Source organism: Thalia democratica, chromosome 9 (genome assembly GCF_965202585.1).
Source record: "Thalia democratica chromosome 9, ktThaDemo2.hap1.1, whole genome shotgun sequence".
Taxonomy (NCBI): Eukaryota; Metazoa; Chordata; class Thaliacea; order Salpida; family Salpidae; genus Thalia; species Thalia democratica.
In genome coordinates this window covers 15418198-15490286 of record NC_139173.1, presented here as the reverse complement: position 1 = coordinate 15490286, position 72089 = coordinate 15418198, and the positions used below count along the sequence as shown (strand labels likewise).

Genomic DNA, 72089 nt, shown 5'->3' with positions numbered 1-72089 from the left:
AACGTTGCTTAAGCAAAAGTGTGATTAATGAAATGAGCTTAAAATTTAATTGGAATTTGTGTAGCTTATTTTAATCGTGACGTAATTATTGAAAATTTGAACAATCTTGTGCTTTTAATCGTTATCAAAATTTAAATTCCCGCTCAAATGCTTTATATGAAAGCTTACAGTTAAAACAAATTTTTACCTTAAAACAAAACAAGTTAAATTATGGTACTAAGTTTGAATTTTTGGCAAAGTTTAAGTTCTAGTTAAATTTTAAAATCAAAGAACAACACAAATAAATTAGAATAAGGTTAATAATAATAAGTGGGCTTAAGTTAAGATGCATTTTAATCAAGCTAAATTTTATTGTGACTTGAATATTGTAAATTTAAGTGATTTTGTGCTTGTAATAGCTACCAAATTTAAAAATTTTGCTTGAATAATTTGCTTGAATAATGCATAATTTAATAAAAAAACATTTATTTTTGAGGTAGTTTTAATTTTTTTGTACTCCCTGTGTATTTTTTTAATTTGTCTACCTACTATTATTTTGTAGCTTCGTTTTGAGTTTAATACGTCCCTACTGAAAACTGAAGGTTATCTTATTTATTATCTAAAAATATTAAAAATGAATAACCAAGCTGAAAATATCACACCACAATGGTATTACATATTTGGTAGTTTACAAATATTGTAAGATTTATTGATATTGAACCCCTTACTAAAAAATAATTGTTTTGTTTAAATAAATAAGTTTAGAGTATTTTAGTAAACAAAAATTTATTATTTAATACTTGAAATAAGTTTACTTATGTTAGTTATTAAATACAAGTTAAAATTGTTTGTTATAAAAACTAATCAATTGAAATACTTTTGCATAAAAAGTAAAATAAATGTGCTGAATAAAAAAAAAAAGTTTAAAGATATAATGTTTATTATATCAAGTGAAAGTTTAATAAATATACAAATTTGCAATTAAAAAACTATTTAATTATTTCTTTTATGATGTTTTTTGTTCTAAGACAATAGCTGAAGTATAAAAGATTTCTGTGAAAACAACTTTCGATTCAACTCATTAAATCTTGTTATCATAGTATATGTAGTACCCTTGACCTATAAAACTAAAAGACACGTAAAATGTTACACACAGGTTAATGAGCAAAAGGAGAATAAAAATGAGTTAATATCTGTTTACAAAACATCGTGTATGAACTAGTTTGCACTAGATTTGCTATATTTAAACTGCTTTACGTTCGTTACGAGATTTTGAAAGTAAATCGTTAAAAAAAGACTATCTTATACAAAATACAAGCCTTTTTGCTGCTTTTTTCCTAAATACAAATTAACAGTGAACTGCTGTTATTGTACTATCTATGTAAATTCTAAACAATAAATCTTTGTTTGCTTAAGCGTTAACTCTTTTAACAAGTAAAAGCAAACGGTTTTTTTGTTGTTAGAACAGCAGTCACAATTCAGTGAAATAAATATTTTTAGAGTAAAACTTTATTACAAGTGTTTTGAACATTTACACTTTAACTTAAGTTTAAATAACCTTTGGTAAATAAACTGCTACAATGTTCTATTATTAGGTAGGAAACGTTTATACTCCGAATAATTTCAATTATAATTTCTATTAAGCTAACATAATAAAAAACTGAGAGACTTAAACAGAAAACAAATCATACAAAAGAGCTTTACAAAAAACAAAATAAAAACGTTAAAGCGGTTAAAGTTCTTGGTTGTTTATACTTTTGGTGACTTAAATTTTATTAGATGTCAAAACAAATATACGAAGTTAACAAAAAAGTTAACTAAATTTGCTTCATTAAGTAAAATGTTAAAATCATAATTAAAATATTTATAACTTCTATAAATTAAATGAAGTCTTATTTTTAGCTTAGAATTAGATAATAGTCAAAGTTATTAAAGTAAAAATTATATTTAAAACCTGAAATCTATTTTTTACTATTAAGAATCTAGAATTTTTTTTTATAAATATTAAAATAAAATCTTCAAAAACAATAAAAGTACTTAAAGGTAAAAGTAACTGCTTTAAAAAAGTTTAATTAAGCTAATAAACAACTTTATAGTTTATCAATAGTTGTTTAGTTTGGTATTGAATTTTTTTTTGAATTTTAAATAAAAATGAAAACAAATTGTTTTAATTTATTTGAAACTTAAATTTATTAAAAAAGCAAGAAAAGTTGTTAGTAGAATTTAAGAAAAAAAAATCCATTAATTTAGGGGTGGGTAAATTTTATAGTTGAAGTCCAAGATTTACCGGACAAAGTTTTTTCTCGGGCGGGATTAGTTAATATATTTCTTCGTGAGCCATGTATATAATTTCACTATAAAATGTTAGAAAAATCGTTGAAGTTACAAACTGTAATATCTTAATCAATAAATAAGCACTACCTTATATTATAAATAAAGTTAAGAATATTTTGAAAATTTTTATTACAAAAGAGATAGTTTTATTTGTTCTGCACAAGTTGTTCTCAATCTAAAAAATATGTCGCAGATCAGAGATTTTAGTTGACGGGCCAAATCCAGCCCGTGGGCTGTTCTTTTCTTCCCCTACATTAATTAAATTCTTTTCAAAGTCTTAAGTATAAAACATAATTTTTTTTCCATTTGGTAAAAGAGCTGAAACATTAAACTGTAGATTATCTTGAAAGTTTTTCATACAGCTTATTTTGCTTCATTTTTAATATACATAAATTTATTGTTCGCTATTTAAAAAATTAATACTGATTGAACATAAAAAAAGTTTTTGTAATAAAAGTTACATCAACTACGAAAAAATTTCATAGTCTTTTTTTAGGTCAAAATAAGTTTTACAATATAAATAAATTACAATTTAAATAAAAAAATACTATAAAAATAGAATTAAAGCTATTATTTTTTAACGTGATTTTTCAGAACAAATTTTTATGATCTTTAAGACTTTGAAATAAACTGTTAAACTTTGTTTAGTATTGTAGTTTATGAAAATGTTGTTTATTTTTTTGTCTTAAAATAATTGGATAGTCTTTCTGAAAGCATATATCTAACATTTATTAAAAATCTGGTATTTTTAAGTGCATGACTATTCAAACTCTTGTTTTTTTAAAGGCCGTCAACTAAAGAATTAATATATGATTGTGAAAAATAAAAAAATGCATTTGTTGGTTTAATTAATACCTACAAACATTATTTTTCTTTGAAATTTTTTGAACACTTTTTGAGATATGAGGTTTAAAATATAGTACAGTTAAAATATAGTAAAGTAATAAAAAATATATATTATAACAAGTTTTAAAATATAGTAAATTTTAGTATTTTTTAATTTTTTTTTTCTTGAATCAATTTTTTCCAAATACAAAATAGTGTTTGTAGGTATTACTTAGACTAGGGGTGGGCAACAAACGGCCCGCGGGCCGGATCCGGCCCGCAGAGTGATAATGACCGTCCCCCGGCCGTTTTTAAACTTTAATGGGATCCGGCCGGCCAGCGAACTTACAGGCTCGCAATGGGTCAATATTACAAAATTTTTATAAGACTTTGTTTCATATTTAAAGAAAAACTGTAAGAATTTGACTTCAAAAATATGCAAAAAATTACTTTATAATTTAATGTGTACTAATAAATACACCATTTTGTATTGTTCTAACTGAGTTAAAAAATCTTTTTGTAAAATTACCAAAGAATAGGGTTTTTTTAAGTACGATATTTTACATACGTACCTTTGTCAATTACAATGTCACTTGTATTTATAAACATTATTTAAACATCTGACATGTGTCAAGCTACATCTTAAGTTGTCAGACTTGAAAAAGTTTTCTGAATTTGAAGGATATAAAAAAAAGATCGACCGTATCCATAAAGTAAGATTCCGGGCGGACCCGAAATTTTTATTTACATTAGAATCCGACTGTATCCGTATCTCGACTTAAAATTAGTTTCTAGTCGGATTCAGATCTGAAAAGTCATTATTTGGCTGGATCCGGAAACTGGATCCGGTCAAACACTAATTCATAATGCTCCGGCCCGCTAAAAACTAAATTTTCCCGGATCCGGCCCGTTGATTGAAAAACGTTGCCCACCCCTAACTTAGACCTTTAGTTGACTAATTTATATTCATTCAAAAACAATAGTTATTACATTTTAAGTTATGACCTTTTAATTTTTTTCAAAGTTTGAATTGTCCCAATTTTAGTTGTCATGTGACCAACCTATACTTTGTATTTAAAATTTTGTAATAGGTAGTTTTAACCTTATTTTCTTATAACTTTAATTAATTTTTCTACCACAATATAGCTTACATAAATATATTCCGTAAACTTGCATTTAAGTTATAATAAAGCAAACATGTTTTTCTTAACAATTTTACTTTTGTTAAAGTGTTTTAGTAAGTATTTTAAATATTTAAATATTTTACATATACCACTATTGTTTATCTATTTGTTTTGATACAAAATACAAGTTGTCATACGATTTTAAATGGTATTATAAAACTTAATTCAGAACATATGAACAAATTAGTAACACTATTATACCAATTTATTACTTTTTCTCTAACAAAAATAAACATATTAATAATAAATCGTTGTATTGTTTAATTAAAAAATAAAATATCAAGCTTATAGTTAATAAGCTAACTATTTGTGAAATAAAGTATCAAAATTTTTATCTTTTTGTTTAACATTGAAACCGAACGTATATGTTAAATTTGAAATAAAAACTTTGATATTTATATTGAAGATTGGTCTCTTAATTTAAATAAAAAAGTTACTTTACTAATGTTATTCTAATTCTGTAGTTTTTTAACTTGTAATGGAAATTTAGACATCATAAGTCTTATTTGCAACCAATTAACTATTTTTTAAACGTTTTTTGAAAAATGTAACAATTTAACTTAACTGTAATACAAATTTTATAATTATTTATATAAACAAATATTTTTAGATTAAATATAACGTACTACTTTAAACTATAAGTAAAGTTAAAACCTTATATCAAGATTTTGTTACAAAATAGCTTTTATTCTTATTAAACCTTAAAAAGGCTTTACAAGTGTACAAACTTGAAAAATATTAAAGAATACACTATAATAAAATTTTCCTTATATATAATTTTTTAAAACCTTAAAGATATAATTTCATTTTTTTTGTAAACGTTTAAAATTTGTTATCGTTTTGATTTTTTAATGACTAATATAAAGTACACATTTTCACAAAGTTTTGCAAGTTTCAGTCGTAACTGACCTTTAAAATTTCTTTTAATGACTTTATGAAACTGTCAAACTTTAATGGGCAGCAAAACACGTTAGTCATAAAAAGTTTTATACAGTTAGAATTTTTTTGAATAAAAACCACACATCTTGAAAGTTAAAACAAATTGATACAATAAACAGGTAGCTTAAAAACAGTATATAACTTATTAAAAAACATTTATTTTGTAACATTCCTAAAGAATACTAGTTTTGAAACGTACAAAAAAAACTCTACAATAGAAACATGTTAAATTTGAAAAAAATACTTTGCTTAAAACATTTTGGTTTTTTCTTTTCATATTTAAAAAATTTTATTTAAAAAACTGAGTTTTGTTGCTATAAAAACTAAAACTATAAAGTAATAGTTTAGTTTAAATGTCAATTATGAGGTATATAAACGGATTCAAAAATAAATTATTAAAACTTAACATAAACAAAGTATTTTTTTCTCAGCGCCTAGCATGGTAGATTGCCTGTTTACAAAACTTTAATTTTGTAGTTACAATCTGTTGTATGGTTAATTTGAAATATTTTATATTCATAGAATTTTAGCCAAAAAATGACCCACTGACCTCGTATTGCAGATGTGATACTTTTAAAAATGATAGTTCAAATTTGATCGCTTTATTTATGTTAACAAATATGAATTAGTGTCTAAAGTTAATTTATCGTTATGTTAAGTTTTTTTTAACTTAACAATAAATTATAAATATGTCTTTTTTCCAACTAACATGAAAACAAACTAATTTTACAAAAATAGTAATTTTTAGACTGTTAAAATTTTATAAATAATATTAATATAAATTTTAGTTAAAAAAGAATTAAAATAGTAAACATAAACTTTTAAGGTTTAATAAACAATAAATAGTTAAAAAAGTTTTTGCTTGAAAATTGGGATTATATTATGTAGGAAATGTGTATATTTTTATACGATAAGTATAAAAAACCGAGTACAACAATTGCACATTACACAAGAACATACTATTGTAAAATTCAAGTGCACGACGATTTAAATTCCGACAATTCAAATTCTTAAAAAAAATTAAAAGGGCCACAACTAAAAAAGTAATGCATATTTGCTAAATATAAAAAATGTGTATATTGGTCCTATTAATATCTACAAGCCATCTTTTTCTTTTTGCAAAACAGTAAATGTTTTTTGAGATATGGCTTAAATAAAGTAAAAAACATAGTTATTTTCAGTAATTTGAAATATCTTTAAAAACTTTTAATATTTTACGAAAAATAAAAAGTGGTTTGTAGATATTAATAAGATCTTAATAAGATATAACGTTAAAAGGCGTTAAACCCTGGAGATCCTGATAAGCTAAGCTTATCGGAATATATACCACAGATGTTTTTGTGTCAAAACTTTATTCCGACTAACGGCGTTTCACTGCTCTCAAATAAATTTAAGAAAAGATCTACGGAGTCTTTAAAATATTAACACGCATTAGAAAAAAAGCATGTGTAATTATGTATAATATTTATGTGGGTAGTAACTATAAACGAACTTTATGGTTTAAAAACAAAGTTTGGAATAAAAACGTAAAAATATAAAATTGTCTACAAAAACTACAAATTTAATAAAAGCATATACTAACTTCAAAAAAGCTCTAAGAATAGGCAAGTTTTCAAAAATGAAAATTAAATTAAGTTGTGCAGAAATGTTACGTCATAATAACTTTAAATAACTCTGTATACTTTTGCGCTTTTTTATTTCACAACATTTTCATATACAATCACACACACTTACAAGTTTAATACTACATGTTTTTAAGCTGCAAAAATTATTGATTAATTTGTTTAATATATTATGACATAACATTTCTGCACAACTTAATTTAATTTTCATTTCAAAAACTGGCCTATTCTTAGAGCTTTTTTGAGGTTAGTATATGCTTTTATTAAATTTGTAGTTTTTGTAGAGAATTTTATATTTTGACGTTTTTATTCCAAACTTTGTTTTTAAACCATAAAGTTCATTTATAGTTACTACCCACATAAATATTATAAATAATCACACATGCTTTTTTTCTAATGTGTTTTAATATTTTATAGGCTCCGTAGATCTGTTCTTGATTTATTTGAGAGCAGTGAAACGCCGTTAGTCGGAATAAAGTTTTAACACAAAAATATCTGTGGTAAGATCTACATATGTACTTTTTTTCAAACTTATATTAAAGTTTGGGATATACTCTGTTAATTATTTTTCTAAGAGTTTGAATTGTCGAAATTTGAGTTGCCCGAATTTGAATTGTCATGTAATCGTAAAATTAGTTTTACGCACGTTTCGTTGATAAGAACTTCAATGTTTTTATGTCCGTTTTACTAAAAAAATGATGCATTAGTTAATAGATTGAATTTTATTAAGTTAGGATTATCCAGTAACATGACATGTTAAATTAAAAGAGTTTGAATCTTTTTTCTTCAAAATCTAATCAAACATCTAGGAGCTATATCTGAATAAAAACTTCAAATTGGGAAAAAAATAGTTTAAAAAGTTTATCAGAGAGATTATTAAGTAAAGACTAAGGTAAAAAAAAGTTGAAGTTAAAATTCTTTACTAAAGAAGATAATTCATATATTATTAATAGTTCGTAATATCCATTTATAGTAAGTTTAGCAATAATCCATGAAATAATTCAAGTTGAAATAATTAAAAATTGTATCAGAAGGTTTAATCACTAAAGATTATGATGGTATTAGGAAGAGTGTTATAGGAGATAATTCACAATAACTGACAATTATCAACTGACAATTATTAACTCGAAGTTTGAATTGTCAGGATTTGAATCGTCGTGCGTCCAATCATTCTATATTAAAATTTTAACTTTATGGAGTTAAAACAAACCAACTGGTATACACAGTGTCTTTTATCTAGTTTCAATGCTAGTTTTGTTATTAAAAATTTAATAGCAGATTTTACCAACTGTTCAGAATCTTTTTAGTATTTTTAACTTATTTATTATGACTGTATTTCATTATATGATAAAGCACTCAGTTTTCAATATATTTATCTAAAGTAAAAAAAAATAATATACATATTTTCTCACACACTTAATAACCTTTTTTAATTTTAAACGTAAAATTATAAGTATTGAAATGAACACAGACTTTAAAAACTTGTTACATAACTATGTTATAGCTAGCTTATTGAAAATATATACATACATAGAAAAAAAGAATTAAAAAAATGTTTTAGTAGTGTAAAAATTACATTGAATTTCGTTTATCTTTTTTAAGGACTTAAGTTTTACAGTATTAGAACCTTATTTCATTTAGGGTACAGCAGTATTGTAGTTGCTAGCTTTGCTCGGAGGGTTATTATATCACGTGTTGTCACTACTACAATATTAACAAAATTTGTCATTTTTGCGTTTATTTGAATATTTTGCTGTTAGATGTTTAAATGCTAATTTTAATTTTTTGTTTTTTAACGATATAGTGTTTTATAAATGCTATATTAGTTCAAAGCAAAAAAAAAAACAATAACTATAACTCAAAAGCAAACTAACAAAATAAATTCAATCGTTATTGCTTTAAAAGTAAAAATTAAACTTTAAGTTTAAATTAGTTTTTAAATGTTTAGTTCTAGTTATTAAAAATAATTGAAGTTACTTACCTATATTTACAAAACTTGCAATTCTGTTTAGCTTAAACTATTTTTACTATAGTTTTAAATAATTTTAAGAAAAAGTATAAATAACTATCAAATAATTATTTTTAGAACAGTATGTAACTTAACGTTGTTTTTACATTAAGGAAAAAAAAAAAAAAATACCTTTATATTATTTTACACACCTGTTTTTTTCAATAATTATAATTAAAAATTATCAATAATGTTTTCTTATCTTTCCTGTCTTTATTTTAAAGTTGAAAAAAAGTTTGATTAATTTAGTTGAGAAAAAAGCGCTAAAAATTTTGTTGTTATCTATTTATACATAACAAAATTTAACGTGCATTCAAACTCAGTAAAAGTTATTATTATTACTCATAAAAAAAGTTAATGACGTATAACGTTAGTAATTGCTGTTTTTTTACGAGCTTAGAATAGTAAAAAATTAAAGATTCGATTGTTCATGATTAAAAAAAAATTGACAACAAAAGTATTCCTGACTTACTTTATTAGGATGAATTTTTGAAGTTTTTAACTTATTTAAACTAATGAAGCTTATTTGAAACTAATACTACTGTTCAACGGATTCTGGAAAAGGATAAGTACTTTTTTTTTGTTCTCAAAATTAATTTATATAACATATTTCTTGATGAATCTTCTACTCCTCAGTTTACGCGTGTTACTCGAAATAGGTGTAAACTACTTTTCGTTTTATAATTCATATATGTTGCTTTACTTTGCCTAAAAAGTTTAGAGCACTTTAAACGAAACTTAAGCATATATGAACATGTTTATATAAAAAATAAATATCTTATATAATATATATTATTAAAAGCTTATATTATAAATAGTAACTATTACATTTTAATTTTTTTTTACCATTATTTAATATTGTAGAAAATAATAAATAGTAAGTACTTTAGATAATGAAATATTCGTATGTATGAAAAAAACAAAATAAAAAGTATTTATAACATAATAAGAATTGAAATTGTTTTTTTTTTTAAGCAAACATAAGTTATATAATTTATAACTCTGTTTACTCTATTGCATAACGGTGCTTTAAGGCAAAAGAACGAATAAAAGCCATAAAAGTTATGCACGTAAAATAATTAGGTATAATTGAAGAAACACTTATATCAGGGGTCAGCACCCCTTTTTAAGTCTCGGACTAATTTTCCAAGAAAAATTCGCTGGCAGGCCACACTGCAAAGAAAAAGCTTTCTGCAGACCAAAATTGTTTAAAATCAATTGTAGTAGTCAATATAAATCTACTATGTTTAAACAAAAAATAAGCAATTAGCAAAGTGTAGCCTTAGTAAAAATTGATTTTTAAACTAACAGCCTAACTTTAAGTATTTATTTGCATAAGCTTATTTTTATTGTTAAAAAATATATAATTAAGTCATAAGTGACTTGCGGACCCAGTTTTTTCTGTACGGGTCGCATTTGGCCCGTGGGGCTTAGTTTGCCAACCCATGACTTATACAAAAGAATATGAAAACATTAATATAAATAAAGAAAATAAAGACTATAATTTAAAGCTGGTAGTAAATTTTATTTATTTGAACGTTTATTATAAAAGAGGGTAATCAAAAACTGTAATGTTGTTTCATGGTCTTCGAGATAACTATATAATTTTATGAAAGACCAAGATAAATAGATATATATATATTGGTTGACTTTTATAACTTATTTTAGATATTAAAAAGTTTTTCTACTAAAAAAAGTTTAAATATTAGAATCATGGAAATTTTAGCACTTGGAAATTACTTGTTATTTTATTTTTAATCTTAAATTTTGTCAATACGTGGCTATAAAATCATGGTGCTAGTTTTTTTATGTGTAAATGTTTTTGTATGTATTACAGTATTAATAGTGTAAATTAAAAATAGTTTTCTAAAATAAGATAAAAACTTTTTTTACTTTCATTTTTACCTTCAGCAGAAACCCTTTTTCAAATTTATACAACTTTTTAAAATTTTAAATATGTTAAAACAAAATTGTAGAATTATAATATTTTTCATACTAAACATATATGTGCTTTCAAAATTAATATTTAATGATAAGCTCTTTGAACTGAACGTTATAAATATAGTTTAAACTTAGCACTTAACCATCTAGGTATTCTTGTTTTCTTCCGTTTCACATCTGCTTATATTCCTTATTCCTTTTTATAATGTATTAATTGTATTTGGTTTTTAAATACTTTGCACATAAAAACATAAAATTTTTGTTTATTTATCCAGTTTTTTTAGAAAGGTTATTTACAACCGCAAACGAATTTTAATTAACCCGTGTTTCAACACTTTAAAAAAAAAAAAACTTTAAATATTACAAACTTAACCTCTTTGTTTACTTCCTTGGTGATTTAATTTTTTTTTAATGTATATAATAAGTCATGATCTTGTCCGCTTATTTGTATAGCTTTCTTAGAGTCTGATTCGTTTCCTTGAATACAAAACTATGACAGGATATAAGTACGTTTAATAAAATTGGGAAAATTGTTTATTATATTGTTTACGTATATGTTTGAAAGTTTGATTTTAAGTGGCCATCTTAACTTTCCATTTGGAAACAAAAACCTTAACTAACAAAACTTGAATCAATTGTTATATAAAAGCAAGTATTTTTTAAGTTTTATATTAGGTTTTTAAATCATTTCTTTTATGTTTGGACCTATCAAAATGATTATTATTATCTATCCATCATCTTGATACGTGTAAAAATTTCCATTCTATTTCATATGTGAACAGCACAAAACAAATAATTATCATATTCATTCCAGTGTAAGCTGTAATTTTATACATCAAAAATTAGTTTGTTTTTATTTTTCGACCATGTTTAGCTTTTATTCAAGCATTTTATTTTAACCTAAAGATAGATTAAGAATTTGCAAACTTTAAAAATAGTTAGTGCTTTAACAGTAAATCCTGGACAAGATATTAAAAGGTATCCGTGGTGTGCGACTCGATAACCAAAAAGTTTTTCGTGCACCAGGTCCTAGGGCCAAATATTTTTTAAGCATTCAATAAACTATATTTATTCAATAATCTTAAAAGTGACAAAGGTACTATATATTTGAAGCAGCAAAAAACTAGTGATGTACCGGACCCGGACTTATTTTTCAAATTAGAATCCGGCCGGAACCGGATTCGGACTTATTTTTCAAATTAGAATCCGGCCGGAACCGGACCCGGACTTTTTTTTCAAATTAGAGTCCGGCCGGAACCGGATCCGGACTTTTTTTTCAAATTAGAATCCGGCCGGGTCCGGATATTAGACAAAAATGGCAATATCCGGCCGGACCCGGACCCGGATAGTGAGTCCGGTACATCACTAGAATAAACTAGCCTGAGTCAGAAAGATCTTTTTAAAAACTGAAAAAAAAGAACTTTAATCTAATAATAAGTAGAACAGCTAGCCACAAGGTTTCCAAATTTAGGTGTTATTTACTATTAAAAATCTGAAATCAAGTTCTTGAAGAAAATACACTAGAAAATTACAAAATATTGAAAACTGGATCAGCTCAAACTCATTCAAAGTCTAAAAGAAAACTAGCCTGAGTTTTTATAAAAAACTAAACTAGCCTGAGGCAGTTCAAAATTTTCTAAAATTCCCAAAAATTTTCAAACTAGCCAGGTTGCCACTGTTTAAGTCAATAAAACTAGCTAGAGTGAGTATAAACAAGCCTGAGTCAGAATGAGGTTTTTAAAAACTGAAAAAATTACTTTAATCTAATAATCAGTAGAAAAGCTAGCAAAGGTTGACAATTTGGTAGTAAAGTTGTGGACTGATTGTGGTGCACTTAACTTATTAGTACTACCCATCATAATTAAATCCTACCTTATTTAATTAATATCTAACAAATACTCAATTCTAACTGAGACTACTTTCTATAATCAGACACGACAGTTTTGAGTGATGAACCTTTTATATAAAACACAACAAGAAATACTAGCATATACAAAATTATTAATTACTTTGGTAACACTTTAAAAACTGGAAGCTATTTAATTCTATATCAAAAGACTTAAAACAAAAAACTAAAAATTAAATAAAACTTTAAGTAAACAAGAAACTGTAAAATTTTTAATAAACTATTAGACTAAAAACCTGGCTTAAATATTTAAAGAATTAAACACCTGTTGAAATATTCACTTTTAAAACAAAACACTACTTACAATAAGCATTTACAAAAACGTTCAAGATATTTTGTTGCTTCAAGCTACACACCAAACTAACTATCTGCTTACATATAAATTGCCTGTCATGTTCTGATGTTTTGTTGCATCAGTATTTACTTTGAAACATTTCGTCATATGATTCTCATTGGCTCGTACATTCAACCGTATTAACTCTAAATATTCTCTGAGCTCAACTTTAAACAATAAATAATGAAAGTATTCATTCCGAAGTTTTCAATTTTACAACATACGTAAAGAGTTGCATTTCATGAAATGTTTATTTCAAAGTTTAAATGTAAAGAAATGTAAATTAGTCACGTGTACAAAATGAGCCAATCACGGTAGGTGTTTAATTTTAACTGACGAAAATGACTCTTAATAATTTACACAGGGTTTGATTTTGAAAAAATACTCTTCAGTATGCTCTTTTTTACTAACTAGATCCGGGTCCGGCCGGATCTCTGTTAGGATCCGGCCGGAACCGGATCCGGACTTTTTTTTCAAATTAGAATCCGGCCGGAACCGGACCCGGACTTTTTTTTCAAATTAGAATCCGGCCGGAACCGGATCCGGACTTTTTTTTCAAATTAGAATCCGGCCGGATCCGGATATCAGACAAAAATGGCGATATCCGGCCGGACCCGGACCCGGATAGTGAGTCCGGTACATCACTACAAAAAACAAGCTTTTATACACCTCAATATTCGCTAGCTTTAGGTTAAATTTTGTACTACCCACACAATATATCTATACACCAACGCATGAAAGTATCCTCTACAGTAGAGTGGGCAAGTAGCGATCTGCAGTCCTGATCCGGCCTGCCAACATAAAAATTTGGCTTGTAACATATTTGTTTAGCTTGAAAAAATCTAGTGCGAATAAAATGAACTTGGTCCGTTTAATATAAAATATTTTGAAGTGTGCTCATATCTTTATTTTTAATAAACAGCAGTACTCTATAAAATTTTGGTTTGTTTTAAGAGCAACAAAAATTTCTTAACTTGATTTTAAGGAGATAAAAGCTAACTAAATATTAAAAAATCTTTTATTAAATGGGTTTCGTCCTAAAGTGCTAACCAGTTATAGCTAAACTTTTAAAAATATAAAGCGATCTATATGAAGATTTTAAGCCTTAACTTTAATTTACAAACTACAGTTTAATTAAAATAAATATAAATTGATCAAACGGTCTTACTAAAAAATCAGAGAGTTTGTTATTAAACACGAATAATTTTTGAACCCTAATTTTGTATTTAAAAAGTATGAAGCGCTTATAAAATAAATATTAAAAGTAGTTTTATATAAGAAAAGTTTTAAAAAATTTTATTATAAAATGTTTTCAAAATTACGCCACTAGTTAAGAATTGTTTATCATATCGTACTCATTTAATTTTATTTTGGAAAATCAGGCCCACCAACTAGAAAAGTTGCTTACCATTACTCTATAGTCTACACTATACAAGCTGTTCTCACGGTGTGCACCTGTGCACAGACAATTAGTTATGTAATGTAAAAAATAAATTTTAAATAATATTTTTTATTACATAAAAAAGTCTAATTCTTATATAAAATTATAGGTCTTAACGATCTATTTTTACATTAAGACACTCAAAACATAAAAAAACAATGTTTTTTAATGTTATTTGACTTATATAAGCTAGTGTGTAAAAAGTTAAAATTCCAGTATCTTCCTGTACACAAAGTTTCAAAATATTTAGAGCCATTGTACTTTATTAGCAATTTACATTATTTTTAGTTGCATAAAACATATTCTAGAAATGAATGATAATTGTTTTTAGACATATAACCTCCTTCAACTCTTTATCCCTATAAAGCGTATAATTAATAATAGTTTTTGTTACTTTATGAAACCATGAGTGGATGAATACTAGTCTAACAAACCATTAAATATGTTTTTTAAAACCTGAAGAACACTGGAGTTATAAAACATTAAAATTTTTTAGCTAACTTATTGTGAATCAAAAAAGCTATTGATTCAACTGGTCATATGAAAATCCTCCCTTATAATATTTATAAAATATTGAATTTTGCTGGTTGCAAACTTACCTGTTGTAAATAAACATTCTTTAGGTGTCTATGTATGCAGAAGAGATTATTTTATTAAACTAAAATTTTTTGAATTTATTATAACTGATTATTTTATAATTAAAACAAATGTTTAAATTTAAACATACTTATTTTCAATATCTAGAGTGCACACTAAAAATTGCATACATTTATAAGCAATGCTTCAGACTAAGGTTTTCCTAAATTTAGCGAAAAATATAAAATTTTTAATCTAAAAAATAAAAATCGCCCATGATCAAGTGTAGTTTTAGTGACATATTTTAGATGTATTAAAGTTTAGTAGAATTATTTTATTAAAAATTTTAGTAGTAAACTATTTATTTTAATACTGTATTTTGATACATAAGTTCATGTAAAACAGTATTAGTTTCTTAATAGGTATTAATTATTTTACTGACTGTATGCAAAAACTTTTCTATTTTAAAATGTATATGAGAGTAATTACAATTTATAAGCTTAAAAAAAAATATATATATTAATACTTGAACTCAGTGGTACTTACGGTGTGCACTGTGCACCTCTGCGCTGCTCAGTAGTGAGCACATGAATTATATTACTGTTAACAGAAACTTTAATAAAATGAAAAATATTTTATAAACAACGTTTGTTTTGAATTATTCTAATTTAAAACAAAGTAACATTTCTATACATATTTTTAAAATTTCACAAAAATCAAAAAATATCCTAGACAAGACGTTAAATTGTATCAATCGAGTATAACACAATAACCGCAAGGTTTTTTCGTACACTTTAAGACAAAACTTTTTAAGTTATTTTTTAGTCGTTCAATAAAAAAAATAAAAGTAGTGTTTTTTAATAACTACTTATATTTTCTTTATAGTCTAACTTTAGTGTATATAGAAATTATTGTTCAGTACTTTACTTTATGAAGAGCTTTTGAAACGGGTTGAGTATCAATGCTTTAAATGACTTAAAACTACACAATTAATGATTTATTTTCAAAAAACGATAAAAATCTTATAAATAAATGTTTAGATCAATTTACCCAACTAAAAAAACAAGCTATTGCTCTGCATATGCAACTGAGACCAGTTTAATTTTCGAATAAACCACAAACTTTTTTAATGAAAAAAGACGTTTAAGTTTTTCTCTACCAATGTTTTCAAGATTTAAAAACTTTACCTCAGTGAAAAAAAGAAACCCTGAGCTTAAAAATTAGACAACACTAATGTAAAATAAAAGACCCACTAATTCAAAACCAACACTTTTTTTTACACTAACCAACTGAAACTGCCGAAAAGAGGGCGACATCCCTAACTTTTTGAAATCCGATTTTAGACTAATTAGTTGTTGATCATAGAAATTGATAGTTTTTCATTGCAATACATAAAGTTTTATTATAAAAATATATTTTTTTAGGACAACTTTTTTTAGTCCAAATAAAAAATACCTAGTTTTACATTTAATTAAATTCTCATATTTAGGCTGCAAGTTTAATAAATCTTTTTATATCTAAAAAATGATTTAACATACTATTAAAAATTTACAAAAAGTGATTTTTGTTTTAGTAATGTCAAAGTTTTGATTAACTTTCTCTAGTTTATTTTTTTCAGTTGTAGCTATAGTCTTTTTTTACAAAGTCTTATTTTCTAAAATTAGTTTTAAGTATGTTCATTTTAACTAAACTTTAGTTTAAAAGCTAACGGTAAATATAAAAAAACATTAAGTTTCTTAAATTTGTTTTAATGTTTATGAACTTAAGTTATATTTTTGTGTAGTTATTTGTTGTATAAATGTAAATCGAAAGATTAATAGTTGAAGCCAAACCTTTTTCTATGACTTCAACGGTAAATATAGTACATGTGTTTATTGTCTGCTTAAACAAGAGTAGACTTGCCTACTAGTACGTTTAACGTACTACGTTGTTATTGTCAAACTGAAATGTTCTTATTGACATAGCAGAACAATAGCATTCACACTAGAGTAAACTTTGCTTATAGCTGTTTACTTTACCGTTTTAATAACTGAAATTTAAAATGTTTTGTTTTAACTATTAACTTTAAAAAATATTACCGTGAATTCAGGTGCATGCAAACTTTTCTAAAGCAGTTAAGTATATACATAGTTTTTTGATACTTTATATTAAAAATAAATTTAATTTTTTTTAAACTATTGTTATTTTTTTAGTTTTTTCAAAGCTAAAGTACAGTGTGAAAAAATGTTTCATCAAGCTTTTTTCTATTTTATTTGCAGATCTCAGTCTTAAGTCATTGAATTAAAACATTATTAAACAAAACATAACAGCTTTAATAGTTTGTAAATGCAGTTTTAAAAAACACATAAAGACTTTAGCTGAATTAAAATGCACTTAAAACTTTATGCAATCCTCTTGTAGGTGAAAAAATGAATGTTCACTAATCATCCTTTTTAAACAATTTATAATAAAAAAAACGAAAAATGCTTGTATAGTTTTATTTTAACAACCAGTTTTTGATATAATATTCAAAAAAAAGTGCATACTATTTAGATAAGCATTTATATACTACTAGACTATTGATTTTATATTTACTCACTTAATATATAACGGATTTAAAGTTTATGTCTTCGATAATATTGATATAATAATAGTGAATAATTTTCAAGTTATACACTGCTACAGTTTGAAAAAAAACAGATATATAAACAAGAACTGCTAGAATTATAGAATACAAGTTGTTATACCCGCTGTGTAAAGCTAAACGAATTACAAGGATTATTTCGCATTTATCTGCGGAGGTCATGCGTATTTTTTTACAAATGTTTTCAACAGACTGTTTTTATGTAAACTTAGCATTTTTATGCATTGCAGAGAAGTTTGCACGCTCTATTGGTTATATCAGTGTCCTAATCTGAAACTATAGTAATTTGAATTTTTCCATCTTAATATAACTTTATAGTTTATACTATTTAAAATCATTATTAGTTGAAGATTTAATAAACCTTTTGTTCTAAAAAACTACTTAATATACCAATTTGAAAAAAAAAGTATATACACTATTGATTTTTTGTGTAAAATAGTTTAATAAAATTGCATTAAGTTGTATATATACATTTACATATTCAATTTTATTTAAAAAATTGTTTTAGAACAATTCTTAATGTACCTTAGTATTTACAGTTTCATAATCTAACAATTCTATTATTAAAGTGATTAAGTATTTTTCTAAGGATAAAATTTTTAACTTAGAGCTTTAACTTTCATATTTTTTCTTGTAAAACTGTTAAACTCTTTGTTTTTTTATTAGCTGATCAAACTCCAATACTAGATTTTTTATGCTAAGCTAGTTGAAAATGTTTCATATATAAGGAGTAAAAAATATTTTTTAGTAACACTTTTGTAAATGATAAACTTCTAAGTATTTTTAAAGTACCAAAGTTTACGATTCATTCAAAAAAAAAAAACTATTTACTACAGATATAAACATACTTTTACCTATGATTTTAGGGTTTGGAAGTTTTTTTAGCCGCACACTAACCATATGTTATTTGTATCTCGTAACAATTCGTAACTGTTACATTTACAGCTTTTTTAAATTTCTACCTGAGCTTTTTGTTAAAAATCAACTTTATTATTACAAATACTGGTAATGCTTTGCAAATGTGAGACTTAACATTCTCTAAACTTTAAATTAGGTTTTTCAATCTTTAACAGTTTTTTTTAATTAAACAAGTATTGTATTAAAAATTATATGTAGCTTCTATAAAAAAGTATTTTTAAAATTAAAAAATGGTAAAATAAGATACTGTGGCTGAAAACTATATTTCAAGTTTAGTTTTTACAAAATAAAATTTGGTTTATGATGCGATCTAAACAGATAAATATTTAAATAATTTAAATGTATTAAGAAGTTTCTTAATTTTTTAAATTATTACACAAAAAACGTATAAACTTTTATAGCTTTACTGAGTAATTTAAAAATAATATAGTTAGAAAATTAAGTCAAAAAGTATAAAACTATCACTATTTTATTTAGTTGATGACATTTAAAATTACTTATTTCATTTAAAAGATACATATAGCTCTAAATATTATAACACATAAAGATGTTAAGATCCTCCTATTTCTACACACACGCGTCTCGCAGTTTTTTAAAATAGCTATCGATATTTAATAAAAAATATATATAGACGACTACAAATGTTAATAAACTTGTTTCAACAAATTTTTTACCCGTTTTAGCTTTTTTATTATTTTTATTGTTTTTAAACTTTCAGGAACAGCTTAATTTAACGTTCTACTAGTAAAAACTTTATATAATTTTTTTTTAGTACGGTACTTTAATAAGTGTTGGAACTAATATTTGCTTTTATTTGTTTGTTTACTTAATAATTTTTAAGTAATTGAATATCATTTTAGTGAACATTTTATAAGATCTAAAATCATTCCGTGCTAAAATGACGCCGTGCCAATGTTTCACTCCGTTCTAAAATGAGACTTCAAGCTAAAGTGACGACCCGTGCTAAAGTGACGCTGTGCTTTTCTGACAACTACCCATATTAGGAAACATTAACTTTTTTAAAGTTTTTTTATATGTGTTCTAAAATTTGCAGTTTTATTTTCTATGAATTTTTAAATTCAATTCAGTCTTATATAACTACAGTTTCTATTTCATTTTGTAAAAAAAGTAAGTTTTAAATGAGCTTAGGAAAACATACTTGGCAAGAAATAAAAAAACTGCAACTTGTAAATCTATTAATTCTCCTAAAAATATATGCGTTGAAAACATATTATTTTATTTTAAGATAACTTTTCGTACTAAAAGTATAAAAAAAACAATAAAAAAACTTTTTTTAAATTTTATTTTGAGTTAAAACTTTTTGGTTACAAGTTACAAGCACTTAGTATAAACATATATTGTCCTGTTAATATAAAAAGTTATAGGAGACGTATTTAAAATCTTATAAAAGTTTTAGTACTTATAAACTACTTTTTTTAAAAGTTCGAAAGGTTTACTTATTAATTTCGTTGAGTTCTCCTCAGAATAAAATAGCTAAAAACTGACAATAGTTTAGTATAAATTTTAGTTTAGTGTAAATATTTCTGAATATTTAGTTGAAAATAGTTAAGTCATATAGAATTAAATGCAAATAACATAACATTTTTATAATTAAGTAAAATGTATACTATACTTTTTTCAGTTTTTAGCAATTTTATTATGAGGAGAGCTAAATCAAATTAAAAAAAAAGCTTTCGAGCTTTAAAAATGAGTAATTTGTGTAAATTTGTGTATAAACATTTATAAAAAAAAAACATCTAAAGCACCATCATATGAGCTTTTACATTTGAATTGACTATTATGACTAGTATTAAAATTCTTTGCTAATATGTATAAAATAACTTTTTATGCGTTATTATAATAATTTTGTAAAGTAGTGTAAACTTAAAAAGAATTTTATACAAAAGCTTAACACACATCTCATTCAAAAACGTTTTGTTGAGCAAGTACATGTAATATATATTTCGGCTAACTCTTTTCAAATACTATTGTAAGCAACAAATTTCAAAAATAAGCTTTGAGCAAGTAAAAAATTTTAAGTCGCATCAGAAATACAAATTTAATAAAATAAGTGAAATTAAGCAAAGTTTAGCGAACTTATTAGAGATAAATCAAAACTTATAATTACATCTTAATACATTAGAAATTAATTAGTAATTTAACTAAGATAAGCATTCGTACAAAAATTAAGATATAACAAACAAGCAGTAAATAAAACAAAAATAAGCGACAAACTAGACAAACATTTGTAGCTTATAGAGATTAGATTTATAAACGTACTGTTGTTTGCATAACTTAGGTCTATACGTTTTTATAAATAAAGCTTCTACAACACTTAAATGATATACATCATGTGACTTAATCAAAGTTTAAAAACGACTATCTTTATTATTCTTTGCACATTCATAGTTATTCAGTAAGTGATCAGCATTGCAGATGACCTACTAGATGGTTTATTCGAACCCGTATCCATCCAAATTCTAATTGAATTTTTATTTATGTTAGTCTCTTCTTAAATGAAACCTTTGGGAAGTTCTACCGATGTACACACTTTCACAGTGGCATTTGAATTTATAAATAATTTTTCTTTTTTCTAGATCGACAGTCAAATCTTTATAAATTCCATTCAAATATTTTTTTAGTAAATTGACTTATTCTTAATTGGATAGATCTGAAAGTAGAGTTGACAATGTTTTTGACGTCCTTTTCAAGAGCTATTGCTACTTTACCTAAATAAGGAGGTCTTAGTATTACAGGGCACTTGTTTGGTCCTTGTTTAATAGGTTTTTACAGTTTAAATATTGTTATGTTAGTTGTTTTACTATTAGTGTGCAACGGATAACCAAGAGAACCAAAATTACTTTTAACATTATATAGTTCGTCCTCGACAATTTATTTGAGCAATTCTTATGCGCTCTGAATACCAAACAGGATATTAAGTCAATTTTATAAGATAAAAGATGAAACGATCAAAAAGGAATATATTGGCCAGCAAAAGTTGGTTTTTAATAAACAAAAGTAAGCAATAAATAAATTTAAATTAAAAAAAAAATAAATTGTAGTTTATTAAAGGTACAAATTGATATTAGCATATAGTAATAAAAAAACTTGACGACAAAATAAAGTTTTAATTAAGTTAAAAAAGTTTAGTTTATCTAAGGTTTAAAACTTTCGTAAAAAGTCTCTTAAGGTAGATAAAATATCAGTTTTTATTTATTACCAAAAAGATACAAGTAAATAACTTTTTTTTGTTTCCAAAAATATATTTACGAAAGGAGAATGAGGCTAGTATGTAGTTTTTAATTAAAAATTACTTTAATTTACTTTAATTTTTAAACAATTAATATAATTTTTTTAGTTTAAAATTTAAAAACAAAAGCTAAATGCCAATCTAAGTGGTTATGGAGTTGTTTTAGTTATAAAAATTAGAAAATAATATTTCATATGTATATTTTGTAAAAAATTACTTTTTAACATGAATTCTGTGACAAAGTCCCAACTATAAAAATATAAATTACAAAACTTAAATTGTAACAATTTATCTTCAATGTTTCAAAACATGAAACTGTCAGATAATTATTTGCTCACCTGGATAACTTGCTTCATAAACTTATTAAAACATAATTTTGCATAGGTTTTTAAAATGTTTTTTACTTATAATACTATTTATATACTTAAAATTTTATATTATATAAATACAATATACAAAAGTATTATAATATGATAAATAGCAATTAAAACTATGATATTATATTCGTATTTTTGAAATAATGAAAGTTAAACTTGATTTATAACCTTCAGCTATAAAAGAAATATTTAATTTTAAATACTATAGAAAATACGCTTTAAAATGATATATTCATTTAGTTACTTGATTTAATAATTGACTGTTACAGTAGTAAAAATTATCTATAATTTGTTAAGGGTCACAAAGTTAAATTCAAAAAGACTTAATACTTATTTTTCCATATATTGTATATTCATATATTTAATCGTCTTATTTTTAAGTTATATTTACAAATATCTGTACTCAAAAAACTAATTAAAACTTAAATTGTTAGGTGCTAATAATAATTGCATTTATAAGAATTTTGTTTTAAATCTTTAGATTTTTTTACTGATTAACTAAATAAAAGTTATGCAATTCAGGTATCTTATACATAGTCTACCAATTTTCCTAAAATTTATAAAACAGCATGATTTTTGTGCATTTAAGCGGTTTGTGCTTTGTTACACGCCTTTCTAATTAGAAAATTGTTTTTAGGTAGGTTAAATTAAATGTAAAAATGGTGTGATAATGAATAATTGCTTCAGTTATGATAAAAAGTTTTGAATACCTTTGTATGACTTTAAACTAAAGCATGAGCACTATATGAATTTAAAAAAAAACTTGCACACATAATTATTTAATGAAACAAATTTGAGCAATTTTCTTTTAGTATAATGTTTATAGTTAGTTAACAAGTAGTTTTAAATCAAATTATTTCAGACTTGTAAATTTATTATTGTTTTAGCATTTTTTTATTGCGTACTGCGTAGAAATTTTCGTGTACAAAAATGTAATACTAACAAAAAAAAAAACAGCAAATTAATAGTATTTATACCTAGTACTAAACTTAAAACTAACGTTTTTTTTAAAGAATTAATAGAAAATTTTGTATATCGAATACAACATTATAGTAATATGTTTTTATTAGTACAAACTACTAAGAGTTATACTAAATTTTATTGAAACAATCAGAAAAATTAAACAGATAAAAAGTTTTATGCTATTTTTAATGATAATTTTTTTTTCTACAAAACAGTTTGTTTAAATATAAAGTTTAAATAAATTCATTAAAGTTTATGATCCGCTGGTCTAAACTAGTACAGTGGAAAATTAAAAAGTTTCTTTTAGCTTTTTTGTGGTTTCTACACTTAAGCCAAAACTATCAATAAACTTTGAAAAAATAAAGTCATAAAAAAAAGCTTTAATAGTTTCCAGTATGTGTTTATTTGTTAACATAAAATAAAAAACTTAAATTTACTGACAATAGTATGTATATATTGAAATTACATTTAAAATTTTTATTTTTTTAGATTAACTGTTTCACCGTAGTTTCTAAATAACAAAACCTGACTAATTTTTTTTCGATGAGTGTTAGTTGTTCTGAAACCGGAAACAAACAAAGAAGCTATTTCGACAATACGAGAAGTACTTACCAGCAATAATTGTTTTTAAATTGACTCAAGACATTTACTTTACGACCACTCAATTAAAAAAAGTGTTTTTTACGAGTTCTAAGCTGTAAAACATATTTTCTTAAGATGTCCGTTCAATTAGTAAACTAGTAATTTAACCAAGTTGTTTAACTTATTTATATGTGTTATCTTTACCGCACAAGACAAAAAAAATGTGCATACGTGAAAAAATTTAAGTTAAAAATTTAACTTCAAAAAGTTTTAAAATAAATTGTATTCTGAATTATAGTTAAAGAAAAAGAATGCATTATTAAATTGTTGAAAGTAGGTCAAAAAAACAAAACAAAATAGTTGTTATCTATATACCATAAAAATATTACCATGTTTAAAAAGTTTCATAAAAACTAGCTTAAACACATAACTTTATACTTTATTAATAGTTGTCAAACATTTGTAAAAGTGACTTAGTTGTATTTATTTTTTTAGTAATTGATAAATGATTAACTTTATTTAAAGTCTGTGAGGTAAACGGAATTTCAAAAGAATTTTAGACATAGTATTTGCATATTAACTCGCAGATTGCTTTTAGAAACTGTCCAATATAATTCTTAATAAGTATTTTTGATGTTTTTTCAATTTACGTCTTTAGTGTAAACTTTGTTATTAATAGATAATATAAATCTAAGTTTTTTCTAGAGGAAAATAACTATTATACAAAATTTATATAGATTTAAGAACATTAAATTTATTTGTTTACAGTTTTAGTACTGTTTAAGTAGAGCAAGCTAATCTTTTTATAAAATATCAAATACATGTGAGAAATAAAGTTTAAGACAACTTTTAATTTAGGTGAATTAATTTACTTTCAAAAAAAGTTCATGTTTTATAGTGAAATAAACACTATAATTGGAAATAGACCATAATTAGGAATCTTAAATCTAGATGATTTACTACTTTTAAACATAAACATGATATCTTAAAAATCTTTCATATTTTCGAATTTAATACTCTGTAAAAAAAAGCTCTAGGTTTCAAAAGTTGTCAAAAACGGATATTAGATAAAGTCAGTTAACTATAATCTAAAGCACATGCTTATTTTCTTAAAGTCTTTTTAATGTGTTGCGTAGAAAAACTATTGAACTCTAACGAAGATATTAGTTAAAAATTATCAATTTTAGATACAAGTTAAATTTTTGATTATTCAACTTTTTGTTATAATCTCGGGTAGGGAGTAACATGATGCAAACTAGTAGAGAAAGACTGAATTTGTTTAACTGCGTTATCATAACTTTATTATAAATAAAGCTAAAATAGTTTGTTATAATTTTATGAACTCTTTTTAAATCTTTACTGCTTCAACGCATCTGTCGTTTATTAATTGTAAAAGATTAACTTATTGCTTATTTTTCATTATGTGTTATGATCTAATACTTTTAACCACTGTTTTTTAATTCTCTGTAACAAAAATATTTAAAATTTGTTGTTTTTGATATATATTCAGTTTTTGGTCTTTACTCTCTATGGTGTATTTTTGTATGAATACGAGTTAGTGTGTAATATGATAGACAAAAATAATTTTAATGTTAAACTTGTCAAGTAAAACATTGGTTTCTTATTTTTAGACCTTAGCCTTTTAATGTTGTCTTACAGTTTTTTTAAAATTATGGTAGACATGTCTTACACTACCATAAACAGAAAACATATATAAATTTTTTGCACTTAAAACTATCCTTTTAAAGCTTACGAAACATATACTGTTTTAAAGATCTTCTATATTCTAAAGGACTTTATTTTATTAGAAGATGTTCGACTATTTAAAAACTTAGCCATATCTATTTTAAATATGAGATCTTCTTTTTTTAAATAAGTTAGCAAAAATTCTATAACTTTTGGTTTTACTTCAGTGAAGTTTGATTGAATAACACTAATACTTAAACTCATTGAAGTAAAAAACTATGAACAAAAAATGTAACAGTTAATTAAAGTGATATTGTTTAAAGTTAATTAATATGTATTTTATGGAACTTTTTTACTCATCTTAAAATGCTCTACTAAAGTAGTTTATATTTTCATTTTAACAGTGTAGTTTTCAAATTTATAATACTTTTAAATTTTAAAGCAGTGGTAAGCAAACAGCGACCAAGCAAAACATGTTTTCCCGCAACGTTTTTTAAAGCTTAAGATTAATCAATGCAGAAGAATAAAGCTTAAGGTTTTTTTAATACAAGTTTAGAAAGGTGCTCAATTTTGCTAGTGACTTAATTGTGCTGCCTTTATATACTTTTCTACATATTTCTTCTTATAAGTATAATTTTTGTTCTAAAGTTTTAGTTTAAAAAAATTACTGTAACCTGAAAAAGGACTTTTAATAAAGGCCCACGAAATTTTTTTAATAATTAATCTGGCCCTTTATTGTAAAAGTCTACCGACCTCTGCATTGAAGTATCCAAAGACAGCAAGTTGTTTTGCAAAATTAAAGTTTGTTTTTTGTTTTATACAAAATATATAAACTATCTATATATTCGTGACTCTAATTTAAATCTACTTTTAAAGATTTTGATGCAAGGCTTAGAGATTCATAGAAAAAAATTCGTATTAAATATTTAAAATTAAAATTTTATTAGTATAGTTTTACAACTGCATATGTTAGTGTAGCATTATATACAAAAGAAAAATACAGATGGTGCGTAAATAAAGACTAAAAACAGACTTTATGGAACACCAATTGATCGTCTACCATATGCGAGGCGGTCTGCTTTTGTTAGTAAACATTTTTAAAGTGTTTAATCATGTTAACTTTTAATTACTTCGACTTACAATAAAAACTTTTTTGTTTAAATTTTAGCAACCATTTTGAAAGTAGAAATTGAAGACTTCAACAAAAATATTTTAGTTAAAAGTTTTTGAAGTTTGTAATTTGATTTTGAGTATAAGTTCTTTACAAGTATTCTTAGAATGATCTAAAAGTTGTAGTAAACTAAAAACAAACTGTTTAAAATTTTTTTTAAGTATTACTTTGAATAGAATATTCTAAATAAATTTTTATTACCATAAAACAATACTTAACAGTGTTTAAAGTTTATATTGGTTTAAGTTTTGAATCTCGAAAGATATTAAAGATATTTATACGGTATCAGTTTAACAAAGATAATCTTGCTAATAACAATATGTTTGTTAAATCTCAAATTCTAAAATGTAAATCACCATTTTATTTCTGAAAATTGCAGTTTAAAGGAATGTTAGTTTTATAAAGACTCATTTATGTTAAGTGCAGAATTTTTTCTTTTGAGTACGCGCTTTTGAGCAAGAAAGCGTGTGTTCAAAAAGAAATTTTGCATTTAGTCTAGTATTTCCTACGTACGCACTTCCTGTTGACTGCACTCTATTTGGCTGTGTTCAAGAATCCTACTTAAGAGGAAGGTTACTGTATAAGTAAGTTTGTTTAGTTGTAGCTTTATATTGTAACAAAATAAAAACTTAAAGCAAATCAAAATTTTTGGTAGTTACGTTTTTTGAATGTTCTTAAAACTTAAAATTTGTGTTATAATATTTATTAAAATTTTACTTTGACAAAGAATTTTTTTAATCAGAATATTCTTAAAATTGTCATTTAAATTTTAGTTATAGTAATTTTGCTTAAATATTAGGTACTGAAAACAGAATACTTAAAATTATTTGCCTATTTTATATTAAAAGTCAACAGTTTACAAACTAAATACTATTGCTTATAACAGTGTCAAAGACATAAAGTTAAAATCTATAGAAAATATAGTGTAAAGTTTTTTAGAAAACACATTTACATACTAAAATAACTTTAAATCAGCAAAATTCAAACAATATTTTTGATATAAAATACTGCGTAAGTATGCATTAAATTGTTTCAATATATTTAAGATGTGTCTAAAGTAATGTATTTTCAAGCAGATCTAAAATTAAATATTAAACAAAATTTTTGTTTTTCTCGACAAAAATAATACCTACCTAACTTGTTACTTTATATTTTAAAAACGTTTAAAATACCTAGTTAAATATAAAAAACTACGTAAATCTTTATTCAAAAAACCATTAATATAACTATTATAGGACATTTGCTTACATAGTCTTAAAATTTAACAACAATTTGCAATAAATACGATAGTTAAAAATACAGTTTTAAGTTAGTTTAGTACAATACATATGTTTTTGTGACGTCATACAGCTGCCATCATTTGAGACAAGACGCCATCATGTGAAGCGTTTTTAAGTAAGCGACACCTGCTGTCATAAAAATAAATTAATGGGCGAGAAATCAAACAAAACAGTTGTCGTGCGTACTGTTTATAATTGGTAATTATATTACTGTTTTCAAATTTTTTTATTGTATAAATCTCGCAATTGGAAATTGCAAATTCAGTATTTTCGTAAAAGTCCACGAATCTGATTAATCCTTTTAAGTGAATATTTTAAAACAATTTAATAAACTGCTTAAAAAATATTAAATGTTATTTCAATATTTTTAAATAATGTTTATACTTTTCCCTTTTATTAAACTTTTAATAAAATTGTGTTTAAAATGCTTTGACTGGCTCCAAATATTTTTAAATCGATTTGTATGATACCTTTATATAGATCAGGGGTCGGCAAACTGCGGCCCGCGGGCCAATTGCGGCCCGCGAAGGGTAAATCTGCGGCCCGCGAGCATGTTAATTTTTGAATGGAATGCGGCCCGCGAAAGAAAATTTTGTGGCCCGCGAGCATGGAAATGTGGCCCGCGGAGCAAAATTATATTTCAAGTTAATTTTGTTTCGATAATTCGATTTAATTTGATTAGTTTGGTTTAAAGTCTCTGTATAACATTTTGAAATAAAAAGAATAAATTACTGCTTTAGTTTAAAAATGTGAAAAAGACAGATTAGCATTCTAACAGGATATTTTTCTCAGTTTCATAATAGCTTCTTTTTTACAACAGCAAATAATTATCTAAAAAAAAGAGTGTAAAGAGTGCTTGGATTTAATAAGTTAGTTTTATAATACCTATTTAATAAATAAACTAAATGCAATTGTTTTCCATTTTGTACAAAAGTAATGCACAGTAATTAACTAAAGTGCCATTTCTTAAAGCTTATATATTCTTTTTCAATATTTTTTATACTTAGTTTTCTTTTATAGATTTTTTATTTGTAAATGTTAAATTTAAGTTTAAAAACATTTAAAATAACATAGTAATAAGAAATAAGGTTATTTTGATTTAGTTAATTTTTAAAAATTGTCTTTGTACTTTAATTTGTTAATTTATTATTTGTTATCATTGTACTCTACTGAAGAGAATTAATCAAAATATATTTAGTGTTTTTAAAGTGTGTGTCTTGTATAACTTATTGTAATATATTAGTCACTTATGTTCTAATATTTGTACTTTAAATTAATTTCTATGCACACCAACTTTATAGTTGATGCTCATATTTTAAACCACATTTTATTTAATACTTTAGCTAGTTTAAGTTTAGTTTATGCATAATTTTCTAACATTGTTGTTTCTACATGTAATATCTAAGTGTGTACAAACACATTTAAAACATTATATATTACATAAGTTAAAAAGATTTTGTTAGGTATGCTTTTTGATTTTTCAAACAATTTTTTTGATAAAATAAGTTAATTCTTATGCGTTGCATACTAATATAAACAGTTGCTGTTTTTAGGAGCTACCTATTTAATATAAACTAGATTTTGGGATGGTAAACTTATTAAGTTTGTACATTGTTAATCAAAATAGTTCAAATTCAAGCAAAAAAAAAACTAAACATGCCACACTGTCAGACTATCACTATTTGAAGACTTCAAATCTCGGACAAACTAAGTAATTTTTAAAGTTTTTGGCTAGAATTGCCTTTTGTAAACAAAAATATCAGGAATGTTTTTGTTAAATCAGGCTGGCTTTTTTGCTTGAAAGAGTGGCAATTTAAACTTATGATGTATGTTTTTCTCACTCAACAGTGTTAGTTTGAGTTAAAATATGTGTTAAAGTTTGAGTCTTGCAGCTGATATAGTACAAAATATTATTTATATTATTGAATACATTTAAGTGTGAACAATCAGTGTTGCCAAAAAACTTGAATCTTGGAAGAGCTTTGAATTTGAAAAATTATGCTTAAAAATTCTGGAAAAAAAACTTGAATTTGAGAATTTTTGATAAACCTGGAATTTCAAACAAAATTTACATGTAAAGTAATGAAGTTTCGATTTGACACAAAAAAATCACCAAATAAATATTTTCTTATTAAAAAATATATTAAAGTAGCTTAACAGTATTTTTTAATATTGATATATTAAAAAAAAAACTTTAATTAAACTTTATGCTAAAAATAAAAGAAGGAATTGTACTTCCAAAAACTTTGTATTGGTGCATTGCACCTTTACTTGTAAAATTTCACCGATTGTTGTGCTTCGCGTTGGAACTAAACCAAGAAATTATACTAAAATGTCAAAGTTAGTAAAAACATCTCTAATAAAAATTCTCAGATGAGCAATAGTTTTTCTATCAGTGCTCTCATGTTAACAGATTTCTTAAAGTCCTAATTTGATTTATTCGACTTTATAACCTTAATGCATTTCCTGAACACGACTTCTTGTTGTCATTGAAGAAATAAACAAAAGTTTTTCATTACCGCCAACATAAATTCTTTAAAAAAGTTTTCAATTATAAACGGTATCTCATTTTAAGTAATAAATTTTGCTACATCATAACTTGCCTTAACAATTTTTTCTGATTATTCTGTAGTTACTGAAGATAATCATGTGCTTTGTTGGAATTGACTTTGGTGATTTTTTTTTTATCGTTTCTCGCAATAACTCCCAACTAACATTTTTTTATATTTGTAGTTCGTCTTATATTTTACCAGTGTTATTTTTGAATGCAATATTATTATTGCAGATAAAGAATTGCTATAATGCTTAGTAAAAAATAAGTTTTTTTACTTCGCTAATGACCAAATAAAGTTTCATACTTTTCTTAAACTTTTTTAAGAAACTTAATTGTCCATTCCAGCTGACTTAACGATTAAAAGAAATAACGAAGGTTATAGGAGTAAATAAATTACATGCAAAAAAAATATATTTACTCCTATAACCTTCGTTATTTCTTTATGTTGTGAACTTTATTTTAACTGGGTTGCCACACAAACAGGCTATTTTAAAAGCTTAAAAACTTAGGTGTGTGTGAAACTTTTATTTCAAACACTTTAAAGAAATTTTCCAATTGTCAGAATAGTTTTTATGGCTGCAGTGTAGTTTACTAATTGTAATTTTTTATTGTTTTCTTACACTTCGCGTACTTTTTGATAATGATGATATTTTAACTAGGTATTTAAGCTTGATTAACAATTATTTATTAGCTTTTTTAACTTTTAACAAACTTAGGCTGGTTTGATACAACTCAGACATTTTTGCTTTTTAAGTGGCAACCATGTAAAAGACTAACTACTAATAAGATATTTTATCAAAGTGTTCGAGAGTTAATTATGTTAAAGAATTTGTTTTAGCTTTCTGGAATACAAAAAAGTATTAATTTTATTAAGTTAACTAATTACTAAATTTTTAAGTGACTGTTAATTTTTTAACACGCAAAAACTTTTTTTTTGAAGTAAGTATTCTTAGATAAATGAAAAACGGGCTGATAATATATAAAATGTATAAAAGTAACCCATAAACTGTCATTCAAGTTAGGTTTTTTTAGAGAGTTAGGTTGTAAGTAAAATTACATAAGTATTAGGTTGAACTTATTAACTGCTTATGAAAGTACATAGTTTATTAACACTTTAGTATATTAGTCAACGTAAATTCTATTCTAATAAATATTAATTTATACAGGCATTCTTAATATAGCTAAAAGTCATTTAAAATGATAAGGTGAATAAAAGTAAAACTTTTCTCTATTGTGACTAAAACTAAAACCAATAGATTATTCAAATGTCACTAAAACTAAAACTGCGGCCCGCGAAGACTTTGTAAACTTGAAATTTGGCCCGCGACCACCAACTGCCTGCCGACCCCTGATATAGATAATCTGTTAAATTAATTTTAAACAAGTAAATCATGTTATTATTAAAGTTTGAAGTTAGTTTATCTCAACAAAATTAGATAATTTAATATAAAAAACGACGTTTACTGAATTATTTCTTTAAACACTATGCTAAGTGAACGCAAAAAAAATAATTTATGCAATAACTTAACTAATATTTGCTCCTTAAATGTTTGTTTTAAAACTTAAGCTGAAAAGAAAGCTGAAGCGTGCAGCCTGTCAAAAAGCTATGGTAATAATGATCTTGTGAAAGCAACCGTAACGAACGCAGTTAACGATGATCTAAGTACGTGGAGAAAACTTTTTGACTGAAAATTTTATAACGTTTACAGATTCTTTTAGCTAAAAAATATGAAATATAGAAACTCTTAAATGAAACTGTTTTTGATTTTTTTTAATATGATACTATTAAAAATTTTCTCTTAACGTGAGCACAGAAGTTATGATAAAAAAATATTTTTTTACTTATATTAATATTTTACCTAATTTCTGCTTCAAAAACTTTCTTTTATTAATATACCAAATTTATTTAGCATAAGCACTTATTTAATTTTTAACATTTTATTATTACGTCATTTTATATCTTAAAACTTTAAACTTCAGTATGATTTTATTTCAATTTGTATTCATTCCAATTCAGTAAGAAACTATTTCTGATGAGCCTTACTACGAAAGTACTAAAATAAATTTAAAGAAAATGAAATGTATTCTGTTATATTTTTTAAATAAGTTATGCACCGGAAAAAAGCTGTCAATAATTATTCATAATTGTTGACATATTCTACAGTAAGAAATACAATAAAAACTTAATAATAATTTTTTTTGTAAATTACATGTTTTTACAAATTGTCTTGTGTGTACATAACTTCACTTTAGTTATTTACTTTGCACTTATTTATTTTTTTAGAACTTCTGTCACAAACATATGCCAAAAATTACAAGAAAAGTACTTTAAGCACAATCTTACATGAAATTATTTCGCTTTACTTTAAATATATTATCTGTAAATAGTGGTATTCTGAAGTGAAAGTTTGACCTAAAAAATTAAACTTTTTGAAACTGATGACAATTTTTTTTTCAATTTACTGTTTTGTTTATAACTTAAATTTTGTTTTAATCAGTACAGTAATAAACAAAAATGTTGTAGTTTTTGTAGTTTAAACAAAGTATTAATGATAGAGCAAACATGTAAAATTTTGTTGTGCTTTTTTATAAGAAGTAACAAGTAAGAGTTTAAAAACTAACATTAAAACGTTTTCTCATGAGCTTTTAGAATCGATAGTAACACAAAAAAAGCATCATCAAACTACTAAAATTTAAAAGCATTTTTTGAGGTTTTTGACCAGTAAAAAATTTAACTTTACAATATTGGAACAGCCCTTAGCCAATACAAGAAGTTAAGTTATACAATAAACCTAGTTTTAGTGAGTAAGTTTAAATTTTATTATAAACACAAAAACTTTTAAATAGCAGTATAGTTTAAAAAATGAAATAAAAGCTCTAAGTTAACGTAACAATAGCCTGAAGTATATAAAAATGCTATATAACTACAATACTAAAAGTCAGCTTTTACAAATTAAAATACTGTTTTAATATATAGTAGTTAATTTAAAAAAGTCTATGCATAGTTATTCATTACAAATTTAGATTATTTATAACGTTGTAGTAATGGAGTTATTTTACAAGTAGCAAAGCATAAAGAGTAACTGTTAAGTTAACTAATGATATTTTGCTAACCTAATCAATGTAAAGTGAAATAAAGAAGATAATCAAACAAAGTTGTAATCATATGCCTCGTTGGTGCAGCTGTGCTAATATTTAATAAAACTCGATTTAACTTAAGTTATTGAAATCTATAAACTGCACGCTGAATCAAGTATAGATTTGCAATTTGACAATACTTAAATTTAACTGAAAACCATAGCTGACTTTATTTTACTATAGCACATTATCTTAATTTTTTTTTTGTTAAATTAAAAATACTATTGAAATAATTTATGTTTTACGAATTTATTAATTTATTATGATTTAACTTATATAGTAACCCCACTGTTTTCATGTTTGATATAACAAAAAAATAAATAATAAATTATTCTTGTAGAAAGTATTTTATTTGGTTTAGAATACTATTTGCAGCTTAAGATTGATAACAAGAAATTAGTACAAATTTTTTAAATTTCAGACCAAGGTTTTCGACACAACTTTTCTGTGCTTTTTAAGTTATATAATGAGCATAAAATTACATGCTAAGTTAATAATTTATAAAGTTTGTTTGAACATTAACAGGGGTCGTTTAAATGCGGCCCGCGGGTCAAATATGGACTGCAAAGAAAAAAGTATGCGACCTGCGATGTACTTATCAGCTTGTTCTGGACAAGAAGTTAAAAGATAACAAAGTGGTGTGCGACTCAGGTTTTGTGCACCAAATGCTACGACCAAATATTTTGAGCGCTTTTATTTTTGTCTTTCAATAAACAATACTAACCAAAACTTTTATAAAACAATAAAAATAATTTGTGCTAAAAACTCGCAATTAGGTTATAAATTAAAAAAATAGTAACTACTAATGCTTTATTATTGTATATTTAATCATATATTAGTTCTAAATAGTTATTTTTTTTTAATGATTCCTACAGTTTAGAATAAAAAGGTCCGCGTTAAAATTTTTCTACGAAAATATGCCCGTGACGTATAAAAGCATTCCAGAGATATAATACGTATACAATTAAAAGTTTACATAAAAAACATAGTTTTGCGTGTTTAACACAAGTAAAAGTTAAGTAAGAATTATATATCTAACAAACAGTTATACGTCTTGCTTTTTCATTTGAGCGTATAACTTAGGTTCTTTCTTTTTTCATTAGTATCGATTCTAGGCTGTAAGTTTACTGTGTTTGCATCGTTTTAAAGCTCTAAAAATTTGTACGACATATAAGTTTGGCATTGTGAGAAAATAAATAAATAATCAAATACTGCGCTATTTTCTTAAGTTAAACTATGAACTGCAATTATTTGAAAAACTTGTCGTTATGTCTCACCTTTATAGGAGATGCTATGTTAAACATAAATACTAAGTTAATAAAATGAGACTTACCACACATTTAAAACGTATCAGTAGCAAAAAAATTAGGGCCAATAAAATAAAATTTATTATTTAAAATCACTAAACTAAATTTTCTAAAAAGAAATGTCTTTTTTAATCGATAAAGTGCTAAGCTTAGTTCTTGGTGTGGTATTAAAAATCGCGTATAGTTTTGATAAATAGAATAAACTTTTGATAAACCGTGCAGGAAAAAATACAAATTAAAAAAATTGAAATAGTAAAATATAAATAAAATTGTTTATTTTTGATATTGGTCATTAAAAATAATGAGAAACGTTGTTTTAAATCTTTACACAATTGTGCTTTGTTTTACTTAACTGCCATTAGCATAATGGGGAGTGGTTTAATTGTTTCGGCTGTTGACGTTGTTTTCGTTAACTTGATTTTTGTACTGTTCATGTAAAGTGCTTAATATTTTGATTGCGAAAGTCAAGTAGATTACGTAAACTTGTTGAAAACAAAAAACAAATTGTTTGATTGACATTGAATACGTCCTGTGTGAAGATAAAATTTGATGTTTTAGAACTTTTTTTTCATATACATATATATGTAAAATCATTAAAAAATCTAAACATAACGCAAGGTGATATTTTTTTCAAATTTTAGAACGCAAAATTTATAAATTTACTCAAAATTAAACCAAGTCTGCTGATAGTTTTTTTATTAGTATCTTAGACTTTTTGTTTACTTTGCATTTATAATAAAAATTTTGTAGACATTCACTGCAAGTTTTTAAAAATGTGTACTTAATTAAATTTATTTTACGCTTTGCTGTAGAAAATGATAATTAAAATATATAATACAACTAAATATTGCTGTATTTATTCTATATTGTAAGTTGAGTTTTCTGGTAATAATAGTTTGTTCTGCTGAAAAATAACTTAATTAAAATAAATAACTTGATTTCGGTAACCTACTTATGCGTAAAAAGTATGCATGACTAGTTTAATATACTTTTCCCGCTTTTTAGATATGACCACTCCCTAATATTAGCTAGATAGTGTGCTGTAGTTAATTTACTCAAGCATACTTTTCCTTTTCAACTACTGCTTTATCTTATTTTCGCTGTTAGTAGCTATACTATTGTAGTAAAATTCCTAATTCCTTAAAACATATGATAAGTTATATTTCAATTTGTTTTAAAAATCAACTGCATTAGTTCTACTTTAACCGTTTAAGTTTATAAAAATCTAATAATGTAAGTTGACGATAAAGATTAATTTTTTTTTAAATGTCTCTATCATTGATATTTAGAGATTTTAAAAAGTATGTTTATCCTAAATATATAAAGGGTAAACAAAATTTTAATTATACCATAATTACTACGCGTATACGTTTTGTACTTTTTTATATTCTTTTATATTATAAATTTTGCTCATTTACAAGTAAAAATTCTTTTTTTTTAACACTTTTTTTTTACACACTCAAATAAGTTATGTTTTTTTTATTTACCTAAAAAACAAAATTTTCTTTAAAGCTAAATGTTGAATTAGAATTTACAAAACTTATATTCAATTTTAAATTGCATTAATATAATTGTTTTACTACATTTACTGTAAACATTGAGTTTTTGTACAAATCACTACACTAATTAAAAAAATATATTCTTTATCATGTTTTTTAGAGTCAATAACTAAATTAACTAATAGGGGATAGCTAAATTAATTTTTTCTTTGCGAAAATTTACTAAGCTACCAGTTAATTTTTACTATTTTAAAATATTCAAAGCAAATTATGAGATATAACCGATCAAAGTTTGGAAATTTTATAGGTTTCTTACGGAAGACGCAAAAGACTATTACTTTATCATCTAAAATTTATCCTCTCCATGTGTCCTTAAGTTCATTTAATTTTTTATTTGAACATTTTAGTTTCTAAATATTAAAAAAAAACAGATATGATAAAATCTAAGGTTTTAGACTTAAATTTGTGATATGTTTTATGTCTTATGCCTTAGTGACTAATTTATTAGATAACAAGTTAAATAAAAAAAATTACTTAATTAAGTTTTAAGATGATTTAGGCTTATTTATGACTTTTAGTTTTGCTTCATTTTAATAATTCCAAAAAAATAACTTAGTGTTATAGATTTTGCTAAATTGATATAAAAAAAATTCCAACCTAGTGTGGTAAACACAACATTTTTATAAACTTAAGTTATTCGTTGTAGAAATAAAACATTTTATTAACTTAAAAAAAATTTAGTTTACAAACTGCGATCTTTTAGTTATACAGAATATTTTTAAAGCTTTTATCTGTAAAATGTTACAGACTTTCAATACTCTAAGTTACGTGCTTGATTTTGTTATTATTCTAAACTTTATTACTAGCTGCATTAATTCGGTTAAGGTTGATTACTATAACTTTCGTTTTCAAGTTAATCTGTTTTTACAAGGTGTAACAAAAAATTAAAATCATCTCATATTACTAAATTTAAATTAGATATTAACAATCCATAAAGGTCATGACATTTATTTTGAATTTAAAAAACTAATACACTCATTAAATTTCTCAAGTACTTCATTATTTTTATCCTTTTACATAATTGGTAGTTAAATACCTTCATAACAAGTACTTTTAAATCACTTTTTAATGAAAGGTCAATAATATAAATCAAGCCTTAAAGTTTTATGATCCTTAACTACAAGTTTAAAATTAAAATGTCATGATTGGAAATGTTTTTTGTAGTATTAGAGAATCAAAGAGTTTATAAGTACAGTTTGTATAAGTTAAATAGAAATAAAGTCTACTTATACTGTTAATTAATAAATATAAATCATTTTGAAACCGAGTTATAAAAAATAAACAACGTTAAAAGATTTAACACAACATGTGTACCTACTTAATAAAATATTCATGTAATTACATAAGTTTTACAAAGCTTCTAACTGGTGTATAATTACTACAGCCGGCACAACCGTTATGTTATAGTATAAACTGTTAGACATAGTAAGGCCACTCATCCGTATATTTGTAAGTACCTAATTTTAATCTGTTGTAGTTCGCTATTGAGAAGAAAAGTAGTTCAAGGTTAAACAATATGTATTTTTTTCTGAAAACACATAATTTTAATTAAATAAAGTCATCAATAAAAATTTTTAAGTAAGTTGAACTGTATTTAAAAAACCTCTTAGAATAAAACATTTTAATAAGACAAAAGTAAACATTTTTATTTAGTAAAATATTTTATTAAAAAGGTTTTAGAAAAATGACATTTTTTTCTCCTTGTCGTAACACAAACTTTACCATTTAAGTTCCTAACTTTTCTATACTTTTTAGCAAAACATATAATGCTTACACTTGATAAATATCCAGAAAAAGGTTGCTGCTAAATCTTTAAATATTTAAGTTAATAGGTTAAATACTTTTGAGCAAAAAACAGTCTTTTAAAAAGTTGTAATAATTTATGACTAAAAACAGTTGATTTTTATGAGCTACGAGAAAGTTATAGCTGGACTAGACAAAGTAGACATAATTGTTTAAAGTACTAAAACCTTAAATACTACAAAAATTTTATGCAGTTTTTAGAATATCAAAAAACTATGTACAACAAGTTTTGTAAACTAATGTAGTAATAAAATAAGTTCAGAATAAACAAAATCGAGTGTAAATATCAAAGTGGTAAGGAAGTGAATTTTCTCAAAAACCTTATTCGGTATTTAATATAACTAGCCTTTTATTAATATTGTTGCCAATATAATGTACCATAGGAAGTCGTCAATGTTTGATAAGTTTATTTTAAAAATAACATACATTGAAGTTTTTTTTATTATTATGAAATATATACCTATTTTAACTTTTAATATACGGTTACTTATATTAATTTTTTAACAGTCAGTTTGTACTTTACTTTTGAGTATATAAGACTTAAACTTATAACATACCTTGAAGTTAAAAAAATACAACAAAGAAAACTTATACAAACTACAAAGGTTGTTCATCTATATGTTATATAACTTCGTAGAGTAATTATACTATGTTAAGAGTCTCAAATTTTGAAATTATACGCATTTAATAAAACATATAAAAATTATACTTCTTTTTTGATAGCTATGCAGGTAATTGCATTCAAAAGAAGACTAATAAGAGAACGAACAAGAAATAGTGTATTTTTAAACATAGAATTTTAAAGTATTTACTTTATTACTTCATCTCAAATTAGGAACTTTAAAAATTCTTAAAAAATATTTTAAAAATAGCTTAAGTTAATTAACATAAATCAAATAACTTTCTATTGTTGATTTAATAAAAAAACTTTTACACATATCTACTATAATCTAACGCGAAAATTGTAAACTACGGAAAAAAGTTAAAAAATAAATTTAAATCATTGATTTTATAAAAATGTTTAGATTTAAGTTGTCAAAAGTTTATAGTGCATTAAATAATATTAAACTTTTTATAGTACGCTTTTATATTTTATTTTAAACGCTGTTTAATATTAAAAATTAGCAAGTTAGTATTGAATAATAAAAAAATACTTAATGTCGGATTAAAATTAAAAACAAAACAAGAAAATGATTTATTTTAAAGTTAAGATTAAAGCATTATGTAATTTAATCGTTTCCTGAATGTATTTCAATATCAATTGTAAATGATTTTTGCTTTTATTAAAATAGCTTTTGTTTTTTTATCTTAAAAAAAATTCTCTACTTTAATTCATAACTCTGATAAAAAATTTTGATAAATCTAAATTTCATAAAAATAGTTTAAAGTTTTTCATATTCATAAATATCGAAAAAATAAGTATATAATTTTTCTTTTAGGTTCACTATATCAAAAAAATAGTTTCTTCCTGAAAACTAGGCTAACTTATTGCTTTATACTTTATAAGCAATATAAGTAATCATAAATAGTATTTATAAAATTCTATAGCATTTTCTTTATTTTTTATACTTACTGAATGATTAAAAAAGAATTTAGTAGGTTCGGCTAAGGGCGCTGTCAAAAGAACAAATAAAAAACACATATAACATATATAACAAAAAGTTATTGATTTATACTGATTAGGTCATCTTATAAGTCCTAGACAACAAACTGTATCCAAGTGGTGTACGACTCGATACCTGATTTTTTTTAGTAAGCTATGTCCTTGGACCAATAATTGTTAGCGCATTTTTGTCGCTTAATTAAATACTATTACACAAGTAAAGTTAAATACTGCTATAATTAAACTGTGAACAATAAACTTTAAGAACTGTTTTAAACATTTAAGTTCAATGAAACTAATTTTCTTGTCTAAAACTAAAAGTTTTGAATTTATGTGTACAACGATATCCTTTTTTAGATTTAAGTTCAACTATGATCATCATTAGATATCTTCGTAGATACTATAAAAAATAAACAGTTTAAATTAAAAGTTTCGTCGAATAGTACTTTATAGGTTTGAGACAACATGTTGTTATGCTAGAAGTTATTTTGTTAAAGAGAGTAGTGCTATAGAATCTTATTTATTTACCTTTAGTTCAGTTTCCTTATTCATTTATGTGTAAAAAAGTTACTTAAAAAAAGTATGAAATTACCTTTTTAAATAGTATAAGATATGAGCGTTGTTCATAAAGATATAAAATAATTTACTTTCAAATTTAAAGTTTTAAACTGTTTTATGACTAGCTAAATAAAAGGCTCAAAAATGTTAAGCACTATTTTTTATAATATGATAACATAAAACAATTTTATGCACTCTTAAACTATGTACTGTAATACATTTTGCATTTTAAACTAATACTAGATATTCAGAGACAAATAATTGAAAGTATTTTCATTTTTTTATTAAAGTAGTTGTTTTATACTAATTAAGAGTGAATTTATAAAAGTCGTATAATTACAAAAACTGTTGGTCTAAAAGACTTAAAATACTTAATACTCTGTAATCAACATTTACCACCGACTTGAACAAAAATTTTTGGTGATAGACATAAAAAAGTACATACTAGTGCTAATATTATTTGAAAAAATCAAACAATAAGAAGTTATACTGGTTTGAAAGCAAGCATTGTAGTCATCTTATTTAATTTTCTTACTACGAAGACTCAGCTATAAACTAAATGAGAGTACAAATGCCATTTGAAATTAATGGTAAATAAAGACAAATAAACAATTTTGTTTTGTGTTTTATAAGAAGTCATTAAAAAATATTTTTGTATCCTTCTCATTTAATAAAATTGCATTAAACTTAAAAACTAAATTAAAAATCTTGAATTGTGCGTAAGATTTTGCATTTATAAATTTTAAACAAAAAGAAGTAGTTTGTAAACAAATTGGTGTACTTTGTAAATTGCATGTGCTATAACATCTAAGGCACATTTTGAAACTGTTAACTTAGTTTTTAATCCAGATTCATTTTGTCCTTTGAAAGGAAAACAAAGCTTCTTTTAAATATATATACAAATAAAACGAGTGTTTTTTTAAGTTTATCAATTATATATAAACTCTATAAATAACCTTCATACAATAAAAAGTTGAATTACTTATCACTCTTTTTATACTATTCAGAGTACTAAAAACATTTAATGAATAATTTCATATATATACGATATACATGTAATTGTTCATATATACAATATAAATGTGTTGTGTTTTCATTGCTCTTGTATGTTTATAAGTTATTGTTTAAGTGTATTGAAGTAAATGCATTGATCACTAATTTTTCAAACTCTTAAAAATTGTTTTTGTTATACGTATGTTCAGTTGACATTATACTTTTCTATGATCCCTTCTACTTAAAATCATATAGCTATTAGATATCGTGCATAGCATACACATCTACCTTATGTACAATTTTTAGAACCACATTTTTTTGTTGTTGACAAAATATAGTTGATAATTGTAACACTTAGATAATTAACATGGAAAACCTGTAAAAATCACATTAATTAAGAAAGTGTAAAACTATTCACAAGTTTTAGTGCTACAAAGCTGTTTTTTTTTCTTTAAAAAAAGTATTTGTATAAGTATTTATAGTGATAATAGAAAAAAATAATAATAGGGTCTAGTTTTGTCTTTAAAAAAGTCTGTATAATTTTTTTTTATCAGTATAAATTTTCTTTATAATTTACATAAATACATCTAATGTTTAAGTTTTTTTTGATTAATTCCCGTTTCTGTTTAGTTTAAGAAGACAAAAATCAAAGTCCAAATTCTAATCAAAAAAAAAATCAAGGAAAAAACTTAAATCTGCCTATCATTTAAATCAGTAATTTTTTATCGTGTAGTAAAAGTTCTTTCATAACTATTTTTGTGGTTATAGTTTCCAAAGTAGTAGAACGATTGTTTCTTAATTGAAAATTTTTAACTTAAGCTGTTTATTATGATAGATTGTATTAAAAATAAAGTACTGTATGAATGTATTTTTTAAACTTCAATTTACTTTTTATTTTTAATGCTTAGTTTTTAACTTTTCATTAAATAACAGTTTGAACATGGATTTTTATGAGTTGTAGGCAGTCCATTTTACTAAAAAACTTCAAAGTATATATTGACTGTTAAACTTAAAGTTTTTATATTTTGCAACGATGTTGAGTTCTTTTTAGCATTGAATTTACATAAAGTTTAGTGTTCTGATGCAATAAATTTTTTTTTTCTATTCATGCATACCATATAAACCATACTTATTTAAAAACATTGGAAATACTTAATATTCTGATAAATAATCTAAAAAACTTGATAAACCTGTACAACTATCTTAATTGTGTATATTTAAATGTTAATAAAAACTAGCATGAATTGTCATTAAGTACGCAAACAGCTGCAATTTTGGGAGGAAATATTGCGTATTATTATATATAATTTTAAAAGACAGCTGAACTATTTATCCAAACAGGCTGAAGGAGCGGCAAAAACTTTGATGATTTTCCACATCAATGCATACTAAGAAAAACAACTGGCAAGATTAAACTAGATGTCGGCTTTCAAAAATAACTTTTTTTAAATTTCTACTTAAAAGCTTAAATTTAAATCTTTCGAAAATAACATAAAACTTTATTATACGTTTGTTCAACTGTCTTTATAGTTGTAGTATTTTATTTTAAAAAGTAACAGAAATATTCTGCGTATCAGCTTGTTCACCATTTTAGATAAAAATATGTTCGATTAATTAGTTTTTTTATGGTAAAAAATTGGTTTTTTAAGAAAACACAAAGAAATAGTTTAAATGATACTGAAAATACTCGACTAACCTTCTAATCGTTTCCGTTGTTAATTAAACAAATGTGGAATTACTCAAAAAAGTAAAATAAACACAACATTCAATAAAAATTCAGTCAAAAATAACTTAGCAACAAACAATTTGCAAAAAAAGTTGTTTTTGTGAAGTTGAAGTTTAAACTTTAATGTTTAAACTTTCATAAAAAAATAAAAAACAAGTTAAATTTATAATAAAATAGTGCTAAACTATGGGCTATTAAATTTATAGAAGTCTTTAACACTTTTTATTTAATTTATCTTTTATTTCAAACTTTTATAAATACAAACTATTTTTAAGAATTTTATAAGATATCATTTTGATTTTTCTATTTAAACAAAAAAAAAAAAAAAAAACTTATCGAAAATAAGACTAAAAGGTATCCTAGATTACACTGCTTAAGCCTAAAAAAAGACACACATAACAACTTTTATAAGATTTTATAGTAACTTTTGTGTTATATTACTACACACAACTTTAGCGTAGCATAACTTCTACTACGCTTATTTCTCCTTTTATTTTACTATACAAACATTGAAAATTTTAAGCAGAATATCTATATTAATTAACATTATTTACAGTTAACCAGATTTATATTAGTGTAGATACATAGGTTTTTTTGTAACTGACAGTAATTGACAGTTAATATTTAAACTTTTTTTTAAGATGTAAAATCTCATAGCATTTAAAACTGAACAGAACACTTTATTATATATTAATTTAAAAATCATGCTATAAAAAACATTCATTCCTACAGTTTTTACAGAGTCTGCAGATTTAATCACAGAAAAAAATTTTTGCTCGCGAAAGTCTTCAACACAAATTTTCTTTTAAAAACAACTATGGGAATTGGGTATATAATCATTTTCATGCGTAGTTTGGCTAACACTTTATAATACTACAAGAAAGAATTCAAGTAGATTTAATCCTTTTAAATATATAACTGAAAGTTGACTCTAAGCATTTTTGTGCTCTTTACAAAGGCCATGTGCACGCTATTTTTCATTTGTGCCTACTAAAAAGATTGTATTCATACTACTTTTTGCTTGTTTTTAATTTAGAAAGTTTTTCAGGCTTTTAATACTTTTAAGGTTAATCTCTAAAAAACAACTATTGTAAAACGTAAAAACTTTGTGTTAATTTAAGTATAGAAAAGTTAGGTTTGCTTACTTTTTAAAACAAAATACTTTTAAAAAACTGATACTTTAAGTTAAAATAAATAAGTAAGTTTAAATAATAATTTTCTAAATTAACTATTTAAGTAGCGCACAAAATTTATCATTTTCATTTCAAATAGATACTAATTAAAATGGGATGAAGGTAGTCTTCCTCTTTTGATTTTAAAGACCGGACAGGATTGAATTTTAGATAAATATAAATAAAAATGGTAAGAACCATTAAAAAATCAGTCACAGTCTTATACAACCACTGTTGTATAAGACTGTGACTGATTTTTTAATGGTTCTTACCATTTTTATTTATATTCAAATAGATACAGTAGAAAAGTTAAATATAACCTTTTTTTTCCTATTTTGTAAGTCTATAGTTCCTGAATTATTTTAATTACTTTTTTTTTTCTTAAATAAACCAACAAGTTTTTGTTAAAATACGATGTTTAGACTTTTCGAAGAAAACAGTTTGATAACAACCTTTATTTTTGTGTTTTTAAGTTTTTTGCATAATTTATAAAAGAAACAGCAGAGCGACAATACCGTTAAACGTCTCACACTGGCATACAAAGAGAAATATCGTCTTTGTTTTCATTACTTAGTTCTCCTTCTCTTTTAAATAAATAGACCAAGGGTCGTCTACGACCATCGAGTATTGAACAGTAAGTGAAAAACAACTTATCGTTTAAAACATGCGCGCGGGTCTGTAGTGTTTGCAAATGAACAACAAAAATTAAAAGCTCTTTCACTCTACAATCAAACAACATGCTAAAGTCTACTACGTTTGACGTTGTTGATGTTTTTCTAAAAGCTAAAGTTTAAAAGTTTCAAGTTGTTTGTGTTCATTCTGTATGTTAACAGTATACGTTTTTCGCTTATGATTTTTCTTGAAAAGTAGAGCTGTGTAAATAGTCAATTTATTTTTGGCAAGTTATTTTCTACTCAAAACTAATATAAATTACATAAAAAAATGTATCAATAAATAAAAAAGATTTAAATAAAATCATAACACATTAATTATAATAAATTTAAGCAGTTTTTATAAAAATAAAATATTTGATGAAATTATTTACCTAATAAAAATTTTTAGATTATTTTTACCAAGTTTTTACTATTTAACAATTCTCAATTATAATCAATTTAAATAGAGTATTTTAAAAAATTTGTGTTCATGTAACTAAATTAATTAAAAACTGTAATTTTCAATATAAAAGTAAAAATATTAACTCAAACAACATTATAAGGTTGTAGAATATTTTAAATCGTTACTTAATAAAAAGAAGTTTTAACTTTATTGTTTAATAGATATCCAGAATTTAAATACAGTTTGGTATAACTTTTCATATAAAGAAATAGCATTTTATGATGTTTTGACAATATCGTACAAACTTTACAGATAAAAAATGATACGATAATGAAAATGAAATGTAAATTTAAAGGTTGTAGAAAAAATATTTATAATTTTACAAAAAGAAATATGACTAACCCTTATTGATATAAAAGTACAACACTAGGCTAGAAATGAAGTATAAATGTATTTATTTTAGATAAAGCATCACTCATCAATTTCAAAGTTAAGATGTAGATGTTTTAAGCTCATGTAAAAATACTTTAAACAAATGGTGTTCTTAATTTAATAATATAAAAGTCAAAAAAATTTAAATCTTAAAAACTAAAAATCTCATTATCTTAAAAATATAATGAAGTTTTTGCTAAAAAGAAGACAATTCACATTGTTTTGTTATACATTATCAAAAAAAAATATTGCTTGATCTATTCTAGTGAAAAGCGGAATACAAATTTGTTCTGAAATACAACTAATAAAGTGTAAAAAGCGTACACTAGTTTAGTACATTAATTATGAATAAAATATAATTTAATGATATAGATAAAATATTTTCTATCTTATTTTAGCTTCTCAAAATGAAAAAATAATACAATTTTTGTGTAAATACTAAAAAATAAATGTTTAGAAGTTTTGTCTAAATTAATTTAAAGTACAGTAGGGAAATATATAATGTAACCAACCGGTAACCACCTTGAACTTAGGCAAAAGTTAAAAAAAGCGTACCTACGTGAATTGTATATCTGACACTTTTGAGAACAATTTTAACCTTTTTAAAATAGTAATAGCCAATACCTACTTATTTTTTAGAAATACGATCTAAATAGGCTACGCACGATTTTTTTTTCAAAAAATTGTTGTGCTATATTTGCATTAGCCATCGAAGATTATGTCTTTGATAATTTATTACATTCGTTAAATAGAACATCATACATTTTGCTCTTCAAATATTTTTGATCTTATTTGACATTATACAAATTTATTTTGGTTAAATATAGTTTTTGGCAAAAGTTTTTATCTAGCTAACATAACTTGCTGTTTTCTACTGATTTTCTAACTTAATATAACTTTAAAAAATTTTTAGGTGTTTATTTACAATATCACTTACGTTAGTAAACATTACCTAAAGTCTGCCTTATTACGGCAATTGACAGTGAGGTATGACTCATCATGCAAAGAATATAAAGTATATACATTCAATATTTATCTTACAATATCAATAAAGGACTATTTTTTAGTTAGAATTGTTTGTTAAAAAACAAATTAATAAAGGAGTGGCTGCCTAAAAAATATTATTTAGTTTTTAAAGAATTCAGACGTTACAGTGCCGGAAGGATTATAGGAGTCATATAGTATTATTTTACAGTAAAGTTTTTAACACTTAAAAATGTATACATACGAAATGCTGACGTAACATTTAATACTTCATGGGTATCGGCATGGTTTAATAAATTTTTATAATATCTTTTAACTATACTGAATTTAAAAAATACTTTGTCTAGTTATCTTGTCTTGCTGATAAAATTAACACTGCTTTGTAGCTTTAACTTTAAAAAATAAGCTTCTTATTAGAAAAAAAAATGTTTTCTGTTATAAATATAGCATTACAAGTTTTCAGGTACGTATGAAAGACAGTCAGTAATAATGTCCTAATATTGTTAAAAAACCGATTTCGAACGAAATTTTATAGTTATTAAATAAATAAGACTATATATCACGGTTTTCTATATCTTAGTTCAATAGTCTTAGGAGAAACAAATTATTATGAATTTTATTTGGTTGATACTATTCCAACATTTATAACTTTTACTGCAATTATAGCTTAAAAAAACCATGTATTTAAATTAGTTTCTACAAAAAATAATCAAGTTGCAATTTTGGTTAAGCTCAAATAATGTTAGCCTATGTTAAGTAACAAGGATGTTCAAGTAAAATAGTTTTCACAGGTGAGTTCAACAAAAAGTTAACAATACTTATTTTTTCAAAGTAATATTTTTTTAATATCAAAAGCACCAGTGTTTATCTTTAAAAACTAATTTGGTCACTTTGATTGGGTGCACGACTATTCAAATTCCGATAATTCAAATTCCGACAATTCAAATTCTTAAAAAAAAATTGAAAGGGCCACAACTAAAAAAGTATTGTATATTTGTCAAATATAAAAAATACATATGTAAGTCCTATTAATATCTTCAAGCAATTTTTTTCTTTTTGCAAAACATTGAATACTTTTTGGTATATGGTTTAAATAAAGTAAAAAACATAGTTATTTTTAGTAGTTTTAAAATATCTTAAAAAGTATTTAAGATTTTGCAAAAAATAAAAAGTGGCTTGTAGATATTAATAAGGTCTACATAAGCATTTCTTCTTTTTCTCAAACTTCAATTATTTTTTGAGATATAGTCTTCTAATTATTTTTTTAAGAATTTGAGTTGTCGGAATTTGAATTGTCATGTAACCACTTTGATTATGTAAAGTTCTGTTTAAACTTGTTAGTATCTATATTAGATGTTTGAAATCTAACAAGATTTCAAGTTTTTTACTTAAAATTGTATGTTAGCAAGTCCAATTTTACTAATGACATTAGTTGCTAAAAAACAATTGATTGTTCTAATGATTTTAATAATGTAAAAACAAAACAACTACGTTTTAGCTAGTAAGAAAACTTTTGCAACAAAATACTTTTGTTTTCTTGTGTTTTTAATGATACTTTTTAAAATTTATAATTAATTTGTTTTCTATATCTAGACCTTGTAAAAATAATTATTAAAGTAAAAAAGACTTTAAGCTTTTACAGTAGATTAAAATATTAGTATAATTAAATTAGATTAAAAACTTTGATTAAAAAATATATAAAAAAGCGTTTATAAAAATAATTTAATAAATTTTCAAAAGTCTTGTTCGAGTTTTTGCTTAAGATAAATAAAAATGGCTCTTAACAAGTGTCACAACAATATCATTTTTAATATAGTTCTTAAAAATAACCTCTCAAGATAGAAATCAAGTTAATAAGAAATTAAAACTATAAAAAGAAGTTTTTTAGGCCGGGCAACTCCTTGTATGACGTCAAGGGTTGATTATGGTAAGATAAGAGACTCTTGAGGCTGTACAGAATTTTTTTTTGCAGCAATCGTTGCAGACGACTTAATCATGCCCTGTGTCAGAGGAGTAAAAGAGTTCACTGCTGCAGTTAATTATATAGCTGTTTTCAGTAAAAATATGCTGTTTAAAGCCACTTTTTATTATATGGAGAAAGCTTCAATTGATTTAAAGTTTTGTTTTAATAAGAACCGTCTTAGTAGCAAACATAAAAGTGCTTATGACAATTTTTACGCTTTTAGAACTTCTGAAGTTTTTTTTCTAAGAAAAAACTAAAAAGTTCTTTTAAGTAACTACACTAAACAAATAATGACTAAATCACGCTTTTATTAACAAATTTTTTTAAAGTTTACAACAATAAAGCTAAGTTGAAAAAAAACAAAAAAAAACCTTTTACAGCACTTTTAATATTTTACAATTTACCATTAGTAGTATTTTTCAGCCTTAAGTGACAACTAATCGTGTGGTTAATGCAGGTTTATTAAACTTAGATTTAGTTTGAAAGAATATATCATCATTTTAATTGTTTTTTAACTTATTTATTTTTTACCAAATTTCTACTATTTTATTTAAAATATTTTTCGAATACATAAATCACTAAAAGTCTTAACTAAACTCGTATTATCTATAAAATCTATTGCATAACTCTTTATGCTGAGCTAAAAGAGTTTGAAAACCGTAATTTGTTTATAAAACTACTAAGGCTGTTAAAGTTATACAACTATTTTTAGTAATCAAAGCAAACAAACTTTTAAATGCTGTGTAAATATGTTTTTCAAAGAGACTAAGACATGTTGCCTCTAAATCTTAAAACAAAACTTATAAACATATAAATTAAAAAGAAACCTATACAATAGTTCTTTATCTTAATTTATTTATAATAAAACTAAATTATAAAGTCATGTGACACAGCATAAGTATTAAGTAGGTTGTTGTCTTCAAACTTATTTGTTAAAAAACTTCACTTATCTATTTACTTTAAGAAGTTATTTTCATGGAAAACAAAAACAAAAAGACTTGTTTTACTACTTTAAAAGCTTTTCAAATTATATTTTGAACCATTGTACATTTTAACTCTTTAAAAGCATTCGTCATGATAAATGAAGGTGCATAAGTTGTGATTTTTTTATTATTTCATATGAAGTGTTTTGTAGAATAATATTAGTAATGAAAGTTTGAAATAAATCAGAACTTAATTTATTTACTTAACTTTTTATTTAGATGGTCAAAACTTTTTTTTATTTTTACAAGTTTTTTTCAAAATATACAATTTTTATCTATATTTTTGAAACAAATTGCTGTTAAAGTAAATAGTTCGAAAATTCTTATAAAAAATTATGTATTTTTTGAACTTGTAATAATTTCTATAGTGTTTTAAAAACCTCAGTATTTACTAAAGTGAAAGTTTGTTATGTATACATGTATACTAATTTATTGTCCAGCTTTTATTGTGTTACGCCGTTTCCCTGCAGAGCAGTTCATCAGACGCTAACAAAAGCTGAAAAACAAAAATAAACAGAGTGATGAATTAGAAAATAAAAATACACATGAAAATAAGATTAAATTTAAAATATGTGTTAACTTTAACATGTTGTTTATAAAAATTAAATTAAAATTAAATTATATTAAAATTAAATTAAATTTAAATATAGGTAAGTTTAATTTTAGCATTTTGTTAACTATACGTTATCTAAATCCATTATAGTAAAGAAAAATGGAGTTAGTTTTGTATAAGACTAAAATAATACTTTTTACATTAAGCTTCGAAAAAAATGAAAATAGTAGGCTTTATAAGGGATTTTAAGAAAACAAAAATGGTCTTTTTATGAAAAGGTTGTGACTCAAAACAAAAATATATACACAATACAAACATAAATATAACAAAACGATAAATTAAATAGTATAAAATAAACTAAGTTAATGCGATTAAAAAAAGTATACATGTAATTAGAAAAAAAGAAACATTTACTATGTAGTAATCTTATATTTTATACTAGTGTACTTTTATTTTCTGCTAAAGTTTTAGATTAAAGGAATGTTTTAACTGACTTTCCAAACTTGTAAGTTTTGAATAATTGCTACGTTTAAAAAATGAAATATTTCTAGATTTATTAGTTTTCCAAGCCACTTAAACTACCGTTGCCAGCAAAAGTTTGAAATATAGATAAATTTGATTTGTAATACGAATCGGACTGAATTCATACAGCGGAAATTTTCACACCGGTAGAATTCAAAAGGTTACGTCGCTGCTACATTTGTACAAGTATAACAGCTATTATAAAAACAGCTCAGCGGAGCTATTTTTAGATTTTTGTAAAGCTCGTACTTTTGGCGCTGTTGAGAAGTTAGTCTTACAACATATTTAATGTTGAAAGTAATAATAAAGAAGGTATATTTTGTAAAGTTTTAACCAGCTGTGAATAAATATTACTAAAATATTATCAAATATATATGACTCATTATATATTTTGTTGAAGAAAATAAAATTTTAGTCGATTAAGAATCAGTTTTATTTATTCCATTTATAAATAGGTATAGTTACAATAACATTAAACTCTAGCTTTGTTTTTAATATAAGATTAAAGTACTAAACTTAAAAAATAACAAATCTTATGTTTTTTAAAGCTCCCCACATATTCATAAATAAATTCCTTTACTCGTTTTTAACTATGTACTTTACTTTTAGGCTGATAAACAAAAATTACACATATGGTAGCCCAATAAAAAAAAATTTAACAAGCAGTGTTGGAAAAAAAATTATTGCTAGTTTTTTCATGCAAATCAGTTTTAACGCAAATTATTTTTATACTGTATTGTCGATGTTACAGACAGGTTTAACGTACTTAGCAACGAAAGCATTTTTAATGCTTGTGTAAACAACGGCTTATTTTTGGTTATATATTTTCTCAAAAACCTGAGTGTAAACGTGTGTTGTTTGTACTGCAGCATAAACACCTATAATCCTTTTATAGTAAGACATGCCTCTGGGCTGTTTAATATGTGAAACTTCATCATATAGTAATAAAGACTACCAATTCCCGCCAAAAGCAATTAAAAACACATTTCAAATAGTAGTCGAAATAATTTCTCTGAACAGTTTGTAAAAAAAAAACGTTTTTTTTTTGTAAATTAAACTATAATGAATTTACTAAACGAATTATGAAAACTACTTAAACGAAGCAAAGTAAAAAAGTACATTAAATACTGTACTAATAATAATATTTCTTGTTTGAATTAAAAGGACAAATATTTATCAGTTAAATTTTCTTTTTTGTGTTTTCTAAGTTTAAAGACATATAAATCATTAACACATTACGTTTGTCTTTGATATTAATTGATTTCATTGTTAGAAACTAAAATTTGCAAAAATAAAACTAAATAAACATCAACATAAAAAAATCTAAATAAATTCTAGAATTTTTTTTTATTTAGGTGGACAAGCCTTTTCGCGCCCGGGCAAATATTTATAAAATAAATTTTGACAGTTTTGTGAATTTTGTAAAACTTGGTAAGGTATGTAAATTATGTCTAGTTATTTATTGTTAAAAAAAAAATTTTTTTGTACATTTTTGCACTTTATTGACACTAAAATTAAAAAAAAATTATTATGAATTAGTTCCATTATTAATTGTAGCTAACAAAACTATTTTTGTAGAGTTAAGTATCTGTTTAAAAGAAACCAAAAAAAACTATAAAACAATATAACAAAATAAACACTTCTACGAGTGATTTATTTTTAATTATTCTAAGTTGCTTCAAACTAATTTGTAAATTTAAAATCTTTTTCAGATGACGTTGTATGTTTTATTTAACTTTATTATTTTTTACATTAGACTCAGTTCGTTTAAAAACGTTTGTTCTTCTAGTTTATTCGTGACTGTTTAAATACATACAAACGTTTACTACTAATGTATTTCTAAAGTAAAACTCATGATAAAGATTTTACAGATCATAGAAAATTATGTTCTTCAAACTAACTTTTCATTGAATAAAAATTCGGGTAAATATGAAAACAAGTAAGCGAGCTTATAAAAAATATTATGGTGGACATTTTGATGGCAACCAAAATTTTGTACAATACTTTTTAACTTTTTTTAAATAAACTCGTTGTTTATTATGGTTCAATATAACTTTATCATTTTTTTTCAATTTGAAATCAGTATTTTATACTTAAAAGTATATTCAAATAATTAAAATTAGTCTTTTTATGAATATGAAAAACTTTGGAATATAAACCTGGTACTGTGTAATTTATAAACGTTTGTTTTCAACTAAAATTTTTCTAAGTAATTTAAGCTAAGTATACAAAACTAATAAGTAATTATGAAATTTATCTGTAAATCTGAAAATAAATTTTACGCGAAAATACTCACTGATGCTTAATATTGTTTGTTGAAGATAAACTTGTCAATCAGGAATTTTTAGTTACTAAAAGTTTGCTTTTTGTTGCCTAGTTAAAAAGTATACTTATATACTATACGAAATATTTTGTCTTATATCATATTTTTAATCTTTATGACCACTGTAAGTTTTATAAAATATTTTTGTCTAGTTCTAGATTTTTACTTACTAGTTTTAGCCTTAGAAAACTAGCTTTAGTTTAGAAACTTTTCTTTGGTGTAGAAAATATAAGTACCTACATAAATATGTCAAAGTTTAACTAAACAATAACAATTGAAAATTATTATTTGTAAAAAGAACTTTTTAAAGAAAAAAATCAGCAGTTTGATAGGAATTAAACATGTTTAAACTTGAAATTAGCTTTTATTTGTTTTTAACTATTTACTCCTATACTACTTTAGGTTTAATTTATACATACATAAAACAGAGTTTAAAAGTACTAATTATTCTACTTATATTGTATATCATTATTTAAAGAATTCTTAGAAATAAAAAAATTAGTAACATACAACTAAGCTTTTAAACAAAACATACAGCTTTGTATTAAATTTTTGTTTTATTTCGTTTAAAAAAAATGTATGAAAAGTTTTCAAGGATAATAAATAAACATTAAATACAGTTTAAATGCATACATATTAGTTTTAGATACTCATATACAGAACTATTAATTTGAAAAACATATACAAACACTTGAGTAATAGATTTATATTCATTTAAATGCAAAAAATATTTTTAAATATGTATTGTTTGGCAAAAAAAAATAATATAAGTTAAATGAGTCTTATATATTACATTTTTTTCAATTTAGTTTCAATTTAAACTATATGAGTTATTAAAGGCAATATTTTTAAGAGTTTATTTAATGGACGTCTAAATATAACATAAAAAAGGCAAGCAAAATACAAAACAAAAAGAAAAACAATAACAACAACAGTTAATTATACCAGTGTAAACTAAATTTTACAACTATTTTAAAACAAAATGTTTTATGAATATGTAAAAATTTTACTGATTTATAAAACGTTTTCAAGTTTTTGTTTTAGGTAATACTGTATAAAAGTGAAAAAAAAACATATATAGTCATTTGTGCTGTAAATAGCAGCTGATTATACGCCTTTATAGTTTTTATTATAGTCAGCAAAAAGTATCTACTGAAGTTAACTTCTAAGTTTATGCGGCAATGTTTCTCTTTTTGTGACTGCGATTCTCATATGAATCTATAACATTCATATTTTAAATATGCGCCATTGAACTTTCTTGAAAAATATCACAGGACGAGTAAAAGATGAAATCCTCTGATTAAAACCAGAACAAGCATCTGTAGAAAATTACAGTTGTCAGTTTTTATTTTAAAAATACTAAACTAGTTTAACATAGTATTGCATACATATTAATAACATTGTGCAAATATAAATATTTAACTTTAATATTTGTAGAACAATTGGCATACCGCTTCTGATAAAAATCAAAGTGAGTTACTTTATGCAATAATTGTTCGCTTAACTGGCCCGTAAGAATACGTCTCTTCTAATCAATTAGTTCCGTTTGACATGCACTTGATATTTTGAACGAATTAACTTAGTCACTACCACACGGCGTAGTAAAATTAGTATTACAATAAAGACTGTGAAGTTAGCCTTGATCGAAAACTTGCCAATGTAGAAATAAGTGGACAAGAGCCATTCTAAAAAGGGTCCTCGACCGCATTTACCCCGAAAACAAGCTACTAAATGTTTTGTACCATCACAACGCTTAGTTGTTGCTAGCTACATGTTTACTTAACGACGTGCGTAAACACTTTTCAATAAATGCTTTTAAAAGTTGTAATTAATTACCTACTTTCTTAATTTTACAGTAAACCATGTTGTAAATCTAGCTAAAGTGCTTTACAGTGTAATTATTAACAATAACCTTAAAATTTCACAGCATTTTGGTATGTTGTACGTTTGTTTTTATTGATTAGATTGAACTTCATCATCGTATGATCTTGGTGCTATTTTTAAGTTTTCAGCACTCTTTTTTGCGCTACCTTCAAACTCTAGTCGTCGACGTGTTGGCAGCATTTCTAGTTATTTTTTTAAACTTAAACATAAGATACGTAAAAAAAAGTTTGCTTAGAATAATTTTTTTTTATAAAATTCAAGTATACAATTCATATTTATTTCTCATGTATCATTATATTTATTACAATTTTTTTTAAATCTAATACTTTAATTTTACAAAAATTAATTTTAATTGTAAAAACTTTTAAATCTAGTACAAAAATGCTTTTACAAAAAATTAACAAACACAAGTAAAATATAAAGTTGTGTAAAAATACCTGTAATTAGCTTTTGTTGGTTTTTCCGACTTTTTGTTGCAAGTTTTGGAGATATTTTTCTCGGTGTCTTCAATACTTTTGCATGATTTTTTAACTTTTTTGGAGTTTTTCCTTTATATTGGAGATTAGGCTTACTGGTTGTTTCAACTAAAGACACTGTGGACTTTTTAACAGTTTTTAGTAGCATAGGTAGCGTTGTTTGGTATTGAACCTTTTTGCCTGGCAAAGGAAAAAACTCGTCAAGAAAATTTAGCTTGGCTCGACTTAGTTTAAGTTGTGAAGTTTTATTATCAATAACTTTTGGAATTTTTATATCAGAAAAGTCTAAACGACGTGCAGCTGATTTAACACTTTTTAGGTTTGTTGACCTAGGTAGATTCATCTCTCTACGTTTTCTCTTTCTTGGTGTTTGTGGTACTTTGACGCTTTCGGTTTTACAGTCAAGAGGTCTGACATTTGAATTTTGGTAAACTTGAGGAAGCCGTTGTTTGTAATAAAAGTATGGAATGTTTTCATTTTCCATCTTTTTCCACTGAAAGTTTTTGGCAAAATTTACAAGGCCATTAGGGTTAACCTTTGAATTGTCATCTACCTCAGGTACAAGAGGTCCGTTTTTAGCATCAAAATTCCATGTACGCTGGAATCTTTTTCTATCAGCTGTTTGTACTTCTTCCTTAAGTTTTTCCACGGCAAGCTGATCAGCTTGCCCAAAAAGACACCTACATAATCGGTTGTTAACCTCTACGGGTGAAGTCTTTTGCTTAAAGAAGGATCTGCCATTTTCTGGTGGTGGAACCATTTTTATTTGTTTATGATATAAAGTCTGTAACAAAAATTAAAGTCAAAGAAAACTATTATATTTTCAAACTGTGTTTATGCACTATTTAAGTATTAAACTTAACATACTTTTAAAAACTTTTATGAATAGTTTTAACTCTGACAAACATTTTTACACTAAATAAATATAACTTCTAAACTATAAAACAAATGAAAAACATAAACTATAGAAATTGTTACTATTACAACAGAATAGTTATAACATGTAGTGATTTGCCTGAGCGCCAACTTTTAAAACTCAAAGGGCATAGCTGAAAATTAACATTTGAAAGCTTACTACAAATTGCTGTTAAAGAAGAAGTTCAAACGGCATAAAGGCAAAACAAATTAGAAAAAAAGCAGCACTATTTTGCCTTTTCTACTCCTCTTCGCTTACTATTATTCTCTCGTTTGCTCTGTTTTCTCTCATATTTTTACTACGTTGCATAGTGGTTATTTTTTGTATTGCGCGCCCACTTTTATTACAATAAAATTTTAATCAGCTCTTACACACCCACTAGTGAGTAAAAGTGATACACGCCTAAGCTTGACCAGTTAACTTATTTTAATTACTTTCATAAACAACAAAGCTAAGCTATATTTTGTTGGTTTGTAAAAATGTATATATTTAAGTTATTAAGTTGAATTTTTCAGTAAAAAACCTGTTAAACAGTAAAATAATTAAAAATATGTTAAAGCCGTCTCTATATGTTTTTATGGTAAAAGACACAACAAGGATATAACACTTTTTATAACGTTACTCGCAATTTTTTTGTTACATATATCCGTTGAACTTGAGCGCTTTTTTAGATAAAGTCACCTCTCGAAATCTACGCAATCGTTTGGTTACGCACTCTCGTTTAGTTACGAATTTAAAATTCTTTAAAAATAAAAAATAATATTCAAACCCCCCCCCCCCCCCTAAAATCTACGAAAGCAACAAAAAGCCTTTTGTTTAGTTACGCACTTTTGCTGTGGAAACAATGTGCGTAGAATCGCGAGAGGTGACTGTATTGAATTTTTTTTGGTACCTACAATAAAAATAACTCCGTTTGTGATGTTGATTCTTTTATTTTTTTGATATTGCGTTTTTGATAACAATAATTTGTATTGTTTTTTTTACCGGCATTAACCTGTTGAATAAGTTCTAAGCACAATACTAAAAGTATTTACTATAAAGAAGTATACATATGTTTACATATTTAGTATTTTTAATTAAACTTTGTTTAATTTAAACAACGCTGTAGTTTACTTAAAATTTTAGCTAATTTTAATGAGGAAAAACTATATTTTGTGTATAAAAATTATTTTAGGTAGATTACAGTAGTTTCATCTTTTCATACAATACTTAATAAAAATAGAACTATATATGTTTAACTTTTTTTAAGTCAATAACTTTTTTTCTTAATTCAAAATTTTTTATATTAATTTTAAAAGAAAATTTAACGAATTTAGTTTGTTTGTTAAGTATCAACGAATAGAGTTTTACTATACATTACAAAGCAAACATATTATAAAGTATACATAAAGTTGAACTTGTATAGTTGTAAAATGCAGTTAAAACACGGTTTATCATACCACATTACATAATTTTGAAAACTAAACTAATAGAAGAAATAAACTAATTGAAATTAATTTTCAGATCAAACAAATTTCGATCAAGTATTAAAATTTGAATCAAATACTTTTTTATAAAGTATTTATATCTTTAAAAAGTAAAAACATTTATTAAATGTATTAAAAAATTTGATCAAAGTATTAATGTTAGTCCCTCCTATAAACATTAATCAATAAATAAAAACGTTTAAAAGATATATCTGACATTAAAATAATTTTTTTTGTAAACACTTCGGAATACACTAACATATAAAGAATTTCTAATTACTGAGGTACAAAAACTAACTGGTTTCATGTAGTCTTGTATCTATAAAGCATAGACTTATTAGAGAAAACTAAATCTTTTTATCACTTGTTTTCGTAATAACTAGCTTTTAATATATGAGTAAATTTACAAGCAAATACGAGAATATTTAAATAAATTGAAAAAAAAAAGAATTAAATAACTTTTTAATATTCTGTATACTTTGTAAACTTATTAAATATAAAAATACAATAAAGCACGATAGTAAAAAAACATTTAAATATATTAAAAATGTAATTTTAAGTGTGTTTAAAAACTTTTTTGATATATAATTTATTTTTGGTTTTTTTAATGTTTTTTTTTTTGATATTTCATAGAATAATTTGTATTTATTTTGATAAATCATTCAGCACTGAAACACTACAAAAATTAATAAGCTTTGTTTGAAAAAGCTAGATAGTTTATTAGTTTCGAAAAGTATTTAAAAATTAACCATAAAAAAACTAGTTTTTTTTTTTCTACTATTTAATAAAACATTAAGCATTGCAGAAAATTTTTGTTACTAGATTCTCAAAAATACAAACAAGAGTCAAGTAGACCACTCACTTTTCTATAAAAAGCAAAAACCAAAGTTATTGTTTAGTAGATTTTTTCAGATATTTCTTCTGACTTTACTTGTCCTGGACAAGACCTTAAAAAGTATCCGTGGTGTACGAATCAATAACCGAAAGATTCTTCGTGCAACAGTCATATAACCAAATTTTTGAGCGTTTTTTATTGTTCAATAAACTAAACTAATAACATCTTATTTACGTAGCTTATTTATCAACCTTTTAAATATATTGTTTATTGAACGACAAAAAAATATGCTCAAAAAGTTTGGCCCAATGACCTGGTGTACAAAAAACTTTTCGGTTATTGAGTCATATACCAGAACAGTTTAACGTCATGCCCAGGACACTTAAATTTTAAAAAACTTTTAAAACAAAACAACTTAATTTTTTTCATCATATACTTTTTAGGATAACAAAAACTATTTTGTTTAATAGAATTAAAAATAAAAAGTTAAACTCAGTTTTAAAAAAAAGTATAATTAATTTTGTAGTTCTCGAAAACTTTTAAGTAATACTAAGTCCTAGAATCATCTAAAACTATTACGGTTTTTTAAAGGTATTTTTGACATAATAAAAAAATCATAATGATACAAAAGATTATATGCAAAACTGTTATAGTAAAAGTCATTATGAAAAGTCGATTGCAGCTTTATTATGTGACCACTTGCCCATTTCAGACAGAAAATACGTGCCTCGTTATTTTTACTCGCCAGCAATATTTTCATACAGTCTTTTTTTATTAGTTTATTTATTTATTAAATTTAAAGACTATCTATTTACAAATTTTGCTACAGTATATTATTTTTAAAATCTGAATTTTTAAATTGTTTCAAGACTAAAACTGAAGTAAACTACTTTTTCTAGCAGTAGAAATGATTTTTTTTCGAAGAAAAAGTTTTTCTATAATCAAATGTATTTTGAATTAAAAATTTCTTGTTTTTACAGTGTTTGAAGTCTCACTAAATATCTAAATATGCTTAAGATTTTAAAAATAACTGTTAGAAGTTTTGTTTAAAAATAAAACTGTAGTACAGCTTTACATGACTAAATTAATGTCTTAAAGTCATTGACCTCAAAGTTTTACGCTTTGTGACTTTTCTTATCCTACTTATAACCTTATTAATGGCTTTTTAATCTTGAAGTTATGTCAAATTTAAATAAATCTATCACAAAGTCTGTGGCTTACATTTGAAGAACATTGGTTTGATATAGTTTAATTTTTTAAAATAATATTTTAGTGATAAAACCGAAAAAAGCATACTTAAATGCTTTCAAATTATTTATACAGCCATTGTATTTACCATAACTCATAACTTAATAAAAATTAAACTATCTTTTTTTTAAGAAGATATTAAGTTTGAAGCTATTTGAAAATAATTTAGTTTTGTATGCTTTAAATATTCAAGAAAGTTAGTTTTTACTAAAAACATTTTAAATATTTTTGCTCTTAAAAATATTCAACTAGAAAATTTATAAATGATCTAAAAATTTTACATCCTCTAATTTAAAAAAAAATTGGTGTCATTTAAGTTTTACGGTGTAAAGTTTTTCAATAGTTAGCTCTTAAAAATGAACGTAATTTACTCAAAGACTTTATTAAAAATAAAAAAATTATAGATTTGCAAAAACAAAGGTAAAAAAGTCCTATAACTAAACTTTGTAAAACCTTCATTATGCAGCTAAAAACTAGTTTTAAATGTTTAAAAAGCTTACTTTTTCTAATTAAACCAACTTACTTTATTACAGCGATTTAAAAAAAACGGTAAAATATTTTTATACAGAATAAATTTATAATATTTAATACTGTAACTAAATAAGAACAATTTTTTTTTATCATTGCTTTACTTTTAACTTTCAACTTATTAAGTAAAAAATATTTTTTTTATTTGTGTATTCTATACAAAAATCAGAGTTCACAAATGAGGGTAAATTTAGTTAGGTTGGCAACAAGTAACAAATGGATAAAAAAAGGGGAGGTTTAAGTTAGTGGGCTACTTTTTTGCATTTATGTTATAAAAACCAAGCTTACAATTCCTGAAGTGAAATGGAAAAGAAAACGATGCTGAAACATTATGTTCCTTCAATCAGTTGTTAAAAATTGTAAGCTTCTACTTTAAATTAAAGATGGGTTTTGTATTATAAAAGATATACCAACATAATTAGGTTTAAAACTGTTTGTGAAGTTTTTTAAATTTTTTAAATCTCTTTTTACAATTTAAAATCAAAGCCTTGCTTACTTTTTATGGATTTTCAAAGTAGCTAAATTTTTTTTAAGTAATCTAAATTTAAAGTATTGTCTTTTATTCTAATTGTTCATGCTTTTCTAATAATTAAGTATTTAGGTAATTTGCATAAAAAACGATTTTTCAGTGCATATAACATAGTTTATAAAATTAATATTAGATATGTTTTGTTTTATGTTCTAAATATTTTTAATTTCTATTTTTAATATAATTAAAGCACTTTCATAGTAGTTGTTACAATTTTACTTCTTATGTACTGAAGTTGAACTTTAAAATTAATTTTTAACATTAATTAAAAGTAAAATAATAATAACATAACTACTAAAAACCAAGTTAAAATAATTGTGAAAATATGCACTTCAAATATTCAACTAAAAGAAAATTTGTTATTGGGGGCAATATCAATTTTTTATTTTAGTCTAAAAAGAGGCGATTTAGTTAATGAGCTAAGGAAAAAATCCTTTATCACTTTTGATTGTTGGCATTTTAAATTTAAGCTCTTAGAGAAAAAGTCTAACAACTTTCTCTATAAAATTATATTATACTTATCGATTTGCGTAGTTTAACAACATTTTTTGATGAAAACTCTTTAACGGTTCTAGAAGTTAAAAGTATAAGTCTTTAAAAGAGTTCTTTAATTGAGTAGTTACATTATATCACAAAGCATATGTAATAACTTTTTAAGCTTTTTTAGTTTATCTCTAAACTGTGTACTAAAACAGTTTAGTTAGATGTAGCAAATCTAAATAAGGCTCGAGTTATAAAAATCACAATTTCAAAATTTTAGGAGTTTGTTACTTTTTTGAAAAGTAAAAATTAAAATTATGTATAAAAAGAGTAAAAAACTAGTTTTAAATTATATAAACATAAAGTTTAGAAAACATCAAAGGCTAAATAAATGAGCTTAGTTTAAACAGCTTTAATAGAAATTCATAATACTTTTTAGAAAACTATTTAATAATAGTTTAAACAATACATAAGTTTATTATGCAGCACTATAACAAAATAGTATTTAAATAAAAATCATTTTGCCGATAAAACGTTATACAAAGTTTTGAGAATAGTAATAAAAAGTAAGCATTACTTGGTGGATTTAAGGTTTTTTTTCCAAAATTTATACATCACATTGTTAAAATATTGTCCAAATGATAATGCTTTATGCCCAAAAAAGGCTATTTAAGCTGTAGCCAACTTCTACTTGTTAAGTTAGTGAAGTAACTAAAGGTGTTTTGTGAAAAAACCATGTTAACAATTGTTAAGTTCTTCAACGATGTAACTTTAAAAATTTAATTTGTATAAATATTAGTAATGAATTGGTGTCGTAGTATTATGCTAATGTTTTATACATTTTTAATAGATTAAAGTTTATAGTAAAACAATAACGATCTTTTTATAAAAAACTACCAATGAGTAAAAACTAAAGTAGTGTACACAGAAAACTATAAACACCTTGTTCTTCATATTTTATTTGACTTTTTAAACTCAATTTTCATAGAGAGCAGATTAAAATAAGCTGACTGAAAATAGAGAATAACAAATATGTTTTTACGTTCAAGCTAACTTTGCTTACTCATAATGACCCTTCACTTGACTTTTACATGGTTTTCTAATGTGTCATTCAAATATCGAAAATCTGTTAGTTTGCGTTTTGAAACCCAATTTATTTATCCGAGATAAAAAAGTTTTACAAACATTTTGTATAAACTTTGATTCAAGTTTAAAAAAAAACACAGTTTTGAGGATCACCTAATGCTTTAGGTGTGAAACAGTTATAACCTGTTGTTTTTTCATTTGCAATAAATATAAACTAAAACATATATAGAAATTATAACAGGTTGTATACAACGTATTAGTTGTACATAATTAGTTTTTTTTTTATTGTTAACTGTTTAGACAAACCTATTTTTTCGTATATATTTTTTTTTCTTGCTGTATTTAGCACACATGCAAATTTAATGAAATATAGTACAGTGCTACATTCCTTTTTTTAGGACAAAATCTTTAAATTTAAATTTTCTTATGATAAAATTACTAGAAAAGTTATATTATATTGTTTTTTGAACGAAAAATAAACGCTCAAAAGTTTGGTCTAAGGACCCGGTGTACGAAAAAACCTTTCGGATATTGAGTCATACACCAGGATACTGTTTAATGTCATGTCCAGGATAATTTCAAATAAATTAAAAAAGCTACGCTGTTATTCATAATTGTTTGTAAGCATTAGAACAGTACTTACTCAAACAGATATATAGATTAAATTAACTAAAGTAATTATTTTTATGTACTAGTATTAAACACTGTTTTTTATTAATTTCAACAAAAAAGAAGAACATTACAACAACTTTTTTTTTTAACAAAACTAAAAACTTTATTGACAACAAATAAATTTATTTTGCTTATGTTTTACTTGATTTTACTGGAAACAAAGGTTTCATTAAAAACTAGATATAGTATAAATATGTTTAATTGTATGTGTTTACGGTCAAAAGTTTTATAGTTTATACAAACAATGCGAAAATTTTAAGTAGCAAACATTGAAATGAGAAAACTAATACATTTTTGCATCGATGTTTTTTCTTTACTTTTTCTAAATAAATATTGTTTTTTTGTTTACTTTTATTTATAGTCATAAAAATAAGGATATTTCATACATTTAAATACAAGCATTACGAAAATCTTTAGCTTTGTTTTGAAAACATTATAAAAAAAAAACTTAATAACTTGTTTGTGTGTTTTATTGTAATAATTAACTTAATTTGAGTTTTACTAAAAATCTGTAAAAGGTTTATGATTAACTAGTATTTGAGCTGATTAAGGATATGTTTACTAGTAATGAGATAGTAAAAAAAATATTCTGTGTAAGTATGACAGCTGCATAATTTTTGTGAAGTTGCCTTTTAAAACTAAACTCTTTTAGTTATCTTAAAAAATTAACTTAAAGTTTAACTTTGTTTAAGTATTTTGATAAAAACGTATTTAGTATTTTATTAAGAGTTTTCTATTGATAAAATGTTATTCGTATTTTTTCTGAGATAACAATTATGTAACTGAGATAATAACAAAAGATAAGAGTGTTTTCTGCTTTCAATGGCGTTCATCATTGAACTGCTTTAACCTTTGTTGATTTTAAACTATAGCAAGTTGACTTAATTTTTTTTTTTTTTGAAAACGGTTGACTATTTTTTATAACAGAGATCAAGTTACAATTGTACTTTATAATTGTAAAGTTTTTGTACGGTTCTTGTGAATAGACTCAAAAAAGGTCAACGGCAAACTTATTTGTAATGTTGAGGTTAGATGGTTACTTCCTATGCACTTGACTAGAAACCATCTGTTACTTTATAACACGTGAAAAAGACGCTACAACTTTTGACATGCATGGGAACGAGTTGTTTGCATTCAGCACCGATATTTTTGTGAGAAAACATAAACACAATGTTTTCTTTTTTCTTTGCTTTTTTTTGCTCCATTTTTCATTGTTATTACAAGATACCTTAGTTATTCTTTCAAATATTCTAATTAAAGTATACAATACATTAACTAAGTAGTCTTGATAAGTTGTCTAACTTCTTTTGTAAATACTAATATTAAAGAATTTTAAATGGTATGAATATTAAACAACTGTTTTACCAACTTTTAATCTTTTAGTTATGTAATGAACAAAAAATGTAAAAAATAATATAATTAGTTTTTTAAGAGAAATTTGTTTATTAGCGCTTCATACTAGCACATATGTTAGTTTTACCCACGCTTCTAGATTAATTGGACTATTTAAGTTCATATCCTCCATATAACTGTTCAAAATATAGGTTTAATCGTTTGCTAATAAAAGATCCTAGTGAAATAACTTCACTGGAATATAAATAAATTTTGTTATAATAATTTTGTTTGTTTGAATATAAATAAATGAATTTGTTTTTATCCTCTATATATTAATTTTATCTAGAGGAATATTTTAGCTTGTTTTAGACTACCACAGTAAATATATTGCTTTTTTTATCATATTAGGTGCTAAACGAATGAGTCTATTGCTTTTTTCAATTAGACTTTCTAATGATGACAAATTATAAGTAAATAAAAGCTGTAGATGTATTCACTCGCTCAACACTATCTAGCTAGTTTGTAAAATCCCAAAAAAAGCTCAACCATGAATAATACCCAATCTACTATTTTACTTAAAATATGTGTTTAGTAAACAGCCACAAATTTGGTCACAAAATTACTTAATTTTATCAATTTAATATAATACATCTATAAAAAATAAAAGAAAACTTGACATTTTTTGGTACAATGGAACTTAAGCTGTACTATAGAGGTATAGTAAAGAATATCATGTTTGTGATTATGATTAAAGCTCATGTTAGCAGAATTTTAAAAAGTAATAACAAAAAGCCAAGTGACAATAATATGCCAATGAATTATACTACTGTCGGTAATTTTGTTTTAATAAAAAAAAAATTAACTTAAAAGGAGCACTATACTTTACATTAACAATATAAAATAGAAGATAAACTATCAAAAACAACAAACATACTAATGATACAAAATAAAGAAAAATATAATAAAATAAGTTATGAAAAAACTAACTATACATCAAAATAAAAAAAAGTCTATAACTTGACATGAAAAGAATAAACAGAAACTGAAAACTACCCTGAAGCTCGAAAATATCATTACATTAAATTAAATTTAATAAGTTGTTCGTTGAGAAATGTTTAAAATAGCAAACAACAGAAAAACTTTAATTTCTTATTAATAATAAAAGTTTCTATAATTATTTAATGCAAAGTCACTTAGAGATTTATTTGTCAAAAGTGTATTTTACAAAGGAGAGACAGCACGTAATGTATTTAAAAAAAAAGGAAAACGTTTACCTGTAAACCTTGTCAAAAATTCAGTATTACTTAACTTTATAGTTTTAAATGGTGTGCTTGAGGTGAGCTTTAAGTTCAGGTCTAAAAAAATAAAGAAGGGGAACCTAGGTTAGACATTTTAACTGTATCAAGTAGAAACAGCGCTTTTTACTATTATTTTCTATGATTAAAACAAAACCTAATGTGCTGTGTAATTATCAGGGACGTCGCGTGGGGTCAAGCATTTATAGCAGATGCACCATCAATAAAACAAAAAAATATACATAACATTAAAAAACTATTAGAATATTATTTTCTAAATTAGCTTTTGTTTACCAGCAATTTTTTGTGATTGTAGTATTATGATCTAACTAAACCAGTTAAAAAACAAATTGAGAGTTTTTTATGTACTTTTAAATTTTCCACTCATCGCCACTGTAGTTATAATAAAAATTTCACGAATCAGCTTTATGAGCATTTTATTACAGTTAAACGTTTTAAATTTTTTTGAAAAATTGTTACTAAGAAAAAAAGACTAAAACAGTCTTTAAAAATGTATAATTTTATTATTTATGCTTTCTAATTTAAATGTTTTTCTTGAACAATTTTTCTTGCTTTTTGATTAAAAAAAATACTTACTTCGTTTATTAATGTAAATTTAAACTATAATTACGTTTCAAAAATCAGAAATATGTATTTTGGTGTAAAGAATTATTCTTAATGTTTAACAAAAATGTATATTATAGTCTGATTAAAGACAACAGATGTTTTCAATTAAGGAGTTAAAACAAGTAGTTTCAATTGTAAAACTTGGAACTAAAATTGCTTCATGTACACTGCATTTTGGCTAATTTGTTTTTAAAACAATATAAAACTATGCAGTATAGAGATGTTTTTCTTAATTTGCAACTATCTATATATGTTTTAAAAATTTAAACACTCAATTATGAACCTGTATAAAACTATTTTTATCAACTCTAATATAAATGTTTATTAATCTACTTTAGATTTTATATTGTTTGCTTTTTCATGTCATAAATTTATATCATTAAGGTTTCACAAAATTTCATAGTATTAGCAGCTTAAATGATAAAAACGTAAATTTTTTTGAGTACAATTACTATAGAACGTTTTCAGTTAAATCTATTATTGAGTGTAAGTGGCTCAATATTTAGCTATGATTTTATTACAGGTCGAAATTATCCTAGACAAAACCAAAACACTAAAGTTTGAAAAAGGTGATCTTAGTATAATTACACATAAAAAGTTCAATAGGGAGCAAAAGTTGCTTATTAACAGCTAAATTGAAAACGTTATTATTTAAAAACAGAACAGAAGGACTAGTAAAAAAGGTCGGTTATAAAAAAGTATCCTTAGAAAGATAACGTAAAATTTAGTTTTAAACGAAAATGTTGAGGTTTTAAGCTTGTAAATGAAAATTTTAGTTTATTGAACGACAGAAAAACGCTTAAAATATTTGGTTTTAGAACCTTTGAAGAGCAAGAAGAACCTTTTGGTAATCGAATAGTGGTGGTTAGATTGGTGTTTAAATTAATTTAAAAATTCACAAAAATAATAAAAGTGTTATGTTAATTACATATGCAGGTATTTTGTTTAGCTTTAAAACTAATCACTATCATAATCGCAAATTTTAATATTTTAAGTTATAATCAACTAGTTTAGTTGTTTAGTATTTACAATATCTAGTTCTGGTAAACAACAACTTTCAATATTTATAAAATTTCATTTAAAAAAAAACAACATTAAAGTTTGTTAGCGTTTAAAGTACCACATGTTGCAATGTTGTAATTCTTACAGTTAAAACTGTTTGTTCAAATACTTTGTCTTTATAACTTAATTGTTTTATTATATAATGGCATTATATTTTTTAAAACTAAACAAAATAGTTGTCTCTCTTATAATACAGTCGTTATAATCATGTTCAAGGCTTGTATTTATATACATTTTAGCAAGGTTGTTTTCATTTTATTTATTGTTTATTTTAGGCTTAATTTTCTGATAACATTATACCTATGAACGAATAAATAGTATAAATGTTTCTACACTTGTAAAAAAGTATGTTATTTTTAAATAGCTTAAGTAGTTGATACATTGAAAAAAATTACGTTATGAAAGTATGAAAGCTTAACTTCTATTTAATAACTAATTAAACATGATTTTTAATTTTTACAATGCTTACAACTAAACATTAACAGTGTTAGAATTTACTAAATTTAGCACTTCTATTTAATTTTTTAAGCGTTACTCTCTATCATTTTTACTTAAGTCTTTACAAAAATTAAGTTAAGCTGAAAAGACACATCAATCTTGAAAATAACTGAATAATTAGATATTTCTGATTAATAATATAAAAATTTCGGTAGAAAAACACGTATAATCGTCATTTTTAATTATCTAAATACTAAGTTAAGAAACAATTTATTATCAAAAAAATCTTTTTTATGTCCAATTATAGTTTAGGGTTAAAATAGTCTATTTACTGTCCTGGGCAAGATTTTAAACTGTATCCAAGTAGTATACGACTCGATAACCGAAAAGTTTTTTCGTACATTAGATCCTTGGACCAATTTTTTTTTTGAGCGCGCTTTTTGACGTTCAATAAATTTTATTATTTCAAAACAAACATTTAATTTCTATTTCAACTTTCAAGTTTATTACTTAATGCGTTCACGTAACACTGTTTAAAAGTTTATACCATAAAAAATTTCGAATTAAGTATTTAAATGTTTTACTAAAACATTCGAATACAACATTAAGATTTAAAATTTGAGCAACTTTACTTTTTATGTTTTTAAATTTAGGGACAAATTTGCAACTAACGTCAAAACAGTAACTTAACATTTACCGAATACTAGTTAGTAAAAGTTCTGATTGTCACTTAAGAGTAAGATTAGCAAAAATTAGCTCATGCTAGAGATATTTTATACAGATCCAAAAATATTCATATTAATCTCATTCGTTTCGCTTTAAGCTATGTAAAAACATTTACGCATTTATTGTTTTATAGGTCAAGGCTATAACTGTTACTTTAACTTTGTGATTTAATATTACAATTTCTTTAACTCTAACCGACTTTAAACCAAAACCATTAAGTAGTATAAACTTTTAAAAATTCAAATAACTAGAGTTAAAGTGCTAATTGTAAAAAATAAATTTTAACAAAATAATTGTCAAGGCACAGACTGAATATATTGCTAAAAATTTTGACCTTTTTGTATTTAATTTTATAAGTATTTAATTAAATTTTGAAAAAAAAATTATACACTAAATACACAAACAAAACAGTTTAAAAGTTTAATCTACCCTGTTGTGATTTTGGTTTTTTTTTTTTGAGTTTAAGCGTGAAAGCAAAATTCAATAGCTTGTTGTAAAAAAGAAAAAGTTTGTCGAACACGATAATGAGATCGACGCCCAAAAATGTTGGTCAAATGATCTGGTGTGTAAAAAGACTTTTCGGTCATCGAGTTACACACCAATTATTTACTTTAACTATGTGGTACAGTAAAGTAAAATAAAAGTATACTTTAACATTAAAAACTTGTACTTTCATAAAAGTATAATACATAAGAAGAGAAATATATATTGAAAGAGAAACAGAACACGATATGACACTTAACTTAGAATAAGTTATCATGAAAACATAAATGGTTTTAAAGCGGTAGAATTATTTCACTTAAAATAATAAACACTTAAGCCTATTAAAAAGTTTTTAATAAGAAGATTTATGTCCAACCAGTATACATTTGTTTTTTACACTTATTACAAACTTTTAAGTATATAACTAATAATACATTTCTATACCTATACTAAACATCCAATTAAAAAAAGAAAAACCACATAAACAAACACAAAGAAATACTTTAAGTTTCTCCACATAAAGAAAATAAATACTGTGAGATTATATTCTAACAGTAATTTAACAAATTAATTAACTATTCAACATCTTAGAAGCAACTACATCAAAAACTTTGTAAAAGTACATCAACAATTTAAATACTTTTTTTTTTAATAATTAGTAACAGATTAGGTATTATCAAAACATAATAGTGCTCACTACAACCTAGACAGGATCAATTTTATCACAACCATATTAACAAATTTAATAAGAAAATATCCTTAAGTGCAGTAACTACTAGAAAAATTTTAGAATATATAAAAATAAGATCTCTATTGAGCCTATCTACACTTTATTCATTCAATAAAGATATCTCAAATCGACATGGTCTTTTTAAAGTAACACCGATCTTTTAAGCCATTAGGAATATTAGTCCACAGTTTACTACCCTGATAAGCTAAATATTTATGTAAGTATTTAATATATCTCGGTAAGAAAATATTCTATAAGAAAATCTTAATCGATGGTTTTTTACTTTATCTGCATTTTAAAATAATACTTAATAATAAATGCTATACTTTAAATTCAAGTTCATACATAGAGACACCTAGCTAATAGCTAAACAAATTTTCAACAATTTATATTATTTTTGTTATTTTTAAGCTCCTTTACTTTTTTGTAATGAATACATCCAAGAGCTTTATTGATAGTACAAACTTAATACCTTACTTTTATAAATAAAGGTTTATGTATTTTATCTTTCCTTATGCAAAATACTTTAAATAAGTTTAAACTTATTTTTTATTCTTTTGAATGTAAAACTAAAACTCCTGTCACTATTAACAATTTGTGTCGAATAATTTATAGATTTTTACTTTGAAGCTAAAACCGAAGTATAGCTATAAATATCAGCATAAGTTTTTTTGATTAAAATATTAAAAAATTTATTAATTGTGTTAAGCATCATTTTCTACCGAGCTATATAATTAGTAAACTAACCTAGTCTTACTAAATAAACAAAACAGTTATAAATTTCTTAAATAATTGTGTGCCTGTGATGGATAAGTTAAGTTAAGTTTAAGTATCTTAGTTTATTTTAGTTTAAAAGTACTAATGTTGTACTTAGTTATTAAATAAGGTAGGGCTTGGTAATGTTTAATCTTTTACAAGAATAAGTTATATTAGTTGCATCAAAACGTAAGATAAAATAACTCGCGGAACAAGCATAAATTTTATTTAAACCGTTTTAGCTACTGTACTAATAATTATTTTAAAACTTAAATAAGCATTAATTTAATCTTTCTATTTATTTTACTCCAGTTTACTTAGTTTTTCCAGAATTTTGAATTAAAAAAACAAAACTTAAAAAATTTAAGGATAAAAACTAAATAATAAAAAAAATGATAAACAGTTGTACATGATAGTATAATAATTCAGGTTACACTAAACGAATTCTATTATTTTATTAAGTACAAATTTTCTATTGACTTATTTTTATTTTAATGCTAAAATACTTATAGAGTTTTAAAACACGTTTTATTGGAAATTTTACTGCTAGATTGTAAGGTTTTATATAGATAAATATGCTTTTTACTTGTTAAAAAAGGCAACTCAACTTGTTAGTAGTGTCTTTAACAGATGCTTATAAGTAGCAAATAAAATTGTTTTCATTTAATCAAACATGAGTGTAAACCAGTATTAGTTTAATAGAATAGTTTGAAATGGAATACTATTTTAGAAGCACACTTTTAATGTGTAAGGTCGACAATCATTAAATTGTAGAAATTGTATTAAGTTGAGTTATTTGGAATTTTTAATTTTTAATTGAAATTGTTAATCACGTTTTGTAGAAAAAAATTAAAGCGCATCACGACAATAAATGGGTCTCTATGATAGGTCTAAACAACTCTTAGCCTGCTTAAAAAGTAATCATTTACACTTACTAATACATGTACTTGAATTATTTGACTTTTTTTATTTTTCAGTAAGCACTAAGCAGTATAAGTGATAGTATACCATTTAATACTAGTTAAGAGCTTTTAGTAGAAAATTTTGGAAATAAAACTACAGCATATACTTGTGTGAAAAAGTATAAAAGTTACTGCGAAAAAAGTAATAGTAAACATGTTTAAAAATGAATTTTTTGCTTTAATTTTTATACTTACAATTAAGATTTTTGAAGTTAACATCCAATACTTGGTCACATACCTTTTGAAAATTATCCAAACTTAAAGTTTTTTCAAAAAGTAAGTTTATATCCTAAATCTTAAACAATAATACTTTACAACTAACTCTAAAATACAACCTATATTTTTCTCAACTTATGTCTTATCTTAAACTGTTTAACCTAACTCAAA

At 24.2% G+C, this 72089-nt stretch overlaps 1 protein-coding gene across 1 annotated transcript; it reads right to left on the bottom strand.

Moving 5' to 3' along the window:
• Nucleotides 1-53793: 53793 nt before the first annotated feature.
• LOC145844062 (uncharacterized) lies at nt 53794-56308 on the bottom strand. The gene is made up of 3 exons (XM_082951400.1): nt 55490-56308; nt 55081-55234; nt 53794-54487 (listed from the first exon to the last, which is right to left on the bottom strand). The coding sequence occupies exons 1-2, from the start codon at nt 56286-56288 to the stop codon at nt 55122-55124; spliced, it is 912 nt and encodes a 303-aa protein (XP_082807526.1). The 5' UTR covers nt 56289-56308; the 3' UTR covers nt 53794-54487; nt 55081-55121.
• Between the last annotated feature and the right edge of the window lie 15781 nt (nt 56309-72089).

Excerpts from the sequence above, each read along its gene's own strand:
- LOC145844062 (XM_082951400.1), bottom strand. The coding sequence starts at position 56,288 with ATGGTTCCACCACCAGAAAATGGCAGATCCTTCTTTAAGCAAAAGACT. Across the intron at positions 55,235-55,489 it reads CCAACAAAAGCTAATTACAG|AAATGCTGCCAACACGTCGA; the intron begins GTATTTTTACAC and ends AAAAATAACTAG.